General features: G+C 48.5%; 2 protein-coding genes and 1 pseudogene across 4 annotated transcripts; all 3 read right to left on the bottom strand.

The window, feature by feature from the left end:
• Positions 1-4,741: 4,741 nt before the first annotated feature.
• On the bottom strand, positions 4,742-25,918 carry Nsfl1c (NSFL1 cofactor). Of its 2 annotated transcripts, XM_047541000.1 has the most exons (10): positions 25,742-25,917; positions 23,284-23,381; positions 17,470-17,544; positions 15,415-15,420; positions 14,677-14,842; positions 13,950-14,042; positions 12,477-12,586; positions 11,982-12,119; positions 6,637-6,801; positions 4,742-5,147 (listed from the first exon to the last, which is right to left on the bottom strand). In XM_047541000.1, the coding sequence occupies exons 1-10, from the start codon at positions 25,844-25,846 to the stop codon at positions 4,985-4,987; spliced, it is 1,119 nt and encodes a 372-aa protein (XP_047396956.1). In that variant the 5' UTR covers positions 25,847-25,917; the 3' UTR covers positions 4,742-4,984. The 2 variants fall into 2 exon arrangements, with proteins under 2 accessions (XP_047396956.1, XP_047396957.1); XM_047541001.1 differs by lacking the exon at positions 15,415-15,420 and having other exon boundaries at positions 25,742-25,918.
• A 1,947-nt stretch (positions 25,919-27,865) lies between these two features.
• On the bottom strand, positions 27,866-28,662 carry LOC124977955 (60S acidic ribosomal protein P0-like; annotated as a pseudogene).
• Positions 28,663-39,588: 10,926 nt separating this feature from the next.
• Sirpb2 (signal regulatory protein beta 2) lies at positions 39,589-52,124 on the bottom strand. Of its 2 annotated transcripts, XM_047541731.1 has the most exons (6): positions 52,103-52,124; positions 49,355-49,417; positions 44,750-45,115; positions 43,200-43,541; positions 42,617-42,673; positions 39,589-41,227 (listed from the first exon to the last, which is right to left on the bottom strand). In XM_047541731.1, the coding sequence occupies exons 1-6, from the start codon at positions 52,122-52,124 to the stop codon at positions 41,043-41,045; spliced, it is 1,035 nt and encodes a 344-aa protein (XP_047397687.1). In that variant the 3' UTR covers positions 39,589-41,042. The 2 variants fall into 2 exon arrangements, with proteins under 2 accessions (XP_047397687.1, XP_047397686.1); XM_047541730.1 differs by lacking the exon at positions 52,103-52,124 and having other exon boundaries at positions 49,355-49,501.
• Between the last annotated feature and the right edge of the window lie 10,933 nt (positions 52,125-63,057).

The following is a 63,057-nucleotide window of genomic DNA, read 5'->3' on the forward strand; positions in this document are numbered from 1 at the left end:
GGAAGGACACCCAGGAAATTCACTGTGGGGAGGGAGGGCAGGGGACTTCTCAAGCGGAAGATGAGGTAGAGCAAGAACTTGGTGAATACATTACCTTGTGAATCGGAACCTTGTGAAAATACTGCCTATATTAAAATAATTTTAATAAAAGCCGTTCCCATGCCAGAGTCAAGACTCTGAGTTTCATTTAGAGGCACTGTTTCTCCTGCTTTGTCAGGGCCAGGGTTGCGGGAGAGGTGAGGGGTATAGAAAGGACCTGCTGGCTTCCCGGTGGCCAGGGTAGATGCTCCCAGCCCCTGTCTAGAGGCATTTGTGGGCTTTTCAGTTCTTGGTCCACTGTGGGAGATCTCAGCCATGTTTGCCTGGAGGAGGTCAAGTGTGAGTCTCTGGCTGGATGCTTGATTCTCCCTCAGTCCTGGAGTAAGACGTCCCTTCTCCACTCAGGTCCTTCTGTCCCTGCAGAGTGGGACCCAAGGGAGTCCAGTCCAGGGGGCTCTGCAGGCCTAGCTCCGGCCCTCTGGAGTTGCTTCCCGTTCCAGGACCTGTAGACTCCTGGGGTCTAGCTCCCCAGTTCTTACTGCTCCAGCATCCTCTCCCATGTAAGGTGGCGGGGTATGAGGCAGAGCTCTGGTACCTGTGCAACCCCCAAGGGAAGTAAGCCGGCGCCCCGTTTCAGCAACTTCCTTCAAAGAAAGCTCTTCTCTGACCCGCAACTCCGCCCTTTGCTTTTCGTGTGGGGCAGGAGCCAGAGCCACACAGTTGCTTCTTGACTTTTTTGTAAGCCCTGTGTGTGGGCAGCATCTTGCCATAGGGACGCTGGGCCCCCTCTTACCTCAGGGCCTCAGCTGAACTGGGAAGGGAATTGTTCTATCTTAGCACACTGTCACAGGGTGGTCAGGTCAGGAACTTCCCAGGGTCCCATAATCAGTACCCAGCAGTCTGCTAAGCCTGACCTTTGCCCACTGCATGAGGTTCACCCAGAACCTGATTTAAAATCAGCTTGTAGCTGGGAGCGTTGGCACATCCCTGTACTTCCTGCCAGAGGGGAGGCCGAGGCAGGAGGATCACTTGAGCAGAGGGGTTTGGGACCAGCCTGGGCAACACAGTGAGACCCTGTCTCAAAAAATGAATAATAAAACACACTCGCGATCCAGAGACCACGAGGGTGGGGTTAGAGCGGTCTTGGTTGGAATCTCAGTTCCATCATTTATTACTGGTACGTTCTTGACAAACGTTCTCCTCTCTGAGTCTCAGTTCATTTATCTGATGTATAGCGTAGTTGCTATTTATAAGGCCCTTGGTTTACTATGTAAAATATCAATAAAAATGACCATTCATGGAGGCACACCTGTGATCCCAATGACTTGGGAGTCTGAGGCAGGAGGATTGTAACTTCGAGGCCAGCCTCGGCAACTTATCAATACCCTGTTTCAAAATAAGTAAGAAAGAAAAAGGCTGGGGATGTAGCTTAGTGCAGAGAGCCCTGGGTTCAATCCCCAGCACTGAAAAAAAAAAAAAAAAAGTGATAAAAACAACTGCCACAAAGGAGGTCAAGACTTAATAAGACCATGACTGATAAAGTGTCCCCAGTGCCTGGCCCTGGCAAGGGCTGACAATAGCAACTATTATTTGCACTTATGAAATTCCTGTTGTGTGTCAAGTGCTTCGCAGATAGCTCTGATCTTCGCAGGTTGGGCCTGTTTCAACTGAGCCTCAGGTCATGGGCCATGGCTTAGGCGTCAGGTCGCCCAGGATTCAGTGTGGTTCAGCCCCCTCCTCCCCTCACTTTGCTAAGCCTTGCAAAGTGACATCTTGCATGAAACGGGCCACCCATGGTTGGTAACTTTGGTTTGTTGTTGAAGAAAGAGGTCACGAAGAGAGTGCTTATGTAATGGCAGCCAACCTCTGCCAGTTAGGGAGGCCTTAAGCAACTTAGCGAGACCTGGTCTCAAAATACAAAATAATAAAGGGCTGGGGATGTGGCTCAGTGGTTAAGCACCCCTGGCTTCAATCCCCTGTACCAAATAAAGAAATAAAAATAAACAAATAAACAAATAAATAAAAATAAAGAAAAGCTGGGCATGGTGGTGCATGCCCATAATCCCTGCGACTCAGGAGGCTGAGGCAGGAGGATTGCAAAGTTTGAAGCCAGCCTCAGCAACTCAGTGAGGCCCTAAGCAACTTAGTGAGACCTTGTCTCAATATAAGACACAAAAAGGGCCGGAGAGGTGGTTCAGTGATTAAGTGCCCCGGGGTTCAATTCCTGGTACCAAATAAAAAGGAAAAAAAAAAAGTGCACCAATTCCTGCCTGGGTGGATTAGTATTCAGTGGAAAGTCAAAGAAACATGAATGGAGAATATACAGTGCACCAGGCAGAGGAGACTAACAAGGATAATAAGACACAGGGAAGAAGGGTGGTGGTGAGCAGGGGCTGGGTCCTCAGGCTCTTAGAAGTTTCCAGGGATCACAGGAAGCTCCTGAGGGCTTTAGAGAGGGCTGGGCATGTAGACTCTTCAGGGCAGGGGCAGAGGCGGAGGCAGGGGTGAGATGAGGAGGTTCCTGTAGTTAAGGAGACATGGAAGGTGACCCGGGGAGGAACTGGCTAGGTGTGGTAGGGATCTGAAGCGGTCCCTAGAGGACTTGCAGATGGACTGGATGTGGCAAGAGGACTGAGGCCACTGAAAGAGAGAGGCAAGGTCACACAGTCCAGGGACGTGTTTTCTACTCTGCTTCTCTGGCCTGGCCTGGGCAGTGTGGCCTGGAAGAGAGGTCACAGCAGCATACCAGACACAGGAACCACACCCATGTGACAAAAGGAAGCTCTCCCATTATTTGGGCCTGGAGGATGTCTGGAGGTAGCAGTTCCCTGGGAAACTCTGGAGGTTAGTCCAGAGGGAGCAGCAGGGAACCCACATTTCTTCGCCAGCTGCATTTCTTGGATGCTTTGTTACAATGCATGCTAGGCTGGGCCCACTTAACACCAGGTGCTTCCCTTACTCACCTGCCAATGTTGGGATGACCCCAAATGCTCCAGTGGAGAACACCCTGGATTCAGAAGCCCTGGGACTAGTGGTTGATGATCCTGAGGATCCCTTCTGGGGGAAAGGGACTTCCCATCTCCGCCAACAGAACACAAAACTGGGGCTGGAAACTTCCTTCCCCACCCTGGAATCAGATCAGAGCAATCTCTCACTGCATCAACTGTAGGGCGGGCTGCACTCCTGTCCCAGAGCCCTCTGCAAGCTACTCTAGGTAAGGCAGGGTGTAACTGGGTGTTTTAGGTTCTCTTCTGGTGGGTGCTAATTAATGTAAGCAGAAACTCCCCAGGAGGCGCTGGGAGGGGCCTCAACATCAGCAGGCGGGGCTGGGACTGGCGTTTTACCACTTACACCTGGTCTGTGGCTTGGGAGCTAGGTCTGGTACCATAAGTGGGACCCTCATCATATGCCAAAGCACTGAGGCTGGCTGCTGTTAATTTCCTCCCAAGCAGCCCGTTAGGAAGTACAAAACTCCCATGCCCTCATTCTGGATTTTAATGGTCAGGTGACAGTATTTTCTTTTTTCCGGATCTGTAATTACCTCCACCACTGGCAAGAACACCATGGTAGATGCTGCAGCCTGGGGAGGCCACTGCATCTGCAGGTCTGGTATGGGAAGCACCAGGCCAAGTCCCTGTTCAGGATGATCTTGGTTGAAACACGAGCCAGCCCTTCTGCAGCTCTGGGACTCAGTCTCTCCAGCAGCTCCTCTGCCTCCCTTGCTGTACCCCTCCCTACCCACCTAGTTAACGCTGGCTCCTGGCTCAGGAGGGGTGAAGCAGCAAGGTGCAAGTGACTGGTGATGGCTGCGAAGGGGGAGGGAGGCACTTAGTACAGCAAAGGCGGATTCTGTCAGTGGAAAAGGGTCCACCCAAGACCCCGTGACCCTCCTCCCCACACTCATGAGGAAGCAAACTTACGGAGTGGAGGGTCTTCACCAGGCCGGGACCACTGCACAAGTGGCTACAAGTCAGAGGTTAGCAGGGCAGATGATCACTGAAGTGAAACCTGCAGCCCAAAGTCACATACTGATGTCACACTCCTCACAATTTGCTCACCAGAAGACTCTGGCAACCAACACAGGGGCTAGGGAAGTATGATGCTTGCCCAGCATGCCTAGGACCCTGGGTTCAGTCACTGCACGGCCATTAAACACAACGACCACCACCATGGCAGAAGGCACTCAGACACCCACCCTTCAACACTCGATTGGCCACACAGCATCAGCAAAAAGCTCGGTGCCTTTCTGACTCGTTTCTTAGGCCAACATAGCCCACTGTACTCTTGTGGCTTGGCATGAACTGTGTCCCTCTACCTAGCTCCTAAAACAGGCGTGTGCACATGAAGCTAAAAAGCAATGACCACACAGAATTGCCAGGGAGTGGCCTGGGTGGTAGGGGGCAAAATTCACTTTGTCCTGAAGGCATGCCTGCAGCTCTGACCTCACCCCACAGGGCCCTTTGCTGCAGTAGTTTTATAGTGACATATGATATATTCTTGTGCAGCAAGCAGTTGCAAAGTCTCTTCTCACCCCTATCCCCAATAAAGGGGGGAAGAGCCTGCGAGGGCTGTGGATGTGTGTTGTATGCCAGTGATTTTTATGGAGGATAGAAGCAAAGTGTCATTTCCCCCGCAAGCCCCCAAGATACGATTTATAGCAATCAGTCTGCTTCAATGGGAGAGATTCCATACAATATGCTGGTGATATTTCTTCAGTTTTTTTGGTTGTTTTTTATTTTTTTCTTTAAAGTCCATTGATCGTCACAAAAACCCAGGAAATGCAACTAAGAAGAAAACAAATGTCCAACCGAGATCTAAGGACCCAGAGCAACGGAGGAGACGTGGCACCGGACCGCTGGGTGTGCACGGGGGACAGGAGGGCTGACCCCACGGGGCATGGCTGCAGCGTGGAGACGCAGGAGGTGGTGAGGCAGCGGCCAGGTGGCTATGTTAACCGCTGCACGATGACGGCATTGAGCAGGTTGGCTTCCTTTAGGGTCTGGTTCTCATCAGCCAGCTCTTTGTTTGGGAAGGTAGTCATGAGGACAAAGCTGGTGGCAGCCATGGCCGGTCGGGCATCCACGATGAAGAGCCGGATGTCGCTGATCCTGGAGGAGTGGGGGTGGTGCAGGTGGTAAGCAGGACCCTCCCTGGCGCCCACCACCCTGCTCTCAGGACGAGCCCTCCAGAGCCCCTTCCAGCACCGCAGCCATGCCGTCCTTGGGAAGCATCGGCCAGTCCCTCCCCTGCTTCCCTGGCACGAACACCAGCATCCTTGGCGCGCTGCCCTGGCCTGCCCTCCGCCTTCACCCTCTTCTCCCCTTTTCAGTTATCAGGCCGCGCTCCCTTCCTACGCTTGGGTCTCCCCAGAAGCTCCCCTGCCTCCCTTCCTGACCACACCGTGGGCCTCTGCTGGAAAGCCACCTCTCCCGGCAGCCTCGCCTACTCCTGGTTCCCATCCCCACCTTTCTCTCATGAGCACGATCAAGTCTGTAAATAAACACGTCTGGAATGCTCTGATTACTGTCTCTTTCTGTGGACCATGAATTCCACAGGGGCAGACAGGTCTCTCTTGGGAGGTACTCAGAACTATCTTTCAGCACTCCGCAGGCCAGGAATTCCTCCTCCACATGCTGCTTGTGTCCTAAACCTGGTATGAGAGTGATGTCATCTGGAAAGAGCCCCCTTCCCCTGGAGTTTCCTTCTGCCTCCAACCCCTGGCTCCTGTGCACCTACAGCGAACCCAGTGCAAGGCTTGGGTGTGCCTGGTGCAGCCCGAGACTGGGGCGCAGTAGCTCCTCACCCACTCAGCCCAGGCTTCCACCTGTGAAAGCAGTCCTGGGGTTTCCGAGTGGACTGAAGCTGAGGCGAGCAACTCAGGTCAGTGAAATGGGCCACGCCCTTTCAGCGAGCCTCCTGAGGCTCCGGCTCACCCCTGGGCTTAGCCTGGTCAACACCCAAGGGGTCAAACCCTTCACTGGTCCCACATATGGTCCTGGCTTGGCTGGCCCATGACTGATGAAACTTAAGACACCCCTACTCTTAAGAGAGGAGCTGCCAAGTACCTTTACTGGTGACAGTCCTCCAGCAACCCCCGTGCTGATATCTTCAGCTCTGGTTGCCTCAGTTTTTCCATCTTACTCGCAGAGGACAGTTTGGCCTGAGCAGCCCAGATGGCCTGAGACAGCAGGTATTCCCAGAATTCCCAAAGACCAGATCCAGAAAAGTCTGAACAGCCTAGTGGTTTTCAGAGGCTCCAGGGGGAGGTGGAAGAAGCCAGGTGGGTGAGGTGTGGGCCCTGCACCTTCCCCCTCCACCAACCACAGCAGTTCTAATTTAACCTCCTCTATACCTGGGTTTTGGCTTGACACTTCCTATGAACAAAGAATCTGGTGGCTTAAAAACCCCAAGGATGAGGAACAAGATGCATAGGAGGGAGTGAGCTGTCCTTGGCACCCAATGGAAGAGTGACAAAGGCTTCAGACTTGCTGTGCCCCTGCTCCCCTGCCTGGGGAAAGCCTGCTCAAGCTCAGAATAGCTTCCTGCTTCCCAGGCTCCAGGTCACTGCTAGCAAAGTCAAGCCAGGTGACACGGTACCTGTGGCTGTGGTTAAACTTCTGCACCAGCCTCCCGCCATCAGCAAGCCGGATTTGGATGTTTGTGGTAGGCTCTGACTCGTTGATGAGGATGGAAGAGCTGGCTTTGGCTTCGTTTTCCGCCTGCTGGGCTGGAGAGCTGGTATTCAACACCTGGGGTGCCGTGCTGAGGAGAGAGGAGCACATCAGGACAGGTGCTGGGAGGGAACTGTCATCTCTGCTTGCTAGTGGACATCGACTGTGCACCTGGCCTGTGTTTGGTGCTGCTGATGTAGAGACCAGGACAGAAGAAATCTCTGCCCTGCGGAACTCACCAGTCCAGGAGAATCTACCCTCGTGCTGAGTCTCTGCTGGCCCCCTCTCCTGAGCTTGGGCCAGCTCCTCAGCTGTCCTCCTCCTCAGGGTCCTCACCTGCACAAGGGCTTGAAGGAGGATGCCGAGGAGGAAGAGATGGGCTCAAGACCAGAAGAGCCACAGCAGTTGAGGGGAGCGCTCCATGTCTGCAGCAGAGGCAGCCTTGGCAAAGTCCGGCAGGTGACTGGTTGGGATAGGATCTTCAGGCCTGTGACCCTAGTGCGACCTCATTCACACGTTCTCACACTCATGTGCCAATTATGAGGGTGAGGGGGGGCAAGATTTCCCAAAGGCCAGCTGAGTGCCGGGTCTGCAGGGCTGAATTATGCAAGGAACAGGACACGAGGTCTGCCAGACTTCTGAAATCACACCTTAGAAGTGGGTGGACCAGGGTCTGAATTCACCGACTAGCTACGTGACCTTGGACAAGTACTCAAGCTTCCTTAATTTCAACAAAGGCAGTAGTGGGACTTTTTTCCCATGGTGTGCGGAACTGGAGATTGAACCCAGCAGCATCACAGGGCACTAGCATGTTCAGGGCCTTGAGAGAGGAGCAGTGAAGGCATCTCACTGACCACCAGGCCCTTCCTGATGTTACGCTTACTAACCTGCAGCAGGAGTGTTTCAGGGAATCCTGTTTGTGAAACACTGTCTGGGAACATGCAAAGAGCACAGAGTAATCATTCTTTCTGTCAAAGTGAAATATGTGCTTAGGGAATACACATTGGAGTTCAGAGGAGAATGCTCGCCGCATTTATGCATGAGGAACTCTCCCGCTCATCCGCCTCCCAGCACACGGGACTCAGACATGGGCAGGACACATGGGCAATCGACCACAGGCCTCAAGAGATGCCTGGAAATAGTGCAAAGTGCTGTAAATGCCTCACATCTTCTGAAGCTGTTTTGTTCACTAGTTTAAGGGCACTAGGCCAACTCTATTAGACTATAGGCAGCAGATTCCTCAAGTTAAGAACAAGTCCAAGTACCCATGACAAGGCACTCATGGAAGCTACTGCCCACCAGAAAGGGGACAGTCCCATTTCCACTCAGGCCTAAAACGAGGAGGAGGTTGTTTCAAAGCACTTGACATCTGCTCAGGTAGGGTGGGGGAGAGGGGACCGGAGTGCCAATTACACCTACTTGGGGCAGGCACTGTTTATGGGACCTTCACACCACACTGTGAGATAGATGTTATGTCCACTTTACAGATGAGAAAACAGAAGCACGTGTTGTGGACTAGTTCTAAAACTTTTAAATACACAATGAACAGCTTTCTCCCTCTATACATTTTGTGCATTCCCACCAGCTGGGACTTTGTCAAGCTTTCCTTTCTATGGTTTACTTCATATAAATACTTGTATTGAAAATGGCTTCTCAAACTTCTCTGCTCCTAGGGATCCGATGTGCTTGTCATGTAGGAACTGTGTAACCCTCAGCAAGTGACTGAACATCCTGGCACCTCCATTTCCTTCTCTGAAATGGAGATCTTCCTCTGACCCTGAATCTCCTAGGGCAGGCAGTCCAGCGAGTGGCAGCCATTATTACCAAGGAGAGCTGGTGTGTATGAGATCTGCAGTGGCACTGTCTGCCCTCTGGTCTCGGTTCTACCACTAAACTAGCAGTGTGGCCTTGAGAGGGTCACAAAACTTCCTGGGGTCTCAGTGCTTTTGTGTAAAACAAGGAACTATTCTGCTGGGAGGGTCAGATGAGAAGGTGTGTGTAGAGGGCAGAGCATGGGACCTGACACCAAGGGTCTTCCGCACCAGGCGGCCCTGAGCTCCCTTCCCTGCACAGCCCCCTGCAGAGGCTGCTATCTACCGCTGGAAGGCCGAGGGAAGCCTGAAGCACGGACGTGGCTGCGTTGCTCGGACACACCAAGTGGTGGAAGGTGGCGGCATGATGAACACGAGCGCTGCTCATGAAGCACCTTCACCGAGCCAGGCCCGGCACTGCGCACTTCTACACAAGAACTCACTCAGGCCACAGCCTGTAAGAGCGGGGCTCATCACCTCCACTTCTCAGGTGAGAAATGGAGGCGCAGTGGGGTCAGGCAATCTGCCCAAGACACCAGCATTGGTCTGAGGAGGAGCCAGGATACAAGCCAAGCTGTCTGGCTCTAGGTCCTGTGCTCTTTCAACATCGTCACCTTCTTGTGCCATGCCCTGGAGTTAACAGATTAAGGCCTGGGTTTCAGAAGCCTGACCCCAAGACTCGGATTCCTCCTAATGTAGAGTTCAGTACAATCTCCAAGGCTGACAAAATAGCTACAAATATGCATGGTACCAGGCATACATTAGAAGTACAAATGTGTCTACGTGGCTGTGCGAGAACACCCATGACACCTGGAGCAGAGACTGGAGGGAACCCAGGGTGGTACTGACCAGCAATGTGGCCCTGGGCAAGCCTGACCTCTCTAAGCCTGAAGTCCTTATCTGTAGAATGGGGATCAAAACAGGATTAAAGGAGATGATTCATGGAAATGATTCACAGCGCCAGCTGACAGGGGAAAATCCTCCAATAGCTGTTTACTATCTTTCTTCAAGATTATGCCCTGTCATGTTGCCTGAATTCTGGACCAAAATCACTTGGAGACGGTGCTGTCTACCCGTGGGCTATAAGTGGAAGGTCCCCTAGGAGGTTCTCCCAGCCAATGTTGCTCTCAGGGGGATGGAGTGGAGGAGGAGAAACTCCAACCCTGGGCTTCATGCTTCTTCAAATAAGAGTGAGACACTCAAAGAGCATCAGTCCAAACTGCTCTATTTGTTGTGCAGGACAGACACACTCATCTGTCCAGAGGACCTACCTGTATTTAGTTTCCTGAGAACTGCTCCCACCTGGGTTACAAGAGTGAGGGCACTTCACCCAGAGCTGGAGAGGCTGAAGCAAGTCTTAGAGGCACTTCTAGTGTCTCCAGCAAACACCGTGAACATCATGAGTCACAAGGAGAGCCTCAGTCACCTGTTTATTACCTTTGCAGTGGAATAAACTGGCATTAAGATACTTTCTTGTCATAATTTCAAATCCTGAGACTCAGCTGGGCCTGGTGGTACATGCCTGTAATCCCAGTGACTCAGGGGGTTGAAGCAGGATTCAGTTCGAGGCCAGTCTCAGCAATTTAGCAAGACCCTCAGCAACTCAGTGAGACTCAGGCTGTGGCCTGAGTGAGTTCTTGTGTAGAAGTGCGCAGTGCCGGGCCTGGCTTGGTGAAGGTGCTTCATGAGCAGCGCTCGTGTTCATCGTGCCGCCACCTTCCGCCACTTGTCTCAAAATAAAAAAGTGACAAGGACTGGGGATGTGGTAGAGCACCCCTGGGTTCAACCCTCAGTACAAAACAAACAAAAATAAAACAAGAACAGAACTCTAGCTGGGTGCAGTGGCACACGCTTAAAATCCGGCAGCTTGGGAGGCTGAGAAAAAAACAAAAACCAGGGCTGGGGCCGTGGCTCAGTGGTGGAGCGCTTGCCTAGCATGCGTGAGGCCTGGGTTTGATCCTCAGCACCACATAAAAATAAATAAGTAAAATAAAGGTACTGTGTCCACCTACAACTAAAACAAATATTAAAACTCCCCCCAAAACCAAAACAGAACTAAAAAACAAAAACAAACAAAAGTCTCTAAAAACCTTTGTTTCATAAGTTGCCATAAATGGCACATTTGCTGCTCAACTGAAGTTTTCTTATAGTGCACCACATCTAGAATGATGGAACATCATGGATTAATAATAAACGAAAAAAATTATCAGGTGCTCTCCAAAGCTCCACCACAGCTGACATGAAGTTCACCTGGGAATGGCAGCCCCCCACGTGGCAGATGAAATGACAGCAGGCTAGCTAACCTATTCAGTTTCGGTAAGTCACAATCTGTTATTGCCTAACGCCCTGAGCTCTGACCCTTGCTCCTTGGCATGGACAGTCAACAGGGAGGTAGGGGAAGACAGGCGAGCACCAGGCAGAAGCTGAAAGGGCCTCACTGCTGCAGACCAGGCTCTGAGTCCTTCCTATGGCAGCAAGGAGAATGGCAGAGAGGAGGTCCTGCTGTGCAGAAGCAAGGCAAGGAGTTCCAATCCTGGTTCTGCCACACACTAGCAGGTGCCCAAGGGCAAGCTAAAAGCCCAAGAGCCTGGGTTTCCCTGTGTACAACCAGGACAGTACTGGCAAGGGAGGATCACTATACCAAATGCCTTTCACATGCAACAGTTCCTTCAGAAAAATACTGACAGAGTGAACCCATGGCTATGGTCAAAGCTCAGTGGGACCCCAAGAGAAGGCAGCCTGCCTATAAGCTGACTGAGGCCCTGGTGGGAGAATGCAGGCGATATTAACCAATCAGATCCCACTGGGAGTTTGAATGCAAGACAGAGAATAACTGTTGGCAGAGGGTAAAAAAGTGAGAAGACAAGGCAGTAGTAGAGGACACAAGGCAGGAAAGTCACGGAAGAGAGGCAGGCAGGGCCAAAAGGGAAAGGATAAAAGTTGCTGAGCTGCCACAATGGTGGACACTAGCCTGCACAGGGGCCAGCAATGCCCTTGAGGGTTCCTGGATCCTGAGCAATCTACCAGGAGGCCTGGCTGAGTGGGAATTCCTTATCGCCTCCAGAATTCCCAGTTAAGGTCCTAAGCCTTTGAGAAGATGGCACTTTCCCCAAACACCCTGGATTACTGAGTCAAACCAGACAAGGACGTTACGCCTGCTGCTCACTGTGGGCAGTGCTCCATGTGCATCAGCTCCTTTACTCCTTCTAACAATAATCCTAGGACGTAAGGACTCTCGTTAGCCCAATTTATAGCTGAGGAAACAGGCTACCCAGTCCAAGGTCAAGCAGCTACAAAGTAAAGAAAGAGACACTTAAATTGAGGGTTGTTAATCCCAAAGCCCACATTCTCCATAGTCTTCCTCCCATTAAAATAAAATCTGAACAAGTCTGTAAACAGTAAAGGGCTATCCACAGTGAGGACACAAGGTCTGCAGGGCCTGGCCAGTGTTCTTCCTTACCTGCCCAGTTTCTGGCCCTCACCAGTGAAGGCTTTGAAGGCTCCCTTGGGCTTCACAAAGTCCTCGTCCCGATGGTCCTCCATATCCAAGTTCACCTGTCCACCATGCGCTAACCTCCGCAGCTCAGCCGGCACCTCCCTGAGGGAAAAGGCAATGCTGGGGCTTGCAGAGTGCAGGATGGCAATGCCCGCGACAGGTAAGGAGAGGGCCCAGGGCAGGAACCTGATGCTCCACTGGCTTCCTGTCTACCTTCACCTTCTCTCTTGTCTACTTCGTCACACAGACACCTATTTCTTATTTGGCCACTTGGCTTTGCTCCAGACCCAAAGGGGAAAAATGAACACAAAGCTTTTGGAGCAGATCTGTTAATCTGTATTTTAATTGTGCTAAACCTGCTTCAGAACACTTATTTCTCAAATCATAAATGTTCTGCTTCTTCCTTTCCTATCATCTCATTCACTTATTTGTAACTCAAAGAAGGGCTTTTCAGCTCACCCTCTGCGGATAGACTCCAGAAACTGGGCATTGGCTGGATCTTGGTAGCTTCTGAGTTCACCATTGTCCAGGCTGAATCCACTTTTCCAGAGCTTCAGCACTACATGAACCTGTGATGACAGGAGGTAAGCCGTTGTTATTATTTTTGGTACTGGTAACGGAACCCTGGGTACTTTACACTAAACTACATCCCCAAGCTCTGTTACATGTTATACTGAGACAGGGTTTTGCCAAGTTGTTGAGGCTGGTCTTGAATTTGAGATCTTCCTGCCTCGGTCTCCTGAGTTGCTAGGATTACAGACATGCCACCATGCCTGGCAGGTGGTAAGCAATTAATACATTGACAGGAACCTGGAAAGCACACTGATTTGAACCTGCAAATCAGTAGGCTTTTACTATTCCACCACATTGTTATTAGATAAGCAAACATATGTATAGATGTGTGCAAAGGGTAATCGACCAACAACCAAGCAACAAGCACTAACCTAAAGAAAGGTGACACGGCACAGTTTAGGGCGTGGGCATTGTATTAAGGAAGCCTGGGGCTGTGTCCTGACTGCCACTTTAGTGAGATGGCCTGAGCAGATGACTCACCTGAAGCTGTGGACTGCTCCTCTGTAGGACTGCCAGTGGGCTGGTATGCAGCTAGCATTCTGCTAACTACCATGGCAAATCTACTCATAGACTATTTTGCAGTCATTAAAAAAATGGTATCTACAATTTTTATCAACAAGAACTCCCTATATACATTCGCAGAAATGGGTTCTAGAAGGCTAAAAACAAATGCCTTGGTAACGGCTGCCACAACAGGACAGGATTTTTTCTTTCATTTTGATTGACTTTATTTTGGAACAAAACAAAATGATTTAGAACAATACATTTTAGAAAGTAGTATCTGGGCTAGGGTTGTGGCTCAGTGGTGGAGTGCTTGCCTAGTACGCTTGAGGCATTGGGTTCGACTCCCAGCACCACATAAAAACAAAGAAAGGTAGTGTGTCCATCTACAACTAAAAATATTAAAAAAAAAAAAAAGAAAGAAAGTAATATTCACAAGGTTATATGAAATGTTTGTGGCATAATATTTAAGTTTTAAAAAGATTAAATTTATCCATATGGTATGATTACAAATTACAGGGGGAAGGACCCTATGCATGGGGGAAAAAGTTCTGGACAGAAATAAGGCAAACCAGAGAATCCCAGATACAATGTCCCTATGCCTGAGATCCATGGAATGCCCAGAAAACTTCATTTGTCCATTCCCTTGCCCCACCTCTTCTTACCAGCCCCTGCTCAGTCAGATGACAGCCACCCCGGTGAGCCCCTCTATTCAGACCACACAAGGGCACTATCTCTATAGAACCCCCTTTTAGAGGCTGCTGGTTCACATAAACACACAACCTATCCCTTCTTGAAAGAAAAAAAAAAAAAAGCAAAATAGCCCATAGGCTTCCCTGCGAAGGCGGGCACACTCACGTCTTGGCTGGAGTGTCGCCTCCTTTCTCCCGCCACATAGGCAGACTCTTCCTCTGGTGCTGCCCCAAGGCGGTAGCCACCACCTGCAAATGGCTGTAAACGACAAGTTCATAATCACCTGGTGATGGGGCTTCTTAGATTCAATGACGTGTTGTAGGCGAGAGAAAGAAAAGAGGACAGGGATCCTGACCATGCTTATTCACTACCGGATGCGCTTTCTCTGAGTATTAAACTCAGTGCCTACAGGGCCAGGCACTATGGCATATGAATTAAGTGGCTAGGATTAGGGTGAAAATGGGAAAGGCGAGCAGGTGTCCAGCTAGAAGGAACAGCTGCCATTAAACTCTAGTTAATTACGGCCATGTAGGGATCCAGGAGCAGTATAATTCCAAAGCCTTTTTCATATCTCCAAGGGCGAATTCAGATTTTATACCAAGTTGGTGGCAATTAAGTCAATTAGGACAAAATAATGCAAAATACGCAGTTGGTCAAATTGGAAAGACTAAGCCCAACACGCCTGCAGGACCTGATCTAGATCACAGGCCAAAGGTTTGCCCCCACTGTGGCTGCATGTTAAAGAGTGGAGGAAACTATATTAGTCTTCTACATAGGAGACCAAGTAAGCAAATGAGGGGAAAAAACCAGTCACATCTAACTGAATGAACAGTCTCCTTCTCCAGGAGGGACCCCAAGTCCTGTGGGCATAGACAGGGACCCTCATGCTCACTCTAGGTTTACTGGTCTCTCCAGGGCTCTTGGTCACTCGTTCCACAGCTACAGCTCCATGTTCCTTGGCACCTTTAAAGAGATCATCCACCAGCTCATTGGGACTTTTCTTCCGGGGAGGGCCAACAATCTGCTGTCCACTTCTCTCCGAGCCCCCAGCATAAAACCTGTGTAGAAAATAAACTTCTAATACCAAATGCACATCGAAAACAAACAGAGCATGTGCCAGGTTCTGGGCCCAGTGCTGGGCAAAGGGCACAATGCTCGTCTTAAAGGAACTTATTGGCTAGTTGGGGACACATACACAGAGGCAGGCAGGCACAATGCAATGTGAGCAGCCATGACATCAGTAAGGGGACTCGGGCACAATGAGCTGGGGAGGACAGCCAAGGCTTCTTACAAGGGCATCTTCCAGGCTGAGTCTTGAGGATGAGGTTATCAGGTGAAGAGATCAGGGAAGGGCATTCCAGGCATGCACGGCACCATGTCAGCACAGGAGAGTGCCAGCTGGGACTTGTCCATCTGGAGGCCAGCACCTCTCCAGGAGGCAGCAACTACAGTCCTAGTCAGATGACGCTACCTCTAGTAGCTCTGGGTTAATGGTGGCAGTGGCGTGGTTAGTATAAGCAGCTAGGTTCCAGCACTGGCTCTGCCACTGTGACCTGCGTAAGCCAGTGCTCTGCTCTGTACACTTTCCTTGTCTTTGAAATGAAAGGGAGGAACCACATGCCCTACCTACCTGCTCCTTAAGTCAGGGCGGTGAGGTTCAAATCAGCAGATGTATGCAAAAGAACAAGCAAGAGTAATGCACACATGAGGGGGTGTGACAGCACCGAGAGCTCCCCCAAGACTCACCGCACCATTTTGGTGACGTACATTGGAGGACCAGAGGAGATGGTACTGGAGAAGGCCAGGGAAGCTCAGATCTCAACTACGAGCCCCGACACACCCACACCAGGCTGTGTAATGGGCTAAGACTGGCTTAAGATTAAGTTAGTAGTTTTTTTTTACTTGAGCCTGAAAACCAGTTGTCAAGTAGCTGCTTCCTTATCTCTTATTCACAAAACCTAGGAAAATTACTCCCAATCCTTTAATTCCTAGAATTCATCTGGGAATGTGAAGTGAAGCTTATCCTGAAGGGCAGTGTCACTTCAGGTCTGAAATACTGAGGGGGCCAAGGGAGTTATGGAGGTGAAGTAATGGAAAGTCTGGACAGGAATGGTGGAGGCCATTTAGGAGCTGAGCATCACACACTTGGTGACACTACCTTTTACTCAAGGAATATAAACCCTAAAATTAACACACGTTACAGAACTTTGTATTTAAAAGGAAGGTTCTGGGGAACACAATACAGATGAAACAGGAGAACACATATAATTCCCTAGCCCTCTTGTTAAAGACTAACCACTGTGAGGAAACTGCATTTCTATAACCATTATTCTACAGAATGTGTCTTAGGAATATTTGATAGAATGAGGCAGACCCATGGAGAACCAAAACCCGTAAAATGAGGCTAAAGCCAGTTTTATTCTCATTCAGTTCAGGTAAAGTTCTGTTCAACAGCCTATAAGGTTTTAATCAAAGGATCTCCAAGCCTTGGCTTAAGAACTGGGAGCCTGGGATCAAGAGCCTTAGGAAAAATGCATGCTCTTGACCTGGTATTTCCATTTCTAGGAATTATTGTAAGAAAATCATCTGCAATTTGGTCAAATATTAATACACAAAGATGTTCACTGCTCTGATATTTACAGTAGTAAAGAAACTGGAAATAGCTGAGGATGTATCTCAGTGGTAGAGTACTTGCCTAATATGCTCAAGGCCCTGAATTCAATCCCCGGTACTGACAAAAACAAAAACAAAACACCCCAAAGCAAGCAAACAAAAAAACTGGAAACAACCTAAATGTTGGATAGTTCACATGACAGATTATTATTTAGCCACTGAAATTACCAGGTGTGGTGGCACATGCCTGTAATCCTAGAGACCAGGGAGGCTGAGGGAGGAGGATTTCATGTTCAAGGCCAGCCTGCACAAATTAATGAGGCCCTGTCTCAAAAAATAAAAAGGACTTGGGATGTAGGTCAGTGGTAAAAAGAAGGAAAACTAATGAAGAATTTCAATGACATGAAGGGTTTAAGACCTAGCATTAATCCAACAAAAGAAAAACAAAATCTGACCTTCACTGTGCAAAATACAACATAGAACAAAGACCCACTGAGAATATACCAAAAATATTAACTGTAGTTACCAAAGGGTAAATTAATGTTATGCTTTACATCAGTCCATATTTTCCACAATGGACATTAATTTTATTATGACATTCCTAAAAGTTAAAAACAACCTGTGTGTGTATGTGTGTGTGTGTGTGTGTGCGCGCGCGCGTTTGTTTTGGGGGAATATACATTTAGAAGTCTATTATTCTATTTATTATGTGATGTATTGCTTTACCTGTAAAAAGAAAAAGTTGGAAAGAAGTACACTGCAAGTGCTGACACCTGGTTGTCTGTGTTGATATGATGAATGACTTTTTCCTTTTGATTTCTTCCCTCCCCTAATCGTCCTCAACAAATACACATTTTAAAGAACAATTTAACAAGACAAATCCATAAAACCACAAAAAGTAACAGGGGACAGGGATCACCTCTAAGCCACAGGGAGTAGGAGTGCCGTCAGGATGTGCCCCCTTCCCAGAAGTAATGACTAACAGTGACCGAGCAGGTGTTCCATGTCCTGTCCTAGGTGATCTAGGCACCACTGTGAACTTCCTGTGGGTTTTGCCCCATCCAAAACTTACCTCTGTCCCTCCTCCTCCTCCTCGTCCTCATCTTGGTCATGAATGAGGTCTCTGAAAGATGTCACCCTATTATCACTGGAGAAAAAGAAAGGAGTAAAATGATTTCAGAGTTTAAAGAAAGTGACCCCATCATCAGCTACAGAGTGTAGAAATGGGATGAGAGAGATTTTTTGTTTTTGTGGGATAAGAAGATGTATATGGAAGAGGGTTAACCCCCTTAGGCTTATATGTAAAATAGTGTGGCATTTACTTCTTCAAAGCCACACAGGATTGAGAATAAATTAAAAAGTGATATTGTGAGGTAAAATGTAATCTAATTTAAGTTGTCCTGGGCAGGGGGCAATGAGGTCTTCACTATGTTAAAAGCACACCACTGGGTAACTGTTTTCATAATTTAAATTTTAAGCACTGAGGGAATGCCTGTATGCCAGGCACTGACTAGCCCTAGGACTATACAGATCATTAGACAGCTCTTACAAGATAGTAGAATAGATGGGCCAGGCAGTCACCATTAAATTCTGTGCTAGAGGGATACAGAGAAAGCATGTGGGGCCTCGTAAACATGGAGCCTCTTAAGGGGGGATGGGGGGGACACCAAAAAATACCATTCCAGGCCCACCCCCTCAATCTAGGGACTGAATCTGGGGCGCTCTACCAGAGCTACGTAGGTCCCCGGCTGAGTTTTGCTTTTATATTTTGAGACTGGGTCTTACTAAGTGCTAATGCTGGCCTCAAACTTGCAATCCTCCTCCAAAGTTACTAGAATTACAGGCATGTACACCACATCCTGCTTAAACACCATATCTGGACCAGTGACAAAGAACTGGTGGGCAAGGGGACTGAACAGCATTACAGGGAAGCTGCATATGCAAATGTACAGAGTAACACTGTAGGACGGAGGAGGATCCAGGAAGTAGAAATGAAATGAACACGTGGGTGGGCAGCCTTGGGAGAAAAGAGGCCCTGTCTGCTTCTGCTGCAGGTCAATAAAGAAAAGGTGTTTGTTAATACTTAAAAAAAAAGCAGTGTTGTGCAGGGTGAGGTGGGGAGAACATAACAGAGGTGAGAGGAGGGTGAACTCTCTCCTCTGACGCTGTCTTATATGGCTACTTTCTTCCTAGTTTAGAACTGTTCTCAAAGAACAGGCTTAGTTTTTCAAGGACGATAAGATGCAAGTTTTATAAAGATGAAAAATTTCTGTATTTCTCACAGGAAAAAAATAGTTTTCTTAGAATATGGAGGGAAGAGGGTAATAGAGGTTTCACGAGGTCAAACAAACAGGAGTTGTTTATAAAGGAGAAAGTTCCAGCTCCATCCTGAAGATTTATTTTAAGGAGACAACTGGAACTTAGAGGCTCTGAGCTTTCCTCAATAAGAAGTGAGAGGACAAAGACCAATCTCTACAACAAATACAGTCCCTGCTTGAGCAAGCAGAGCAAACTCTTGGGCATTCCTTCAGCTGAACACAACATGGTCCACAAGGATCAGCGTGCTGACATCTGTATCGGTGCCCAGACAGGCTCTCCCACTCACTCACCTTCCCTGTGTGGGGAGTTCAGAGAGGGTCAGCCCAAAGTCTCCACCAAAGATATGGCCAGGAGAAGAATCCATGGGAAAAACCCTCTCCTGTTGCCGAACTCTTTCATATACACACGTCTGCTTGAGCAAGTTGCCTGCTCTGGTTCTGGCTGTAGGTTTTCTCCTCCCCACCCCAAGTCCACACATCTAGATTTTGAAGGTATCTGACAGATTCTGGTATCAACATGTGTGGATCCAATCCCAAGTCTGCCTCCTATTCTGGGATCTTGGGCATACTACTTAAATTGTCTGTCTTCATTTTCTCCTGTGTAAATGGTAATAATCTCAGCATGAGTCTCCTGGGTTTCTGTGTGAGGTTGGGGTACTGACCCTATGTAGACAGAGTACTTTGCATGTTGTGACATATTTAAGTACTTCTCTTGAACAGCAATTCTCAAAGCATGATCGTTGGATCAGGAAACATCAGCATTACCTGTAAACCTGTACACTGCGAATCTTTAGGCCCCACCTTAAACCTCCTGAATAAGAAACTCTGGGAAGGATGCCTGGCAAACCAGCTTTAAGAAGCCCAGCAGATAATTCTAATGCACCCTCAAGTTTGAGAGCCACCATTCTGGAGTAATGCTTTGAAAGTCACCTTATGGCATGGCTGTCCTGGGCACATTACCTTTGTCAGATTCCTCCGTTCTATGGTCTTCACAAAATGTCTCAAAAATTTCCATTTTTTTGACCATAAAACTATATTCCCCAAAACACTAAAAATTTAAAAAGCAAACAAAAAACCCCCTAAAACTGTATTCCTTAGACTACCCTGGAATCCCAAAGAAGCACAGAAGCTCTTTATTAGATTATATTTTCTGCTTTTAATCGGGTCATCTTTGTTCTGTGTGGCAGTATCTTCCTGTGATGATGGAAATGTTGTATCTGTGTAGCTACTGAACAGCTAAAATGGGGTAAGTGCAAACAAATAACTGAATGTTTTATTTAATATTTTAAACTTAAATAGCCACATGAGACTAGTAGCTAACTTACTGGACAGTATAATTTTAGAAAATCCAACAACTGCAGTCCCTGAAATCCTAATAAATTACATCTCTTATTAGTTGAAAGAGGAAAAACAAAGGTAGAAACTGTTACCTCTTGCTTGACCAGTGTACAGGGGACAGAGGTGGGAGGTGCTGGGCAGTGAGGCAGTATGTGGCAGGAGAGGCAGCTGTGGACTTAGACAAGACTTTGGCCTGACTCTTCAGTGCAGCAGCTGAGGTGCTCGACCCATGACACACGAACGGGGAGCAGACTGTCTACTTCCAATGCTGCTGACAGGTGTAAGAACACCGGTGGGAATAGATGGAAGAGCTGGACCGACGGTGAGTGTTCCTGAAAGCCCGGCCCTCCCACTTCCAATTTGCTTAGGGAGAGAAAATTTAGTTAAATACCATGAATAGTTCAAGACAACAAAGGAGATGTCACCCAGTAGTATGTGGATACGGTCAAAGTGAATGAATAGTTGCAACTGGAGTTCTGAAGACTAGGACTGTGGAGTGCTGCTTAACAGAGGGGTGGGGATGGCGGTGAACATGGAGGAGGCAGAGAGCAAGAGTGTGGACACGTGTAGGTGAGAGGCTCAAACAAAGGCAGAATAAAACAAGGCAGAGCTAGGATGCCAAAGAACTCAGTCTGGTTGGAACAAAGGACGAAAGAAACAAAGAAAAGCGGAAAAGCCTAGGAAGGCAGGTTCAGGGCAAACTCTGGAGGACTTTGGTGTCCACAAGGAGCAGCAGTGTGCTGCTGGGGATGAGAGCCGAGACGCTGGAAGCAGAACAGCCCTGACCTGAAACCCTATTTTATACTGTGTGATCTTACAAGTCTAGCTCCCGTGTCCTCATCTGTAAGATGGGAACGGTAACAGCACTCTCAACTCACAGTTTGTTGTGAGGACTAAAAAGAAGTGTATGGAAAGGCCTAAGTCACAGTCTGGCACCTACTGAGTGCTCAATAAATAACCAACTGTTATCACTGAGGATTTTACACCTCCTCCCATGGCAAGTGCTAACCTTTTTTATGTCTCCTCCTTCAAGAATGTGATATAAGCTATGGACACTTTTACCAGAAGAGGTACCTGCCAAAATACGCAAAAACTTGTGCCTACAATTCCAGTTAGTGTGTAGAGCTTCTCACGTCCATCCTACAAACTCCTTCAGGAGGAGTTCACAGGCTCCACGTCACACATCCCTGTCCTAGAGTGACAGGAGCTCACTGCTTGTGGTTACATGGCAGTGGGTGCACCATGAATGGAAGGTGAGGAGATGACAGCAGCAGGTTAAGTACTCTGCAACAGCCAGGTCGGGGGAAGGAGGCACTTCTCAGGTCCCCTCTGGGGTGCTGGTACAAGTATGGCTTATCCTGAGAATGCAGTTGACACTTTCCTCCTCGACAAGGACGATAACGAACACACCATGCCCTCCCTCTTCCTCTTTCTTGGCTTCACCATAGTGCATTACCAAGCCCAAGGCTTAACCAAGGCAATCAGACAAGGTCTCTTGGGCTAAATGTGTGCTAGTTTTTTATTCCTTTCAGGCTTACTGTTAAATCCTATTTCCTTGATTATTTTACTTTTATGCTTATTTTTAAACACACATATTTGCTGTGGTATGAGACAGGGTACAAAGAACAAAGATGAGAATGGACACCAAAATGATAAAAATAAAAATGAAAATAGAGATAAAGCAAACTGTGCTCTACGTGCTATGTAAGTACTGATTCATTTAATTGTGTGGCAGGCACTACTATCATTTCCATCTGACAGGTAAGAAAACTGAAGGATTGAGATACGTAACCTGTCCAAGATCACAAAGCCCTGAGGTAGCAGAGCTGGGATTTGAACGTGCAGTTAGGCTCCCGAGCCCTTGCTCTAATAAACACTGTCTTGAGAGGACTTTGGGACTACTACAGAGGAGAGGAGTGTACCTGTGACTGGCATAGAGACCAAGTTTCTAATTCTCTCCCTTGGTATTTCTGACATACCAACATATAACAGTGACTGGAGGTAGATAACAAAGGTTCATCAGTAACCTCTACCAGCAGCTGCAAGAACGGCCCTTACCCTAACAACCACAACCCAGGCAGTAAAACCCCAGTGTGCCATCACCAACACCTTGCAGCTTAATACTGCAAACAACTCGAAGATCACCTTCTTATGACCTCTCTTCTCTCCAGATGGGAGGCTGAGAATGATGTGAAGGGAGCACTGAGATTTGGACCTAGTATTCCTGCTTCAAAGGGAGATGTCCTTAAACCTCAGACGCACTCAGAAGAAAGATCATCTATCACATCATGGCAAAGAAAGATCCTTTTTGCATTTGGGGTTGAATTCAAATCCAAATAAAATTTTCTGGCTAAAACATAGGCCAGAGTAGATGCAACCAGGCTAAACCAAGGGGAACATCAGAGTTCAGACACTTCTGTAGGAAGAGGTTTTGCCTGTTTCCTGAAGACCAGCACCGTCCCACTCTGTAGCTCACAAGAGTGATCTGCTATGGGAGGCAGGGGGCCAGGAAAAGTGACGCAAATGGGATCCCAAAGGTTAACACTGTCACCTCCCTAAATCAACTTGGGAAGAGGTAGGTTACACAAGTTAATTTTATACAAGACTTATTTTCTCCTTTCTTTTTTCTTTTTTGGCTGCCCAGGGAGAGCATGCTATACCAGCACTCACCCACTACATTCCAGTCCCCTCTTTTCATTTTGAGACAGGATCTCACTGAATTGCCTAGGCTGGCCTTGAACTTGTGATTCTCCTGTCTCAGCCTATGAAGCACTTGGGGTTACAGGTGTGCGTTGTCACTCTCTAAAGACTTCTTAACAGCATTAATGGCCATCCCAAAACACTGAAGCAGCATTTGGCCTAATCTTTTCACATGTACAATGTCTTGAAAGGAAGTCCTTTGGCTTCTATTTAAAAACCTCAAGAGATGGAACAGTCACTCCTTGTGTTTCATAAATAAAAGAAGAATATAAGGCCCCTAAAAATCTTAAAAATAGATTCTGTAGTTTCTCTTAGAATTAAATTATATCAACACTCAGGTAAGAGTTAAACAAGACTCTGTGCAGGAAATGATGAGGTTTTCAGGGAGTTACTAGTCACCACTTGGTCTAATTATCTTACTGGAACCCAGTGGCCCACATATCCAGGTCTGAACCCTCTGTCAAGTCAGAGAATAGCTCCTCATCACTGCTGGAAACACTCATGTAGCAGTAAGTGAAGTTGGCCCTTACCTGGGGGCTGTGCCTCTGGATACTGAACTGGGGGTTGCCTGCGAAATGGTCACAATGTCTTCATCCCCTCCGTCCTCGTAAAAGCTCGCTAGTGCGATCTGAAACAGAGAGGTAGTACCTTGGGACCCTTAAACCATCCTTCACCTAATATGTATCTCATTTGAGCACAAAGGAACAAAAATACAGATACAGCCCACACGTACAGCCGGCTTGTGTCTGGGGTCATAGAAAATTAAGACCAAAAGATAGTAGACGAACTGTTAATCTTCATATCACCCGAAGGCAAGAAGGAAGATCGGGGTGGAAGACACTCTTCATTCATATTTTACAAAGTACAAGCAGCATTTGTTTACTGAACATTTATGTGCCAAATTGTTTTGAGTATTTGACACATGTTAATTCGTTTATTCCTCACAGAAACCCATGCAATTAGTACTAATACTGTCTCATTTTATAATTGATACAGAAGCACTCTGAAGTTAAGAAAATTGCCCAAGGTTAGGGTTACTAAGGAGTAGAGCCAGTTTTGATCTCAGGAAGTATGCTCAGACCCTCACTCTTAAGTTCTAAGTCAGGAAATGTGGGGTCACTCTTCTTTCTGAAGCAGTTTTTTTCTTTCTTTGGTACTGGGAATTGAACCCAGGGGCTTTACCACTAAGTCATATCTCCAGTTCTTTTTGTTTTTAATTTCAAGATAGGGTCTACCTAAGTTGGTGATGCTGGCCTCAAACTTGTGAACCTCCTGCCTCAGCCTCCTGAGTTGCTGGGATTACAGGTGTTGACATTGTGCCTAGTTTCTTACTCTGTGAAATGGGGACACCTGTCCCATCAACCCTGCACACTGGATGAGACGATTCATTAAGATTTAAGCACTACCACATCTTAGCTCTACACACACAGAAGGACTATATAAGAGTCCTTTGGCCATTTGTGACTATATGTCTCACCAAATCAATTATAGGCATTTACTAATCATTTCTTTATACTCTGCACAAATAAATAAGAAAGAGCACTGAGATCTACAGAGACGAAGACACCACTCCTATTCTCAAGGAGACACTGAGTGTACAGACTCAGTGTACAGGAGGTACACTGTCATGGGACATACTCAGCCTGTCGGGGAGTAGTGTGTTATCTGGGAACTTGCATTGAACTGACATTCAGAGAGCCTACATTCAAGTCCTGGCCCCTGCTAGGTAAGTCACAGCATATACCCGAGACACTTTCTCCACCTGGAGTGAGAGAATGAGACAGATGACCTGTTGACCATTACATTATGTTCTTTCAGGGAGAAGACTTTCTATTTTGCACTTCTGCTCAGCACAGGGCCTTTGTGCTGTGTCTGTACAGGTATGTGATGCTTTAACTCTTACATATGGGAAGCAATTTAAATGGTGGAGTCGGCAGATCCAGTTCAAATCCCAACCCCACTACTTACTGGCTGGGTGACCTTGGGCATACTCTTGTCCTTTGGGATGCTAATTCCTCACCCATAAAACGGGACTAGTCTTTACCTGTCTGGTTAGAATCAGATAGAACTGAGTTCTCCACTTGGAGAGCCAGTAGGGCCTTCCATGAGCAAGTCACTTAATCTCAAACCTCAGCTGCAAAACGTGAAGGTTAAATGACATAAGACACGTAAAGCAGAACAGTGCCTGGCTTGTGGTAAGTACTCAATAAATATTAGTCATTCACCATCATCTACCTAAGACGTGGGCTGGCCAAGAACATTTATGCAACTCCTTCTATAATTAATTACTGAGAGCTTCTTATATGCCAGGCATTGTTCTAGGCAATGGGGACTCATCAGTGTGCAAAAATCCCTGTCTCGTGAAGCTTATCTTCTTAGTCAACAAGTGTTTAATGAATACTTAGTACGTGCCAGTGAATTAAACAGTAAATTCTACGAAGCTCTCATTTTACAGATAAGTTAACTATGGGGAAGAGGCTCCAATCTTGCGCCACCTCCCCAGAGGTAGTTTCTCCCAGCATTAGGTAAGAGGGGGCGTGGGCCAACTCCAGGGCCAGGTTCTTCCCTCCACCGCCGCCAAGCCGCGGCGACGGAATTGAAGGATCACGTCATCCGGCGCGCGGTTCCACCCTGGAGCCGGTGGCTCGGACCCGCCGGGCCTCCGACCCGCACCCGGCGCGGCAGCCACGCCCCCAGGCGACCCTCTCCACGCCTGCTGCGGCGGTGCCCCGAGTCCAGCCGACGCCGGGAGCCAGAGAGGCAGAGGGGGAAACAGCTCCGGCAGAGCAGACCAGGGCTGGCCCGCGGCCCCCGACTCTTAAGCGGGGCCGGCGACGCGTGGCAAGCGGCCCCAGCACCGTGAGGCCTGGGTCGGGCCCCGACCAGGCTGGGATGACTGTGCGCTTCGGCCGCCTCGGGCTTAAAGCGCCAAGCGCCCGCGCCCCGCAGTCCCCCGCCCACCCGACGCGGCCCGCCTCGAGGCGCTACCTGCAGGTCCCAGCCGGCCGACTCGAGGAAGAAGCGGGCCCGGTCCTCCTCGGCGCCAGTCACCGCCACGAACTCCCTCAGCGCGTCCTGTCGCTCCGCCGCCATCTTCGCCCCGTGCGCGTCTCAAACCGCTCCGGCCGCCGCCGCATAGCCCCAACCCTGCTACCGCGTTCCGCTCAGCGGTCGACACAGCCCAGCCGCTGGGCGCCCGCCCGCAGGCCCCGCCCCACGCGGTGCCTCACGCAAAATCCTCCGTGCGGAAACTCCCGCCGCTCCGCGCCCTCTGGAGGCCGCAGCGCGGATCGCGGCTTAACGGCGGGAGTGGGCGGGGCGGAGGATTAATTTATTGACCGGTTCATTCACTTCTTCAATTATTTCCTGAGGCCTGGCTATGTATGGCCTGATGCGGTTCCAAGATTATGGATTTGGCAGGGAACAAAGTCCCTGCCCTCTTATAGCTTACAGTCTGGAGGGGGGGGGCGGTGCCCAGACCTTGAACCTATCAATCCTTTCCGCACAATCTTTTCGTGGTTCTGAGTCTCACCCTGCACAAGACAGTCCCATGGCCTGCAAGACCCATGTGAGATGAGCCGACTCCTCCATCTCATTTTCTCCAGTTCCCACTATGTGCCCTGCTCCAGGCACCTTGCTCCTCTTGCTGTTCCTGGAAGGTGCCAGGTGCGTATTGACCTCAGGACCTTTGCATTTGCTGCTTGCCTGCTTTGCTTAGAGCACCTTGGGCAAGGTAATTTCCCGCTTTCTTCTGCCCCTGATCCAAGGGCACCTCCTCAGACATAAGTCTATCTTTAGGTACTCAGCTTCTTTTCCCCTTGTCCCCTGCCTCAGACCTCTTCCCTTTCTCACTCCTGCTCATTCTTCAGGTCTCTGTTTATGTGTCCCCTTCTCAAGGCAGACATTCTCCAGCCACTGTTCAAACCCCTCTTAATAAAGTCACAAACAACATGACACAGTAGTTGCTCTCTTGGAAACTTTGAAATATAGCTGGGCACAGTGGTGCACACCTGTGATCCTGGCTACTGAGGCTGAGGCAGGAGGTTGGCAAGTTCAAGGCCAGCTTCAGCAACTTAGTGAGACCCCGTCTCAAAATAAAATGGGCTGGGGATGTAGCTCTCAGGGGTGGAGTGCTTGTTTAGCATGAGCGAGCTCCTGAGTTTGATCCTTCGTATAAAAAAAAGGAGAAAACAAAATTTGATGCATATTAAAACTGTGCAAAAAAACACTTTATATATGAAGTGTGTTAAGGTCCTGTAATACCAGCTACTCAGGAGGATCACAATTTTGAGGCATGCCTGGGCAACTTAGACTCTGCCTCAAAGTAAAAATTTAAAAAGGGGCTGGGTATGCAACTCAGTGGAACAGCGCTTGTGCAGCTTGCACAAGGCTGTGGGTTTAACTTCCAGTACCATGAAGACAAAACAAAACAAAATAAAAAAAAGTATTAGGGTCTAGGTTCTGGGTATTATGAGCAGGTTTTCAGCTTTACTGGGTCCTGGCAGAAGGCATAGGAAGAGGGACTTTTTTTTTGTGGTATGAGACCTTGTTGCCATTTCAAGGCCACCTAGCCCTAGCCCTGTTCCTCAGCCCCTACTCCTTTCTTTGCTGTGCCAACCCCACATGCCCCAAGACCTCATGGAAAGTCCAGGAGGCCAGAGAATCGTGGTTGACTGTCAACAAGTTCTTTGCACCAGGAAACTAACAACGATTTACCCCAGCTTAAAGATCCGTGGTATCTGGGCATGGTGGTGCACACCTGTAATCCCAGATGCTCAGGAGGCTGAGGCAGGAGGATCGCAAGTTCAAGGCCAGCCTCAGCAACTTTGAAAGGCCTTAAACAACTTAGTGAGACCCTGTCTCAAAATAAAAAATGAAAAGGGCTGAGGATGTGGCTCAGTGGTTAAGCACCTCTGGGTTCAATCCTTGGACAAATTAATTAATTAATTAATCAATCTGTGGCTGTTGGCTTCTAAAATCCCCCTGCTCAGCTGGTCTTCCAGCCTCTGAACCCAGTCATCACCTCTTCTTCACTTTTTTTTTCTTCTAAGAAGGAAGCCTTTACTTCTTTGTTTTGCATACAAAGCTGACTGAGTTGCTGCTTTTTGGTGGTCAGTCGAAGAGACCAAATCCCATATCCTCATCCGATTCTGTTTCTTGGCCTCAACCTTGGCTGGGGCCGCAGCAGCAGGAGCAGCAGCAGGAGCAGCAGCCACTGGGGCAGGTGGATCCACCAAGGTGGCCTTGACCTTCTCAGCAGGTGGGAAGGTGTACTCGGTCTCCACGGACAAAGCCAGGGCCCTCCGGTACCCACGGCTGATAGAATGGGCACTGACGCAACAGCTGGATAACCAAACTGCAGACAAACACCAGCAACACTGCGGCCAGGAAGCGAGCGTGCAGTCTGCTCCGCGAGGCCGAGCACTTCAGGGCTGGAGATGCTGCCGTTGTCAAACACCTGCTGAGTGATCAGCCCAAAGAAGGGGGAGATGTTCCGCAGGGTGGCTTCGCCGGCTCCCACCTTGTCTCCGTGTCAGCTGCACGTCACTCAGGATTTCCATGGTGCCCCTGGAGATTTCAGTGGTGATGCCTAAAGCCTGGAAGAAGGAAGTCTTCTCGGGCCCGAGACCAGTATTCTGGCTGGTCGGTGACGTCACATGGTGCAGTGGCACCAGCCCGGGCGGCAGCTGGGACCTTGCTGGCCAGCAGTATGTCCCTGATCTCAGCGAGGTCCTCCTAGGTGAGCACAAAGCCCATGTTCCCCCTGACATGAGGCGACACTGTCTCCAGAGCCGGGTTGTTTTCCAGATGCCCTCCAAGGGCCTCGCGCATCCCGGTGTTCTTGCCCGTCAGCGCCACAGCCTTCCCCGGAGGGACATGCGGATTTGCTGTATCTGCTTGGAGCCCATGTTGATCTTAAGGAAGTAGCTGAACTTCCAGGTCGCCCTGCCTTCCCTGGGTATCAATCACGGCGGTGCGTCAGGGATGGCCACGCAGGGTTTAGAGACGATGTCGCTCTCATGAGGACTCCTGGCGAGAGGAGTTCTTCACTTTTGTGCCACTGGGGGGAGCTCTTCCTTAGACTAGGGGATCCCTTATGCGGTGTCCAGAAACCTTGGGACAACCTTCCCCGTAACACTACCTAGCCCTTAAGGTTTACTGAGCACTTACTATACCCCAGCTACTCTTAAAAGAGCCTCAGGTACACTAACTCGCTCATCCTTTTGACAACCTGTGGAGCGAGTTCTATTACTGTCATTTCCATTGTACAGATGTGGGAACCCAGACTTCCAGATGGTCCTGAACCCAGGCATCTTGGGTCTCTCGAGCTTGTGTTCCTAACCACTGTACCACTCTGCCTCTCCTGCCACAGATTAGTTAATTAGCTAATTAATTAATTTGCTCCAAGGATTGAACCCAGAGGTGCCTAACCACCGATCCACATCCCCAGCCCTTTTTAGTTTTTATTTTGAGACAGGGTCTCACTGAGTTGTTTAAGGTCTTTCAAAGTTGCTGAGGCTGGCCTTGATCAGGTGGCTGATCGCAATTCCTTCGTCTGGCTTCTGCAGGCAGCTCCAGATGATCTACCTGGAAGAATTTAGGAATTGGACCAGAAGCGGATGTGAGGACCTGAACTAGAAACTACGATTACAGAACACTGAGATCCAAGTGTCCCGAACAGACCCGGGTGTGTGGGTGCAGAAGACTCTGCTTCGGCACCACTTGCAAATTCCATAGCCACTACACCCTCAGCCTCACGGCCCACCTTGTAGACCCACCACCACCACCTCCCGACCCACCCAGCCCTTAACCCGTCCAGCCCATTCCCCAGCCCCCTCCGGTCTCATCCCACCTGCCTGCCCACCCCAGCCTCACCTCCAGCCCCACCCCATCCTTCCTTGTCACCCTCCTATTGCCTCTCACTAGTGATGGCTTCATCGAGGGCGGAGACTGTGTCCCCAGCGTCAACTTCCCCTCGGGCCTCCCTGTGGAGTCCTCCAAGAATTTGGCCCTCCGTCCATCAATCAGCAGCCAAGGGAGAGCCTCCAGCAGGTGCCAGCTATAGCCGGCTCAGATTGAGACAGGGATTTTGGAGAGGGGGAGAGAAATGTCAATCTTAAGGGCAACACCCTCAGGTCATTGAAATGCAAAATCAAGCCTCTGAGATGCAGAAAACGCAGAGGCGACCCTGGCCCACGCTGCCCTTGTAAAATGAGAAAAATACACAAGCGCAGGAGAGCACGTGAATCGTGGGGCCCCACCCTGGATCCACCCCCAGTCGGGCTCCTGGTACAGCCTTCCTATGAATATTGGAGCCCCAGCCCCAGGCAGGGCTGCTTCTCACTCCTGACTGCCCGCCCGCGCCCCCAAGGTGCAGCTGCCGTCCTAGGTACACAGACCTCTGTCTCTGCTTCTGTCCGGCTCCTGCTGAAATTCTTTTCTGTCACGAATGCCAAGAACCCCGTGGGTCCTGAGTTGAGTTCCCCTTCTCCTCTGGGCCTCCTCGGACCCTTCTCCGAAGACATCTTTTCTCCCATGACAAGATGACACTGGACCCTCCAGAGACTCCTGCACAGAATCTGCCAGCCCCTGTCCCCTTCCCTGCCCCACCACCACGCAAAGCGGGGACTATTCCTCTCCTCACGGCTTCCCCAAACCAATGCAGGACGACCATAATAAAACAGCAGTGCGGTGGGCCAGCCAGCGAGGAGAGACTGGTCATCAGCAGGACGGGGCAGGGGCGCCCTCCCACCTGCCCTCTGCTCCCCTGTCCCTTTGCCCTCCCGCCCCTGCCTAGCCCTGTGGCTGACGAGAAGCCCTACCTGGAGTGAGCTGCTAAAGCGCTATATTATTTTTTATTTTATTTTATATTTCGGCCAGTGAGGATTGAACCCAGGGGCATTATACCTCTGATCCATATTCCCAGTCCTTTCTATTTTTTATTTTGAGACAAGGTCTCACCCACTTGCTGAGGCTGGCCTTGAACGTACGATCCTCCTGCCTCAGCCTCCCGAGGCACGGGGATCATAGGCATGTGCCCCTGTGCCCAGTTTCGCCTTTTCAGATTCACAGCACCCAGGCGGCCTTTGTAACACCTGTCCTTAGTAATTAGACGCCGGGGTCGGAATCTATCACGATGCTCTGGAGAAGACACAAGCCAGTCCCCAGCCTCACACGCTCCTCCCCTCCCCAAGAAAATCCTTCGCGCTCCTTGGCCTTTGAGGATTTGAGCTAGCCTCTTTATCTTCTTCTGTTATCATTATTGTTAATAAGAATCATCATCATTCCTTTTTGCAGTACTGGGAATTGAAACCCATGATTTTTTATTTTGAGACAGTGTAAGCAAAATAACCAAAATGGTTCCGGCACCATAATGAAAGTACGAATAACCGGGACAGGAGCAGATTTCATGGATCAGTTCTGTCTTTTACTCAGCAGCAGAGTCAGGCATGGGATGGACTCACTTTCTGGGTAGAAGATGGCTCCCAGTTACGGGAGGAATCTGTGCTTATACAGGTCACACTGAGAAGTGACTTCACCGCAGAAGACGCTAACGGAACTTATCAGCTCTCAGGAAACAGGTGGCGAGAATTTGGAATTTGTTTTTACTGGGCAAGGATGGAGGGTCCAGAGCTCAGCACGCAGCCCTCACCTCCTTCCCTCCAGGGTCTACTGCCCTGTCACTGGGAAAGGATTTACGTGGGGGAAGGATCAGTGTTTTGGCTTCTTCCTAGAGATTGTCCCAGAGATTCCCAGAGATAGGCCTGATGGGAAATCTCCATCCCAGGGATTGTCCTGTCCCTGGGTGACGTTTGCTAACTCCCAGGGATTGTCCTGCCCCTGGGGAAGGATGGATGTTATCGGTGTTCCGCCTTCTTCCTCGCTCCCTCTTCCCAGGCCACTGTTTCGGGGGTTGTCATTTCCATGTCCTTCAGACGGGGCCTCACTGAATTGCTCAGGCTGGCCTTGAACTTGTGATCCTCCTGCCTCTGGCTGCTGAGTCACTGGGATCTAGTCTCCTTATCTTCCTGATTTCCTGCCACCAACACTTGTCTCTGGAATACTAGTGCTGGGGGGTTGCTACAGTTGGGGTGTCCAGGTGGGGTCCAGGTCCCTGGCGTCCCAAACAAAGCCCTGAGCAAGGCACTCACAAACAACAGGCAAAGTGCAGATTTGCCGAAGGTGAAGGTGGAAGTAGCACTTGGTTGGGTACAGCAGAGGGGGCCGAGCAAGAGAGGCTGGGGGCCCAGGCTCATCCCAGGAACTCAGGAGGCTGAGGCCCAGAGTCTGGGCTGTAAGGCGGTCTCTTCCCTGCGTGGACCTGACTGAAGACCTTCCCCGTTTGCTCCCATCGGTCACCTTTACTACTTGATTAGAATAGTGTCCACTCCCCACCCCCATTGGTTAGTTAGTTAATTAGTTGATTTTGGGTACCAGGGATTGAACCCAAGGGCACTTAACCACTGACTACATCCCCAGCCCTTTCTATTTTTTATGTTGAGACAGGGTCTTGCTAAGTTGCTTGGGGTCTTGCTAAATTGCTAAGGCTGGTCTCTAATTTACAATCCTCCTGCCTCAGCCTCCGGAGTCACTGGGATTATAGGCTTTCACCACCCTGCCTGGTGAACCTAATTAGAATACTGTCCACTTCACCCCCACTGGTCACTTTAGAGTACCGATCCCGTGGCAGGGTTGTCACGGCAATGGGATTGATGGTCGACGGGGACCGAAGCCTCATCTCCTGTCCTGTCCTCCAGGGGCTTCTCACTGTTCCCTGCCTCAGCCATCTTGGCGTCCTGAACCCCCACCTCGCAATTCGATTCCAGGCATGGTGAGACCCGGTCCAAACCGAATGGCAACTGTCAACTATTTTACAAGTCTGGCCAGGAAACACGGGCAGGGTTGCCAGGCAAACAGAGCTGTCTTGCGTTGGATGGAGGGTGCGCCAAGCGTCCTGTCACTGGCGATTTCCCAAATCCTGGGGTTCTTTCCTCATCTCTCTCTCTCTCTTTCTCTTTTCCTCCTCTTCTGCTCCCTCCTCAGTTTTCTGTTTCTTGTCCTGGGCATTGAGCCCAGGGACAATCTACTGATAAACTACATCCCCAGTCCTTTTTATATGTCGTTTAGAGACAGAGTCTCCCTAAGTTGCTCAGGGCCTCACTAAGTTGCTGAGGTTGGTCTTGAACTTGTGAGCCTCCTGCCTCAGCCTCCGGAGTTGCTGTGATTACAGGCTTGTACCACCTTGCCTGGCTTCTTGGGTTCCCTTGCTCTGGAGCAGGGTCAGTCATGACATGGGGGCATCACCCCCTATGTACATGCATGATTACACGAACGGTGTGAATCTACGTCGTGCACAACCACAGAAACGAAAAGATGTACCCCATTTGTGTGCAATGAATCCAAATGCAGTCTGTAAGAATAAAAAAAAATTAAAAAAAAAAAAGGACCATGAACTTCCACTTGGCATGTCATGGAGCCATGTCTTTATGAGACTACGGACATGATGGTAGAAGGGACTGCTCTCTGGTCCTGGAGACGGTGAATTTGTAGCTGGGTAGGGGAGTTGAGATCGTTAAAAAGGGGGCTTCACCCCTGGGTGCACGGTGGTGCCATGCGGGGTGCAGGGGGCAGGGAAGAGCATGCCACAGCCCAAGGCCTCCCTGGGGTCGGTCTGGAGGTGCATCAGCCTGGACCTGGTGGCCACAGTGACGCGCTCTGAGCTGCAGCGAGCCGCCTGTTGGGAGCCAGGGCTGGTGAACGCCAAGGTGGTGCTCTGACCGCAGAGCAAGGCTCTGCTGAGGGCTGCATTCAGTGCGGCTCTGGGGCAATCTAGACAGCCCTATTGGTTCAGCCTCTGCCCTTTCTGGACCTTAGTGTCCTCAGGAAACGACAGCATTTAAGGGAAGAAGAAAGGGAGGAGAGGGAGTGCGAAGGGTCTGCTCAGACGAACCCGGTTATGCCTGCTGTGGAGTTGTTGGGTCTCTGACCCGGGGGCAGTGTGGGGTGGGAGCGCGTACCCTTGCTTGTTAACAGGACATATCTGATTTGGGAATCAGGACTCTGACTCTGAGCCCGTGCACGAAGGGGTGTGGCCGCAGGGTGACTGAGGGCTGGGCTGCGGGCTGCTCCAGAGCCACTCCTACTAATCAGCTTTCTGTGGCTATAATTATATACCTGAGATAATTGACTTATGAAGAGAAAAGGTTTATTTTACCTCATAGTTTTGGAGGTTCTAGTTCAAGACTGGGCAGAACCAGTGCTTTGGGCCTCTAGTGAGTGTGTTCGAGGGCAGTGATGGAGAGTGCCTGGTGGAGCAAAGTACTTACCTTATGGCCAGGAAGAGAGAGAGGGAGAGAGAGAGAGAGAGGGAGAGAGAGAGAGAGAGAGAGAGAGAGAGGGAGAGAGGGAGAGAGAGAGAGAGGGAGAGAGAGAGAGAGAGAGAGAGAGGGAGAGAGAGAGGGAGAGAGAGAGGGGGGGAGAGAGAGAGGGAGAGAGAGAGAGAGAGAGAGAGAGAGAGAGAGAGAGAGGAGGCTGGGGTCCCAAATCCCCTTTGAGGGCACATTGCAATGACCTAAAGCCTCTCACTAGGGTTCGCCTCCTTAGGATTCTGCCACATCCCAGGAGCACCATCCTGGGGACCAAGCCTTTAGCACATGGGACATTCAAGATCCAAACTGTAGCACTTACCATCTTTGCCCAAATGTCTAACTTCAACTACCTCAAAGGTGGTTTTGTATTGAATTCTCTGGCACATGGGAGAAAGCATTTCTAAATTGGGACAGATCACCAAGTAACAGGAGATGCTTTAAAATTATGTTGTAAAAATTATGCAGCTTAATAAACACAAACCGATCATAAAAAAAAATAATGACACAGGGGGACAACCAGACAGAGTGACGTCTACTCAATGGGCAGAGAAGGTGGGTGGGTGGGGGGACTGGGAATTTGCTCTTAAAGCATGTCCCCGGCCTCAGGAGGCAAAAGGAGTAGGGTTGTATAGTTGGGGGTGGGGGGCACCAAGCAGGCAGGTGAATGTGCAAAAATATTTATGATGTTACCAGGAAGGTACCCTTTGTCTCCAAGAACTCTGCCCGGCCCCCATAACTGACCATATTTGGCCCGTTCTAGCGGTTGCCATAGAGATTGTCAACTGTCAGCTGGTGGTAGGTGGGAGGTTCACCATGGAAATGCACTCCAATGAAGCGTGGAGGGCAAGCCCCTGCCGACATGGTATGGAAACTGGCTTAGACCAGCTTAACCCACTTCCAGACACTTGGTCACAGGCCTTGGCTTTTCTGGAAAGAAGTCTCACCTCTCTGATAGGTCATGCCTAGGCTGCTCATGCAGACAGGCTTGAGGCAGCCAGAAGAGAAACAGGAGGCAAGAATAGGGACCCAGAGGGTCTGAGAAGGGGCACTGTAACAATTGGAATCCAGCTCGGCACAACCCGCAGAGTTGTTAACCTGTTGATTCTCCTTGTGGGTGTGCACTAGGGAAACGTGCCTGTGTACACCCGAACACAAAGAACCAGTGAGGGTGACGGTGAGATTCTGGAATGACTTAGGTTTCCATCCATCAGTGCAATTCACAAATACACGACTACAAAGCAATACTAGGGGCTGGGGTTGTGGCTCAGGGGTAGAGCGCTTGCCTAGCACATGTGAGGCACTGGGTTCAATTCTCAGCACCATATAAAAATAAATAAACGAATAAAGGTTAAAAAAAGAGAATGCTTTTGAGCTGGGGATATAGCTCAGTTGGTAGAGTGCTTGTCTTGCAAGCACAGGGCCCTGGGTTCAATCCCCAGCACTGCAAAAAGAAAAAGGAAAAAAAGAGGAATACTATACAACCATGCATATGAATGAACTAGCGTGTCAGGTAGTCCACCTGGATAGACCTCAGGCATTGAACCAGAAATCAAGGCTGGGAATGATCTGTGGAGGAGTGTGTGCACATACAGGGACATTTATAGAGAGTTCAGAACAATGCTGTGCTCAACTAGGCCTGGTCAGCCTGGCTTCCCCAACCCAAGGGCTACACCTAAGCCCGGCTCTTGAGGGGAGGGTGCAGCAGTCTTGGTTTTTCCCTGATGATCATCACTAATATGTATTTCCAAACATGCCTACGTCGTGCATTAAATGTGCCCAACCACCCCTCTTCTACTCTGGGCCTCCCTCCCCCTGGCATTCTTCCCAAGCTCTAACAGTCCCTCCTGATTTCTTCCCATCCCCCCTCTCTCTTGCCCTCCCCCATCCTAGTTACTGCTGTTTTGTTCTCACTTCTGCAAGGTTGACTTACTGGTTTCCTTCAAGGAGTGAGAACATATGGTACTTGTCTTCCCCCGTCTGGCTTCATTCAAAATAATGTTCCCCTGTTGCATTCATGTTGCCGCAAATGAGAGAATTTCATTCTTTATGGCTGAATAGTATTTCATTGTGTAAATATATCATGCTTTCTTTCTTTCTTCTTTTTATTTGTACTGGGGATTGAACCCAGGGGCACTTAACTACTGAGCCACATCCCCAGCCCTTTTTATTTTTTGAGACAGGTCTCACTAAGTTGCTTAGGACCTTGCTAAATTGCTGAGGCTGGCCTCGAACTTGCGATCCTCCTGCCTCAGCCTCCCAAGTCACTGGGATTACAGGCGTGCATGCCCTAGCTCTGGTGCTTATCTGCAGTGGGAATGGGGTTCTCACGTTCAGAGGAGAGCAATGCAAATAGACGTGTCTTTCACAGGAAGTTGCCACGGAGGCCAGGCCCTGGGTAGACCTGATGAAGGCTCCTTGGGGGAGGAAGAGGCACAGGAAGGGAGAGGACAGAGAGGGGAAGGAGCAGACCTCGGACGCGGGAGGCCTGAGGTGCAGCCCCCGACCACACCGTTTAGATCCCGAGGCCCGAGCAGGACATGAGGCCTGCCCCCTTCTCTGTCTCCAGTGGCCTCTCGCTCAGGCGGCACCCAGGCCCCAAAGCAACTGGACTGAGAGTCTTCGTGTCCCTTCCCGTCCCACCTCAGGTTTTGCTGAGTCCCCCCCAAGGCCCGGCATGGCCTACCCTTTGCTTTACTCTCCAGCTCCTCCTCCACGTCTCTGGGGACCACTTCCCTCCCGCCCATTGCCCGGTCCCCACGAGTTCTTGAACGGGGTCCACTTTCTCTGAGATTTTCCAGTTGCACCTGAGGAGAGGCAGGGCCCGCTGGTGGCTGAAGTCACAAGAGGAGGGGCCCAGGCAGCGTGGTCCCTGTCTCCGCCACGTGGCGGGTGGAGACTGCAGTTTCCAGTCACGACGCATCATGATGTCGTCACCGCCTCACAGAATCATAAGGACAGTGATCAGTGATTCCCCTGTGCCAGGTGCAATGAATGTCTCACGTGCACCAATGCATTTCAGCCTCAAAGCTACCTAATGAAGGAGGTACTCATGTTATTGCCAGTTTACAGAGTAGGAAACGGAGAGAAACAAAGTCCCCTTGGACATAAGTGGACAATTGGAATATGTGTAGACAGAATCCCAAGGCCACGAACTTCACCTCTACCTTGTGCATCCTCTAGATGCTCATAGGGGTCTAAAGCTTGATGTCTGCTGCTCTTGTGCCCTGTCAAGCACGCTCCTGCCTCAGGGCCTTTGCACTTGCTGTTCCTTGTAACTATTAAGCATATCTGCACGGCTCCTTCCCTCCCTGCCTTCGGGTCTTACCAAGGAGGTTTCTTTTGACCACTCTAAAGCACTCATAAGACAGCATCACCTCCTCTTTGCCCTGGTACCTTCCGTCCCCTTCATTTGGCCTTGTTATTGCTCTCAGAACTATCATGCGACATTAGGTATCTATGTTCACTTGCTCATTGTCTGTCTGCCCCCAACAGGAGGTAAGTTCTGAGAGAGGATTTTCCCGTTTTATTTTCAACCTGCTGACTAGGGCCCGCATAGGGGCAGCCTGCAGCCTTTTTATAGGATTGAATGAAGAGAGCCACAATGTGGCAAATGAGGTCCCTGCACTTGGGAAGCTCAAATTCTAGTGGGGATGATTAACAACTACCAAGGAATTAAACACACAGGGCGAGCGCGCGCGCGCACACACACACACACACACACACACACTCCTACACACTTTTTTTTTTCTTTTTTCAGAACTGGGGTTGGGACCCGGGCTGCTCTAGCACGGAGCAAGATCCCAGCCCTTTTTATTTTCATTTCATTTGCTGAGTCATCCAGGCTGGCCTTGAAACTGTGGTCCTCCTGCCTCAGCCTCCTGAGTTCCTGGGAGGACAGGCGTGCACCACTGTGCCTGGTTTTCTTTCTTCCCAGGCAGCAATGAAGAAAACGCAAGTGGCCCCGAGGGCTTGGAGTGGCGGAGGTGCCCTCAGGGCGGCATGGCCTGGGAGGACTCGGAAGGAAAGGTGAGGAGGCCCTGGGACCAGGGAGCTTGGGTGGCCGCGGCCCTAGCGGTCGCCAGAATGACCTCATCGTAAGTGAGGTGGGAGATGAAGTCAGAGGAGGCAAGAGGGACGGACTCAGCCGGGGCCCTGCAGGGGAAGGCGCTCGCAGGGGCTGCTCAGGATGCCCTGCGGTTACCTGGGGGCCCTGGCCCCATGCTCGCTGGGGCTCCTGGCCTCGTGGGGCTCCCGTGACAAATTCTCACAAACTCGGTGGTTTAAGAAGACAGACGTTTATTTTCCCCATTGTTCTCTTACTAATTTTTTAGCTGTCGATGGCCACAATACCTTTCTTTATTTATCTTTATGCGGTGCTGAGAATCGAGCCCAGTGTCTCTCCTGTGCTGGGCCAGGGCTCTGCCGCCGAGCCCCAGCCCCAGCCCCAGTTCTGGGCAGACGTGAGTCTGAGAGCAGGTGTCCGCCGGGCCCTGCTGCCTGCAGGCTCTGGGGGAGTCTTGCCTGGCTCTTCCAGCTGCGGGCGCTGCCGACCGTTGCTTCCCCGGTGGTCACACCACCCGGATGGATTCCCGTCCTGGTCCCATCGCTCTCTGCTCTTCTTCTGCATCAGGTGTCCCTCCGTTTCTCTCTCTTACAGGGGCACTTGCGATGGCATTTAGGGCCCAGCCAGGTGCTCCAGGATAATGGCCTCATCCCACGATCCTTAATTCAATCACACCCGCGAAGCCCCCTCCCCCCACATTTTTTCCATGTAAGGCAACGTCACAAACTCCAGAGATGAGGACATGGGTCGCTGGGAGAGGCCATAATTAACCCGACTTCCTTCCCTTTCTGAGGTCTGCAAATGCAATCATTTATTCAATTCTCAGACTCAATTAGTGTCCTCTTTGGCTTAGTTCAAGCTGTTTCTCTATTCATTATAACAAAAAACGTCCAGATTGATCAACTGCCTTCGGTGTAGATGCAAATGAGTGTTTGCGTGGGCAGAGAAAAGGGGATTCACATGAGACTGAACCCCTTCTGAACCTCCCCAGCGTCCACAGGATTATTTTCCAGGCTCCACGAGGTGAAGTGACTGATTAGCCACCAGGAGCCCACAGTGAGGGCGGGGAGACAGGGCGTGTCTCCCTCCAGGCGTGCACACTGTCTCCTGCATCAGGGTCTCTCGCTCTCAGCACTATTGATGTCCCCACCCCACCGCTGTGCATGAGAGGATGCTTGGCAGCACTGTCGGCCTCTTACCACTAGATGGCGCTAGAAACTCCTAAATTGTGGCAATTAAAAATGTCTGGCATTGCCAAAAAGTCCCATGTGAGGGGTGGTGGGGTGCAAAATCACTCTCCTCCTCCTCCCTTCCTTCTCCTCCTCCCTCTTCTTCTTCTGGTACTGGGGATTGAATCCAGGGCCCTTTACCACCACTGAGCTACATCCAAAGACCTTTTAATTTTTTATTTTGAGACAGGGCCTCTGTAAGTTGCTGAGGCTGGCCTCAAGCTTGTGATCCTCCTACCTCAGCCTCCGGAATTGCAAAACCACTCTTCTTGGGAACTGCTGCACTACCTACGTTATGCTCCCTAGTGGAGGTGATGGTGGAAAGAGGTGGTGGTGCAGCTGGGAATTGAACTCAGGAGTTCCACAAGCCAGTAAGAGGCTGCCTGTCCACCACCGACCTGGACCTCACCGGTTATTCCTTAATATCTACCCTCCAGTCCTCTAATGAAAATTTTCCACTGAGCACCTGTCTGCCAGAATAAACATGCCAATCCCCAGCCTTCCTTGCAGCTAGGGGTGACTGTTATTATCAGGGTGTCTAGCTGGGGTCCAGGTCCTTGGTGTCCGGTACAAAGAATCGAGCAAGACACACAGATTTGTTGAAGGTGGAGGTGAAGTAGCGCTGGGTGAGCTAGAGCGAGGTCCAGGGCCCCATGTCTGGATGCTAGTGTCTTTTGTGCTGGGCTGTGAGGCGGTCTCTTCCCTATGCGGACCTGTTTGGAGACCTTCCCCACTTGTCCCCATTGGTCACCTTATGATACCTGATCAGCGTAGTGTCCACTTTCCCCCTATCGGTTACTTTAGAAAACTCAATTAGAATACTGCCCACTTCACTCCTATTGGTGGCAGGAGCTGTCGCGGTAATGAGGCTTACTGCGAACAGGGACTCGACCTGTCTCGTCCTCCAGCAGCAGCCTTCTTATACCTTGCCTCCGCCAATAGCATCCCTGAACACCCACCATGTGACCAACTTCCAGCCAATGAGGTGCGAGGTGGGCAAATTCCCGACTGTGCCCTTAAAGGAGAAGGTCATATTCTGCTTCCTGACATCTTCCTATAGAATGTGGGCCTGGTAGCATCGAGGTCAAGGAGTCTGCATACCAGGGAGCTCCTATGTGGCCTGATTGGCTTGTGGTCAGATTTTCCTAGAGAAATCAACTTTCTTCAGGTTTAAGCCGCTGTTATTTGAGAGATCCCGCCCCCCGAACCTGCATCGTAATTATCGCACCAAGCCAGCCCCGCTGGGAAGGGAAGGAGGAGGAGCTGCGAGACAGGGATGTGAACGGAGAGGCACCACCTGTGGCTGGGTGAGCTCAGATGCCCAGGGAAACCCGGGAAGAAGACTCTGAGTTGTGTCTTGAAGGACAAGAAAGACATGGGAAGGCACAGAGGGAGGGAGGCTCTCAGGAAGAGGCTGCAGCAGGTTTGAGGGCTTGAAGGACGAGGAGGACTCGAAGGCTGAGAGGAGAGAGACGCGCACATGGGATGGGAGCCCAGCGCCAAGGGGAGAATTTCACCAGGTGACTGCAACCAGGTGATGGGATCTAGGAGTTTGTCCTCAGGCCTGGGGGGCATGTGGAGGCTGGCATTGGAGGCTGGGATTGGAGGTTGAGGAGCTTGTCTCCAACTCAGAGCATGTACTCTGGGGCTGGCCTGTCACTCATGTGCTTTCCCCATGCTAAGCTGTGCCCGCCTCCGCTGGGCCTGGGGTCTTGAAGCCTTCTTTGCCGGCAGGCAGCCAGGGCCAGTAGGAGTGCAGCCAAGGTCACTGACTTCAGCCCCAGGACCACAAGCATGGGCACAGACGGGAGGCCTGGGGGCAGAGGGCAGAGCTCAGGCAGGATCCCAGGGGTGCCCCAGTGCCTGCACCCCAGCGCTGTCCCTGGGCGATGGTGCTGCTGTAGCACCCCTGGGCCAGGTCCTTTCCACACTGGGCGAGAGAACAAAGGCCATTCCTCCTTATGTCCTAGGCCCAGGGAAGCCCTGCCTGCTGCCCGTGCCTGTGTCATCTCAGCAGCACCCCTGACCTCGGATCATCATAGCAAACTGCTGTCATTCATGGCTGCTCAGTCCCTCTGCCTCAGCCCTGAGCAGACACTTCCCAACTGCCTAATCGAACCCGGAGACGAAGCCTGCCGTGCAGGTGGATCCACTTTCTACAGATGAGGCGACAGACCCAGCGGGGGAGTGGTTTGCTCAGGGCTGTGTGTGCACACAGCAAACGTGGACTCAGTCACCACACGGTCCCCCAAACATGTGCACAAAGAAAAAGAAGTGACGAGACCCAGGTGGTCTGGCTCCCATGATGGCAGGAACAGGGCCACGCGACAGGGAGGCTAACGGTCACCTCCACCCCAAGCCCCTTTGGTCACTGAGTGCCTCAGAGAGTTAACAGGTGATACACCCGACACTTCTGGGAATTTAACACCTGGGATCTCACTGGAGCCCATGAGGTGGGCTGATGCGTTTCTTTCCTTAGCCCGCCCGCCCTTCCTTCCTTCCTTCCTTCCTTCCTTCCTCCCTCCCTCCCTCCCTCCCTTCCTCTTTTGTTCTTTCTCTCTCTCCTTCCTTCTTTCCTTCCTTCCTTCCCTCTCTCTCTTTCTCTCTTTCCTTCCTTCCTTCCTTCTTAGAGATACTTTAAAATTCTATTTTAAGACAGGGTCTTGCTGGGTTGCTGAGTCTGGCCTCAAACTTGCAATCCTCCTGCCTCAGCCTCCCAACTCGCTGGGATCACAGGTGGGCACCACTCTGCCCAGCAGCCTCTCTGATTCTTAGTCCTCTCTCCTCTTTGTTCACAAAGTCAGCAGAGATCCAAAGAGCAAGGCAACCCACCCACCCACCTCACACAGCTGGAAGGGACCTGGACCAAGAGGCCAGGCCAGGAAGTCATGTTCTGCAGTGCTGTTATACACGGTCTCAACGCAGCCTCCCACTCTGAATCACGGGGGCTCCCTGCCTCTCCTGCAAGACTGCCCACGCCTCAGTTAATCCTGGCTCCTAAAAAGCCCTTTCTTCGGTTAAGCTGCTGTGACATGCTTCTCTGGGTTCCCCGCTCTGCAGCTGAGATGGAGTGCGGGGGTTTTTCTTGGACTCAGATGAACCCTGGAAGTCTGGACTGCTCCCTTGCTGTGGCTAAGCCATCTGTGTCCAGGCTGCCTGGGGGCGGGGACTCATTCATTCCCCTGGAGGTAGGTATACTCACCTGTCGGAGATATCTGAACGGCAGGTTCATCGGTCTCTGTGGGAGACGGGGGCTTTGCTGTAGGGAGAGAGGCAGAATACATCTTACCTTTCTCCCCTGGCACTTCCTGAGCCCTTGTGCTAAGAGCTGGGGTCGCCAGTATACACCTGCCAGTTCCTGGGTTGGGGCTACAAGTCAAACCCTGAAACTATAAAGGACCAGTCAGACCTTCTGCCTGAGCATCTCTGGGTTACAGCCAATGTCTGTTTCGTTGCAGCATCTCCAGCACTAAGTACAGTGCAGAGCACTCAACAGGCATGTGACAGACATTTAAAAGATTCTTAATGGTCTAGACAAAGTTTGATGGAGCCCAGAGACACGAGAAGTTAACTTTCTCTGCGAGAAGGGTAAAAAAGTTTCACAGAAGAGGGGCTGTTTGCACTGGGCTTTGAAGGATGAGTAGGAGTTTTCCCGAGAAAAGGAGAAAGTGTTCCAGATTGAGGGAACAGCTTTCACAATGACATGGAGGCTAAGGAAGGGCCGGCTTCTTTGGGATGTGGCGAAGAGCTCCTTTGGGACACCTGTCCTAGGCAAGCTGCCTCACCTTGCACCCTCAGCCTGCTCCCCTGCCCGGACAGGTACTGTCTGTTGGATTTCCTCTGAAACTTTACACAGTAGTAGATGCCTGTGTCCTCGGTGGAGACGGCTTGCAGGAGAATACTGAAGTCACTCTCGGAGGCCCGTGCTGCCGTCACGTTGGGGTGGGAGAGGCCTTCAAAGTTGTAAATGGCCTCGCGACTGACACCAGTCCCCCGGAACCACCTGATGGGGCCAGGCGGACCGTCCCCCAGCACTGTGCAGTTCAGCAGCGCGGTGTCTCCTGCGGTCACCAACACCAAGTCCTGCGGCTGGATGACCCACAGGTCCGGCTCAGGGTCCCCAGGTCCTGAAGTCAGAGAGGGTCTTTGATGAGTTCCCTCTCTTCTTTCACGGTCCACTCATTCCCCCACCCCCAAGCTCTCCTCCCATCCCCCTTCCGGACTTCTGTCCTCAGCTGTCCCCGCCCCATCCCTCCATTGCCCACTAGCTGATTCATTTAGTAAAGGAATCCTGAGTGTCGACTGAGGACCGAGGTTGGTAAGACGCAGCTCTGCAGGGTTCACAGCTGCCCTTCCTGAAGTCCCGGGGTGGCTGAGATGTTTAAGCAAGGTGCCCGGGGGCTCCACGGCCCCAGAGAAGGTACCCCTGCAGCTTGGGAGGGGCCAGGGACACCGGGGGCGTCTTCACAAGCCGCCTTTCTTCTGTTTAAACACCACAAGAGCTGTGAAGTAGGAATTTTGTTTCCTATTTAATAAGGTGAGCACTTGAAATATGTTCAGCGGGAGAGACTCATTTAAGAACCCACTGCTGCGGGGGGTGGTGGTGCCCACCTGTAATCCCAGCATTTGGGAGGCTGAGGCAGGAGGCTGCAAGTTCAAGGCCAGCCTCAGCAACTTAGTGAGACCCTGTCTCGAAATTAAAAAAAAGGCCTGAGAAGGTGGCTCAGTGGTAGAGCACTTCAGGGTTCAATCCCAGTACCAAGAAAGAAAAAGAAAAAATAAAAGTAATCTCAAATAACGACAAAAAACGCACCCCAAGACAAATAAGCGACCACCTTCCAAAACAAAACAAACAAAAAAACAAAACAAAAAACCCGCACTGCTATGAATGACAGACCCAGGATTTGGGTATCCACGCTGTCATGGCAGGAATTGCAGACACCGGGACTGCTTGCCCGGGGAACGGGCAGCTTAGGTGGTCAGCCCCAGGTCCTGACCCCCCCTCTGGAAGGATGGCAGGTCCTCTCTTGCCTTGGCCTCGGTGGAAGAGCACACGTCTCATCCCTGACTTGGAGGCGAGCCATGTGACTTGCTCTAGCCAATGGGCTGTGAGCAGACACAATGTCGCGGAGGCTCTTGGGGAGTTGCCTCTGGGCCCCTGGGCTTCTGCCATCTCCATAAGAAATGCGGACCCGGAGTCCTTACCAGCTCTCTACGTGGGTCCTGGCAGGAGACACAGGCAGACGTGCCCCAGCTGCCAGCGAATGTGAGAGGGAGCCGGGATCATTCCTGCTGTGTGCCACTGAGCCCGGTCCCTGCTGGGTCTCCTACTCACCCTGCACGGTCACAGAGGTGCCCTCGTCCAGCTTTGTCGCTAGGGCCTCACTCGAGCCTGCGGGCCTCACACAGTGGTAGGTTCCAGTGTGCTCCCGGGTGACATTGTAGATATAGATGGAATAATCGCAGTCAGGACGCTCCAGTGTCCGCTGGGTCGCCGGCAACACGCCAGGGAAGAAGCCGCGTTTGAAGTTGTAAATTTCCTGCTGGTCCTGAGAGCTCACTTTGACCCATTTTATCATATCCTCAACGCAGGAGCCCACCACTGTACACCTCAGCAGGAGGGTGTCACCTTCCGCCACCAGCATGGGGCCCTCCGGCTGCAGCACCTGCCACTCGCTCCAGCTGCTCTGCTCTGAGGCCCCTATGACCGACGGAGGAAGAAACACCCGTCACTGGGTGGGAAGGCCTTGGAGCCCTCAATGTCGAGCTTAAACCATCCAGTCATCATCTAGCCAAGAACCATTGCTCAGGATGAGAGAGGGAGGGGCGAGGGGCTGAGCAGCCAACCGAGGAGGAGGAGCAGAGCTCGCTCCTGGAAGATCTGCCAGGAGTAGGGAACCTCAGCGGTCACCATGTGCTGGACACTTCACAGTTATCTCAAGTGTTTCTCACAGTACTCTTCTGCCACAGGAAGCATTATCCCCATTTTACAGCAGGGAAAACTGAGAGCTTGGAAGGACTGGGCAGTTTGCCCAGTATTATTTGCTGGAAGCTAAGCTGTGTCCTCCCTCCTCAAAGGCCTGTGTCGAAGTCCTAACCTCCAGTACCTCCAAATGTGGCTGTGCTTAGGGTGTTGAGTCAGGCGAGGTCATTAGGGTGGTTTCTAATTCAATCTAACTGGTGACCTTTTAAAAGAGAGGAAATTTGAACAGATATGTATAGAAAGAAGATCAGGTGAAGACAAAGGAGAAGACAGCCATCCACACGCCAAGGGGAGAGATGGTGGGAGATGCCAACCTCGCCAATCCCTTGGTCTTGGATTTCCAGACTTGTGAGCTGGGAGAAAATACATTTTTATTGATAAAGCCACAGGTTGTGGTGCTTTGGGATGGCATCACTAATACATCACTAATACATCACCGGTAAGAATGGGACAGAAACTCCACTCAAACCCTCCTGCCTGTTTCTAAGGCCCCTGATCTTCACCCTCAAATGTCACCCCTCAGGGGTGCAGGCTCACGTGGTAGCACGTTCATTGTAAAGATCCTCCCGCCTCCTGTGAGTTCAACAATCTGCAGTTTCGTTAATGTGTTCTGCAGTGGGTGGATCTGTTGAGTTTGGCCTAGAGTGGGTACCAAGAGAGGGGAAGGAGCCTCTGTGGAGGCTCTTCTGCACCTGGGTTATCACACAGACTCCTCTCAAGGACTCTACGACACAGAAGCCATTATTATTTCCATTTTCTTATGGTACTGGAGATTGAACCCAGGTTGCTTTACCACTGAGCTACATCCCCAGCCCTTTTATTTTATTTATTTTGAGACAGGGTTCATCTAAGTTATCCAGGCTGGCTTTGAACTTGCGATTCTCCTCTCTCAGCCTCCCAGGCAGTTGAAATGACAGGTGTGCACCACCACACCTGGCTATTATCTCCATTTTTTTTTCAAATAAGAAAAAAGACCTAATGCTTAGAGAGGTGAAGAAACATGAGGTGAAACTTGCATTCAGCAGGTGTCATGCCAGGATTTGAACTCAGATTAGAGGACTCAAGGTTCTACACCACAAGGTCACCAAACTTTGTGCCCTGAGTTTCCCATTCATCTGTATTCCTATCAGTTACTCCCATTCCCTTATGAATAACGTGGCCCCACTCCAGGACATACGTTTGTGGCATAACATGCATCCTCTGCCTTTTGTGAACCCTGTTGAGGGTAACCTTTGGAAGCCTGGTAGAAAAATCAATATTTGCAAAAAATCATTTGGAATACTTCTGACTCGGGGTAGTTGAGACTTATGATTTATTCGTTTTCAGCCTAAAACATGAGTTAAAAGTATTTGTGGTCAGGCATCGTGAGGCACGCCTGTAATCCCAGCAGCTCAGGAGGCTGAGGCAGGAGGATGGCGAGTTCATAGCCAGCCTCAGCAACTTTGTGAGGCCCTAAGGAACTTTGCGAGACCCTGTCTCTAAATAAATTATATAAAAAAAAAAATGCTGAGGAAGTGGTTCAGGTGGTTCAGTGGTTAAGCACCCCTGGGTTCAATCCCTGGTACCAAAAAAAAAAAAAGTACTTGTGGAATGAGCGACTGGGAATTATAATTCACGTTTTACAACAGAAGAAACCTACTTGGGTAAGTCACTTGACTGGTGAGCCAGGGAGCATCTGGCCCCACATGTGCACCCCCTAGGACCTCTCCTGGGATCAGTCAGTAGGACCTGGGGCTGGGGACCAGATGGATGGGAGGTGGAGGGAATCTGCCTGATGGAAAGAAGGACTCTGGACTCAGAGGTTGAGCTGGTCCCAGGAACCCCAAGACTCAACAGCTAAACAGACCTGCCCCCGAATTAGGGGAAATTAGGGTCTGATGGTAATTACAGCCACCCGTTATGATGAATCCTCCCAGGAAAGTCACGAAGGGGTCTTACTACTAGCCCCATTCTACAGATAGGAAAAACTGAGGCTCAGAGAGAAGTCACTTAAACTAGTCAGTGGTGGGGTTTGAGTCTAACTGTGTCTCAAACATGCCAAGGCATTGTCACACAGGGTCCCTGGCTTGTGAAACCGGAGTTTGAGATGAAACTAGATTCTCTGCTTCACCGATTTCTTTCTGGGTTCTTCTCTCACAAATCTGAAGAATAAAATCCATGGACAATAATGAAAGGCAAGAGTGAGCAGAGTAGGACTTAGTCAAGTGAGAAGAAAAAAGAGAGAAGTCCCCCAAGGTGAGAGGGGAGCTGATAGCAAGTTTTCCCACTTAAATGTACTAGTCTAGGGGCTTCTATAGCTTCTGGGTAGGGGCACTGATCAAAATCCGTGCTAAACAAGTACTGGAAAAGGGTTAAGGATATTGGCTTGCTTTGTGACCTTCAAATTGGCTGTGTCCTTTTAGCCCTTGAGGCTGACCTTTCTTATAATTCCCATTCCATTATTATTCCTTTAGACAGCTTGGCTTAAGGCCCTGTATTCTTTTTTTTTTTTTTTTAATTTTAAATGAATGACTAAATTTATTGGTAGATATTTTGCAAAGACATTTAAATAGCACTCAAGGAATTCCTTAATAAATCACCTTTATACAAAAGACATATAACTAAATTATATTTGGGAATGAGCTCAGAAAATGCAGGACGGTTGATTTAAATAGCAGAAAAAGAATTCTGGAGTTGCAACTCTCTGATTGCTCCAAAGAAAAGTCCTGATATCTTTGTCAGATTCGTGCCTTCCCTGAAATTTCGTCACTTCCTTTATCTTCTAGTTGAAATCCATAGACAGAACTGTTTTAGCCAGCAAGAAACACATTTTGCTCCAGAATGAGCTAACAACCAGCTGTCAATCAAGTTCCAAGATCTCAGTTTCTAGAGGTATAATGAAGTGACTTCCTAAATGTAATTTCTTTCACAAGGAGATTCTAGGTTCTCACCCATTCACTCTCCTGAAATAGCCCCTTCTGGTCATTTGCTTACTCTCTAGCGGGGACTAAGTTTTAGTTTTAGTAGTATCCTCTGGTGAGTAGGAATCTACCATTTTCTTGAGTGGTCTAGGAACTCCTTGGTGGAGTATGAACTCCTTCAAATTCCAGGTCTTTTGTCCTTGCTTATGAGCTGTAGTTCCGGTTTAAGATTTTATCACAGTCTTCTGCATTTAGCTTCAGGACATGGCAGCCAAACCCCATGATACACTCTTTGTAGCTTTGGCACCACTAGTTGGCCTTGTCCCTGGATGTCCCTGGATGTCCCTGGATGTTTTTCTCTTTCACCCGTAATAAGTATAGAAATGAGTGCCAAGGCCCTGCATTCTTGTTTCAAAATTCTTTTTGTTTTCTCTTTGCAGTACTGGGGATGGAACCCAGGGTCTCACACATACTAGGCAAGTGCTCTACCACTGAGCTACCCTTAGCCCTTTTTATTTTATTTTGAGACAAAGTCTCCCTAACTTGCCCAGGCTGGCCTCAAACTTGCCATCCTCCTGCCTCAGCCTCCAGAGTAGCTGGGATTGGGCATGTACCACAGTGCCCGACTCTTGATGTCTTAAAATTCTTAATATTTTTTCAACAAGAGACCTGCATTTCCACTTTGCATTGGGCCCCACAAATTATGTAGCAGGTCCAGGTCTGACCTTCACCACTTCCATATCTAATATTCACAGGCTCCCCAGGGAAAGTGCCCCAAGTGCTCCCATTTTTATACAGAGGAGACAGGCTCACAGAGCTCCGGCATCAGACATGGGCACACAAGTTCCAGCCAGAACCTGGTGGCTGTGAGCCTAGAGCCTGGGGACTTAGTCTCTTCCCCATGTCTCTTGAGACCCTAGGTCCGCCTTCTGCTGGGGTTGGGAAAGCTCTCAGTGCCCCCCTCTGCACTCCATCTTGGTGGAGTCTGCCAGAGCACTCGGTGCCTTTCTCTGGGACAAAGCAGGGTGGACCCTGTTCAGTTCCAGATCCCACTCACCTGAGAGGACAAGGAACAGCGCCAGTTGCAGGAAGCAGAGAGGTGAGTGGGCCACATGGGTGGAGGTGGGCGTCACGGAGGGTGCCTGGCACCTCCTGTGGTTCCCACGACTGGCTGGCATTCTGCTCTCTGGTGGGTGCTGGAGTCTGAGCTGGGGCCGCCGGTGCACGAGGCTGTTTCTGTTTCCTTGGGTCCTGGCTACTTGGGGAAGTTTTCACTACAAGTCAAGGCTGGTGGTGCAAGAGGAAGGACCCAGTCCCAGCGCTTCCGGTTTTCATGTTTGGGTTATGGTTCCTGTAAAGCCTGTGTCAAAACCTTCACGACTCCATGCCCCCCGCCCTGTCTAGTGCACTTGGAGGAGGATGAGCACCCGTGTCACAGGGTGTATCCGAAGTCAGTTGGACTTTGGATCAGACCTTGGGTGTGTCTTTTTCTGGTCCTGTGAGACTTCAAAGTCACTTGCCATCTCTGGGCCTCTGTTTTCTCATTGGCAGAATGAGGTCAGCAGCAATCCTCTCCTCAGAAAGCTGTGGAGAGGACCATGTGAGGAAGCACCGCAGGAGGGCTCAGGATGATGTGAACGCTACATCTATCAGCCATGGTTGTCCATGATACATGGTGTGGTAAGGGCTCCCCTGGACCCTCAGAAAAGCTACCAGAAGCGCTCAACAACCAAGTGCGCATGCGCTTCCAGAACAAAAGGCGGCCAGGCGTACTCAGGGTGCAGGCCAACTTTGCGGATGCTCAAATCGTGTTGTGCCCAATGATGGTGCAACTGTTACAATTGCATAGTGTAGAATACCCAATCCAAATGCATGTTACCATACAGGGGAGACAAAAAAGCAAAACAACAACAACAACAACAACAAACTAGCATGGAACAGAGGGGTACAATGCCCCTCTGTGCTCGGGGCTCAACTGTTGGCTGCACCGACCAGCACTAATAAAACATGGCTTCCTGCTGAGCCCGCTGCTTCCTGTCTCTCCAGGAGAATCCGGCAAGAGAAATGGAGGGGGCAATGCTTGCTTAAGAGGGATTGATTATAAAGCCAGCCTTCACGCGGGGCGGGGAGGGAACAGACCTGATTCCTGGTAGCTCTTTAAACCGCCATCTCCTGGGGTCCAAATGTAGCACCTTCAGATGGTGCAAAAATGTGTGTATGGAGTGTCCTCCTTTTCTGTAACGTTGTTGGGAGCCCCCTTGGGCTGCCTCTCAGGAAGGGAAGACTTAACTTGGATTGAAGGCAACCCCAGGTTCTTCCAGACCAGCCACACTGTCTGTGTTCAAATCTTGGCTTCACTAGATCAGGCCATGTGACTCTGTGACAATCATGTGAGTGCTTGCCTGGGACTGGGGATGTGGCTCCGCCTAGCATGCCTGAGGCCCTGGGTTCCATTCCCAGCACCATGCACAAATTGTTACCCCATCTGTAAATCAGAAATCAAATATGGCCGCGTGTCTGGGCAAAGAAAGTACTTTTCCCTGTGATTGATCGCCATTCTCTTTTAGTTTAATGGAGCTTTTTTCAAAACAAAATCCTCAGAATTTCAGCATTTCCTCCCCCTTCTTCCTACTCCGGATTGTCCTGTGTGCTGGGGAACCTTGTTCTTCTTGGGTCAGATTTGCAGGATTTGGGTCTGAATTGTGTACCCTGGTCCCTGTGGTACAGTATCTAGCATGAGGAGTTGGTCTGGCCTGGTCCCGTGCACTTTGTACTGGATCTGCTGAAGTGTGCTGGTTCTGTCTGGACTTCTTTTTTTGTGGTGCTGGGGATTGAATCCAAGGCCTCGTACATGCTGGGCAAGTACTCTGTCACCAAGCTGTACCCTGTGAGAAATAGAAAGGTCATGGTTCATTTTCAAAATAAAGTATTTAGCCTTAATTGGGATGTAAGATCCAATGTAGCCATTTTGACTATAGACCTTCTCTTTGCCCACCCCAATTTTAAAATTAGCCCATTGCGTAGACTGTAACCCCAGGCTCCTCCAATCAGAGCAAGGGACAGTGCTGCCTTCGGCATAAAACCCCCGGAGGCTGGCCCAAGCGTGCTTGCTTGCTTGAGTTTCTTCAGTAGCTTGCCTTTCTGCAGAAGTGAAGTTTGCCGTGCCAAGCTGCTTTTGGGCACATGTTTGATTCCTTGCGCTACCCCGGCATTTCTACCATACCCCCAACCCTTTTTCTTTTATTTTGAGACAGGGTCTCTCTTGGCTGCTCAGGCTGGCCTTGAGGAGATAAGTCCTCAGTGGCGGGAGTTGTCATGGTGATAGGACTTATGTAAACAGGGACATGATGCCTCCTCTCCCTGTCTTGTCCTCCAGCAGCATCCTCCTCATACTGGGCTGTTGGGGGCTGTGCCAGCCAGAACAGCGCCTGATCACATCGGCAGTGAGGAAGTTAATTAACATAAGCGCACTCAGGTGATTTATCACTGGCCGTATTCAGTTAAGTCCACACGCACAACGCGTGCACAGGTGTTCCCAAGCGCTCCTGCTTGTGCCTGCTCGTTTTAACCCTTGCTGTGATGGGACAGCTGGCTCCTCGCCTGATCGCAACTGGCATGGCCCTGCCCTCCGCCTCCTGGAGGGAATATAAGCGGGCGGTGGGCGGGGACGCGACAGTATGGAGCAGCAGTAAGCAGCAGCAGCTAGCAGCAAGAGGCGGAGAGAAGCCACTAGCAGAAAGGAAGAAGAAGAAGCGGCAAGCAGATAGAAGTAGCGAGTAGGGGCAGTGGCGGAAGGCAGATCACAGAGCGGAGAACTGGGAACACATCTTTAGGTTGCAGATCACAGATAGGCAGATCGCAGTACGCGGGACGCATCACTAAGAAGCACCTCAGATAGACGCACCCTTAGTTCACAGGATGCAGGACGCACCTTTAAGAAGCAGCAGAACTAAGAAGATATAGATCTCTGAAAGTGTAGTCTCTCTCTTAAGCAAAGTCTCTCTTTCTCTCTTATGCAAAGCCTCTCTCTCTCTCTCTCTCTCTCTAAAAAAAAAACCTTTCTTCCTCCATAGCCTAGGGAACAAGCGAATAAGCGAGAAAGCAGCCCACTAAAGGAAAGATAGAAGCAGTTCGTTTCCAGTCCACCACTGATAAAGACCCGCACAAATTGTTGCTGCAGGCAGTGGCAAATACCCATGGATTTGGCACCGCAAAGAGCCAGCGACACCGGGCCTCGGCCATCTTGGTGCCCTGAACTCCTTCCTGACACAGGGAAGCCAAGCCATAGTCCCTGCACTCACGGAATCTCCAAAAACACCTGGATTTCTAGACCCCACTCTGACCCTGGTGTGTCGGACCCAGGGTTCTGGGGTGCTGGGACACTAGCATCGGACAGGAAGTGAGATGCCTCTTTTTCTTGCCATCCCAAGTTACACGGGGAGGATTTCCCCTTCTTTGCTCTGGTTGGGACTTTCCTAACTCAGCCCTCTTCCTAACAGATGACTTCCTTTGCTCTAGCAGGAGCCCTCTGCTCCTCCTCAAAGCAACAAACCTCATACTCCAGCTTTAAAATAAGAAAGAGTTTCCAGGGGGAAAAAAGTGAATACTGTAAGGAGGGAAAAAGCACACACACACACACACACACACACACACACACAAATACTTTAATGCTACATATGGTCGGGGGTAGTGGTACAACCTGCAATCCCAGCAACTTGGGAGGCTGAGGTTGCAAATTGAAGACTGCTCTCAAAAAAAAAAAAAAAAAAAAAAATATTGGGGAGGTAGCTCCTGGGTTCAATCCCCAACTAGTAACAAAGTAACAAACAACAAGAAAACCCCCAGCAACACCAGTGTCTTTGCAGACAGTATTTATCTCCACTTCTCCCTCCGCTCTCTTCTTCATAGAGGGCTAAAAGCCTGAGAACTACATTTTCCGGTACTCCTCCCCAGTGCTCTTAGATTGGGTTCTGCTAGGAGAGGTGCTTGCATGCGATCTTGAAGGTGAAAGAGGACAGGCATGACCACTCCTCCAGCAATGCAGAGGCGGGTCCATGGGCAGCAGCAGATTTAATTTTTGTAGATGTGAAGTTTTGCAGCGCCCGCACCACTGGATCCTCTGTAGATCACACGGAGATCCCTGGTGGTGGTTTCTGTGAGTCTCTAATTCCTGCTTCTTCCAAACCCAGCAGTGAACTTGGGAGATCCGTGAGGATTTGGAACAAATCCCTGTATTCCCACAAGAACAGAGCAGTGGTGCACTAACCTTGGAAGTCATCTAGCATCATTTTTGCCATTCTTTCCATTCAGGAGAAAGAATTTGTTGTCTTGTTAATACTGAAACCTCTGAGGTCTTCCATCTGACTTTCTGCTGTTTGTAACTTGTCCCACTTTCTGGCCCCATGTACCATTCTTGCTTCCTTTGCCTATTTTATGTCAAATCCTACGACATATGATTTTGTGCTGGTGTTTTAAATTTTTAGGGAGGGATGACTTACATACAGGGAAGGGTACAGATATTAAATGTGTGACTCAGTGTATGTTTTTATGTCTGTGTACACTGGTGTAATCATCACCCCAAGATACTGACGGTTCTTTCTTGTTCCTTTCCATTCAATCTCTGGACCCAGAGGTATTACAACTCTGAGATCCTTTACTTTTTCTTTCTCCCTTCCTCCCTACCTCCCTCCAGCTCCCCTCTCCTTCCTTTCTTCCACTGGGGATTGAATTCAGGGGAGCTCTACCTCCAAGCTCTATCCCCAGTCCTTTGTAGTTTTTATTTTGAGGCAGGGTCTTGCTAAGCTGCCCAGGCTAGCCTTGAACTTGAGACCCTCCTGCCTCAGCCCCCTGAGTCTCTGGGATTACAGATATGCACCACTGCACTGGGCTTTACTGATTTGATTTCTATCCTCATAAACTGATTTCACCTTTTCTTCAAGTGCATATAAATGGTCAAACAGCAACAGGTGTCTGGTTTCCTTTACTTGTGCTTTTTTTTTTTTTTTTGTCTGTGTGTGGGGCTATTGTGGAAAAACACATAGCACTAAATTTGTCATTGTAACCATTTTTAAATGTAACAGGAGTGTTAAGTGCATTTACATTGGTATGCTCTAGAACTTTTTCATCTTGTAATGCTAAAATGCTGTAGAGTTGACCCTTTGTATTCATAAATTCAACCAACTTCTGGGATCGAAAATATTTTAAGAAACTGCATCTGTATTGAACATGTCCAGAGTTTCAGGGCATTATTTATTCCCTAAGCAATATAGTATAAGAACTATTTATATAGCATTTACATTGTAGTAGGTATGGTAAGTCATCTAGAGGTGATTTAAAGCAAATTGAGGATGTGTGTAGCTTATATGCAAATACTATGTAAGTGGTCTGAGCATCCACCACTTTTGGTTTCTGATGGGGATCCTGAAACTAATCCTCTGCAGATTTCAAGGGATGACTGTGTGCGCTAAACACTAATCTCCCCTTCTGCTCCCCCAAGTCCTGGACACTGCCTTTTTATATTCTGTTGCCATGATTATGAGCACTATAGATACTTCATTTGAGTGGAATTATGCAGTACTTTTCTCTTGGCAGCTAGTTTATTTCACTTAGCATGATGTCCTTGAGACTCCCCCACGTTGTACCGTGTAACAGGATTTCCTTCTCTTTATTTACCCCGCTGGAGATTCAACTCAGAGTTACTAGGCAAATGCTCTACCACTGAGCTACATTCCCAGCCCAGGTTTCCTTCTTTTTAAAGGATAAATAATTTTCTATTGTATGTTCATACCACTTTTTTTAATCCATACATCTGTGGGCTTTTGGGTTGCTTCCATCTCTAGGCTATTAAGAATTGTGCTTGCTAGCACATGCCTGTAATCCCAGTTGCTTGGGAGTCTGAGGCAGGAGGACTGTGCATTCAAAGCCAGCCTCAGCAACTTAGCAAGGCATATACAACTCAGAGAGACCCTGTCGCTAAATAAAATATTAAAAAATGGCTGGGGATATGGCTCAGTAGTTAAGCACCTCTGGGTTCAATCCCTGGTATTCACTAAGTTGCCAAGGCTGACCTTGAACTTGTGATTCTCTTGCAGCAGCCTCCTAAATTGCTGGAATTACAGGTGTGTGCCACCATACCCAGTTTCTGTTCTTTTTGATAGTAGCCATCCTATTGAGATGAGGTGACACTTCATTGCTGTCGTGATTTGCTTTTATTGTCATATCCAATGAATCATTACCAAATCCAATATCTTGAAGTTTTCTCTATGTTTTTAAAAAGGAGTTTTTATATTTTTGGGTCTTACATGAATTTTGAGTTAATTTTTGTGCGTGGTGTTGGGTAAGTGTCCAGTCATTCTTTACATGGTGGATCCCCAGTTTCCCCAGCACCATTTATTGGAGAGATGGCCTTTTCCCATTGCGTTGTCTTGGAATCCTAGTCAAGAGTCATTTGATCTCATAGGAATGGATTTATTTCTGAGCTTTCCGTTCTATCCCATTGGTCCTGTATCTATTTTTCTGCCAGTATTACGTCTTGTCAATTACTGTTGCTTTGCAGTATGTTTTGAAATCAGGAAATGTGTGGCTTCCTACTTTGTTCTTCTTTTTCAAGATTGTTTTGGCTGCTCAGTGTCCCCTGGAATTCCATATGATTTTTAGCATTTGTTTTTTGATTTCAGAAGAAATGCCATTAGGATTCTGATAGTGTTATGGGGCGCAACTTAAGAACAGACCGATCACCACTGAGAAGTCCAAATTGGAGGGTCTTTATTAGCCAGCTGACTGACGGTCTCACACAATGCCCCAAAAATGGCTATTGGGAGAACAGCCCCAACCATAGGGTTGCAGGGAATTTTTACTATAAATCAGTATATCAGTCATAAGTGTCTGTTGCTATGATTTAAAATCATAAACTAACATTATGAGATCTGAAATCATTAACAGAGGGGGAAGAGGGTGCAAACTAAAGAATGGTTACTAACTGAAAGAATGGACGGAGACTTGCTGCCAGGAGAGGGGGGCGATTCTTTATTAGAAAAGTTTGTTGCCTTATATACAGTCTCGGAAGGGAACTAACTATGCTATCTGCATATTGCCAGCGAGGCATTTGCCTATAGGTCGGATAGGGCCCAGGGTGGGGGTGTTGATACCTAATTGGGTGGCTAAACAGGCCGGTGAGAAGCAGACTTTCAGGAAGAGAAGCCTGTTGGATGCCATTTTAAGAAAAGGGGGAGGGGTGGGGAAAATAGAAAGGGAAATAATGAGGTAAATGGAGTCAATATTAACATCTAAATAATCACTGTTGGCATCATTGTTAACACGGTACATTGTTTAGGAAAAAAGGAATCAAAAAAGAGAACAATTTTTCATTATACAAGAATTGCCATTTTGTGTGGCCAAACATGTCATGCTAAGCAACTGATGGTGGGTACAGAGGCGAGGTGTTCCCATGGCAGAAGCATTTCCTACATGAGATGGACTCTCAAGGTAAAATGGAGTCTGTTTAGTCATTGCCCATAGAGCCTGTAACGTTTCTGTGGAACCAAATCTGTCAACCAGTCAGAAATGGAATTGCATTGCATTTGTAGATCATTTTGGTAGTAATGACATCTTAATAATATCAAGTCTTTCAATCCATGACTGTAGGATGTTGCTGTCATTTGAATATGTCCCCTAAAAGTTCATCCATTGGACTATTAATTCCCATGCAACAGTGTTGGAGGCAGGGTCCAGTGAATGGTATTCAGGTCATGAGGGCTTCACCCTCCTGAATGGAGTGATCCTGTTCTCCTGCGAGTGGGTTAGTTCCTGGGGCAGTAGTTTGGTTATAAAAGTGAATTTTTTGCAGGTGCTCACTTGCCCTCTTGATCTGTGATGTCCTCTGCCATGTGATGATGCAGCAATAAGGCTCTAGCCAGACACTGCCCCTATATACTTGAACTTCCCAATCTCCAGTACCATGAGCTAAGCAAACTAATTTTCTTTTTTTAAAAATTATTTTATTTTATTTGTTCTAATTGTACATGACAGTAGAATGCATTTATATATTTTGATAGCTCACACGTAGAGTTTAATCTCTCATTTTTCTGGTTATACATATTGCAAGACCACATTGGTCATACAGTCATACATGTACATGAGGTAATAATGTCTGTTTCACTCTAGTATCCTTCCTACCCCCACACCCTTACCCTCCCTTCATTCCCCTCTACCTAATACAAAGTAACTCTATTCTTCCCCATCCCTCTCCCCTTATTGTGAATTAGTTTTCACATATCAGAGAAAACATTTGGTTTTTTTGGGTTTGGCTTATTTCACTTAGCATGATATTCTCTAATTCCATCCATTTACCAGCAAATGTCATAAAAGCCATGTATGCTAAACCCATATGCTAAACCCATAATTCTAAATGGAAAAAAAATTGAAAGCATTCCCTTTAAGTTTCTTTACAAATTTACAAATACCAGTCTGTGGTATTTTGTTATAGCAACAGAAAATGGACTAAGACAGATGTCTTTCAGTTGACTTGTGTCTTGTTTAGTAATGTTTTCCTCTCACATCCTTTGTTGTTTATTTCCAAGTATTTGATTCTTCTGATGCTGCTGTAAATGGGATTGTTTCCTTAATTTTCTTTTTGAATTGTTTATTGTCAGTGTAAAGAAATGCTCTCAATTTTTATTTTGTGTGTTGTTTTGAGATTTTTGTATCCTGCAATTTTGCTGAGCTCATGTGTCTAATATTTAGGATTTTCTACATGTAAGATCACATCATCTGTGAACAGAGACAATCTTTTCCAGTTTAGATGTCTTTTATTTCTTTATCCTGTCCAGTTGCTCTGGTTCAGACTTCCAGTGGCAAGAGGAGGCATCTTTGTCTTTGGTCTCTACCCTAAAGTATAATGGTAGCTGTGGGCCTTTCATTTATAGCTTATTATTATGTTAAGATAGTTTCCTTCTCCTTCCAGTTTGCTGCGTTTTAAAAAATCTTATCATGAAAGGGTGCTGAATTTTGTCAAATGCCCTTCCTGTGTCAATTGAGATGATTTTGTCCTTCGGTGTGTTAATGTTGGATATTGTTTGGTTTTTGTCCCATGAACCAGCCTGGTATTCCAGGCATAATCTCTACTTGGTCGTGGTGTGAATATTTTATTGTGCTATCAGATTCGATTTGCTCATATTTTGTTGAGGATTTATGTATTAATAATCATCAGGATATTTGTCTGAAATTTTCCTCTTTATTCCGTCTTTGCTTGGTTTTGCTGGTCTCATAGAATGAAGTGTTTTATTTTTTTGGTAGGGAGATGAGTTTGAAGGTTTTTCCTTCCTGGTCAGTTATTTGGAAGAGTCTGAGGGGGATTGGTGTTAATTCCTTAAATGTTTAATAGAATTCTGCAGTGAAGCCATCTGGTCTGAGACTTTTCTTTTGGGGAGGTTTTGATGACGGCTTCAGTTTCTTTACTTGTGGTAGTTCAATTCAGTTTTTAAATTTCTTCATGAATCAGTCTATTTCTTTTCGGAATTCATCCATTTCTTAAATGTGTTGTTGGATTTGTTGGCATGTAAATAGTCATGGTAGCCCTTTTTATTTCTGTGATAACCATTGTAACCTCTTTTAATTTCTAATTTTAAGAATTCAAGTCTTTTTTCTTCGTCTAACCAAGTGCTTGTTAATTGTGTTGATATTTCTAAAAAAATCAATTTCTGATTTTGTTGCCTTTCTTCTTTTCTTTTGGTGCTGGGATCGAACCCAGGGCCCTGAGCATGCTCAGCAAGCGCTCCCCACCCCCCGAGCTCCACCCTGGTCCTGGCTTCCTTGACTTTGCCTGGTTTTTCTCTTCCATTCATCTCTGTCCTAATCTTTATTGTCGCTCTCCCGATGGTAATTTTGGGTTTAGTTTCTTCTTGCACAGTTCCGTGAGGTGCAAGTTTAAGTTGTGGAGCTAAAATCTTTCTTCATCTTCAACCTTCAGCCTTCGTCCCTGTCATCTCCTCCTGCGACAGCTCCCACGCCACCCCGGGTTTTGGCATGCTGTGTTTCCATTTTCATTTGTTTCAACCTGTTTTCTCATTTCCCTTCTGATTTTATCTTTAACATCAGACAGTGATTAATGGTGAGTTTTAAAATTTCTACCTACTGTTAGTTTTTCCTGTTTTCCTTTTGCCATCCATTTCTACCTTCATTCCTTGATGGTTGGTGAAGATATGTGATATGATTTCAGTCTTCTTACACTTTTGTTTTCTTTTTGGGGTACTACTGTGGATTTATCCCAGTGATACTTTACCACTGAGCCACAATCATGCCCAGCCCTTTATGTATATATATTTAAAAATTTTGAATCATGGTCCTGCTAAGTGGCTTAGGGCCTTGCTAAATGGCTGAGGCTGATTTGAACTTGTGATCCTCCCACCTCAGCCTCCTGAGCCGGCACCTGGTGTCTTCTTACACTTTTTAAGATTTGTTTTGTGGACTTGTTTTGGAGAATGTCCATGTGCACTTGAGAAGAATGGGGGTTCTGCTGTTGTTGGGTGAAGGACTCTGGGTGTATCTGCTAGGTCCACGTGGTCAGTAGTGTTGTTCAGGTCTGTGAGTCTTCTGTCTGTTCTTCCTGTAATAGAAGCGGGATATTTAAGGCTCCCATGATTCTTGGGCTCTTATCGCTTGTCTCCCATTAATTTTGTTAGTATTTGCCACATATATTTGGGAGTTCCATTGTCAGATGCATTTATAGTTATAATTGTTGTATATTCCTGGTGAAACTGACCCTTTACATCATAACCTCCTTGTCTCTTGTGATGGATTTTTTTTTTTAATTTGGTCTTAAATGTCTAGTTTCTAGTACACCTATAATCCCAGTGGCTCAGGAGACTAAGGCAGGAGGATCTCGAGTTCAATGCCAGCCTCAGCAAAAATGAGGTGCTAAGCAACTCAGTGAGACCCTCTCTTTAAATAAAATACAAAAAAGGGCTGGGGGTGTGGCTCAGTGGTCGAGTGCTCCTGAATTCAATTTCCAGTACCAAAGAGAAAAAAAAAGTCTGATTTTTCTAGTATGGCCAGCCCTGCTATCTGCTATCTTTAGATTCCTATTTGTGTGGTATATATTTTCCCATCCTTTCACTTTTATTTTCTGTGTCATTAGATTTAAAGTGAGTCTCTTAGAGACAGAATATAGTTTAATCTTGGGTTTTTTTCCATTTGACCAATCTATGTCTTTTAATTGGGGGTGTTTAGTCCATTTATCTTTAAAGTACTTACTTACAGGCAAAGACTTCATATTATAGGTTCGTTATTTTTTTCTGTTTGTCTAATAGTTTTTGTTTTATCCTTCCTCCCTTCCTGCCTTCTTTCGTGTTTCACTGATTTTTTTGGACATGTTTAATTCCCTTTTCATTTCCCTTTGAATGTATTCTATAAAGATTTTATTTGTGGTGACCGTTGCAACTACACAAAATCTTAAGAAGTTAGTTAAGTTCCACAGGCGGCTGAGGTAGCAGAATGGTAAGTTCAAAGCCAGCCTCAGCTATTTAGTGAGGCCTTAAGCAACTTAGCAAGACCCTGTCTCAAATTAAATGTAAAAAGGGCTGGAGATGTAGCTCAGTGGCTAAGCACACCCAGGTTTAATACCTGGTACAAAAAAAATGTTAATTATGTTTATTGGATAATGAATTTCTTTCAATTGCATATAAATACTTCCTTAATCTCTCCTTTCACTTTATTGATGACACAAATTACCTCTTCTTATCATGGGTCCATTAACTGATTTATAAAAACTTACATTTTTAAAAATTATATACCAAATTTATGAGTCATTTACACACATACATTACAGTACTCTAGGACCGGAGTAAATTTATCTTAATCTGAGAGTTTATATTTTTCTATGGTTTTGTTTCCTAGTCTGTCCACCTTCCACTTCAGACTGAAGGGTGCCTGTTAATATCCCTCATGGGAAGGTGGAGTGAACTCCTTTGGTTTTCTTTATCTCAGAAACTCTAATGCTCCTCTGTTTTTGAAAGTCAGTTTTTGCCACATATAATAATCTTTGTGGGCACTTTTCTCTTTATCACTTTGAATGTAGCAACCCACACCTTTTTAGCATTATAGGTTTCTTCTGAGAAATTTTCGGATAATTTAGTAGGAGCTCTTTTGAATGTGACAAGTATCTTTTCTCTTACTGCTTTCAAGAGTCTCTTTGTCACCTTGACAGTTTGATTATAGATGTGTCTTGGTGTGAATTTTTTAAAAATCCTGGTTAGACTTCCACAAACTTCTTGAATTTGTATGTCAATGTCTCTCGTCTCTCCCCAGATTGGGGAAGTTATCAGCCATTATTTTTCAAATAGGTACTCTGTCTCCTCTTTTTCTTTGCTTCTCCATCTTTCATAGTGCATATTTTGTCTTTCTTGATGATGCCCCACACCTTTTTTATACTTTCTTCACTTTTCTTAATTCTTTTCTTTTTGCTCCTCTGCTTCAGTAATTAAAAAAAAAAATTTATTTTTTTTTTTAAACTGGGGATTGAATCCAGAGGCACTTAACTACTGAGTCACATCTCCAGTTCTTTTTATGTTTTATTTAGAGACCAGGGTCTCAATAAGTTGTTTAGGGTCTTGATAAGTTGCTGAGGCTGGACCCTCTTGTCTCCATCTCCCAAGCTGCTGGGATTATGGGCATGCATCACCGTGTCCAGCTCAAAAGGACTATCTTTGAATACACTCATTTTTCTGCCCGGTGAAGTCTGATGTTGAGTCCCTTTAATGAAAATTTCCTGTATTATTCATTTCCAGAATTTCTGTTTTATTCTTCTTCATAGTTTCTATCTCTCGATATTCTCATTTTGTTTATGCATATTTATGATTTCATCTAATTGTTAGTCTATATTTTAATTCACTGGGTATCCTTATGATTTATTTTGAATTATTTAATTTGTCTGGTAATTACTATATTTATGTTTCTTAGGCCTGGTGTCTAGCAATATCATTTATTCCTTTGACTAGACCAAGTTTCCCTGTTTCTTTTTCTTTCTTTCTCTTTTTTAAAAAAGTGGAATAAGATTGAAATTATGATTTAATTTAGGGGGACTGGACTTTTTTCAATATTAAAATTTTTTTCACATTTGTTCGTATCTTCTTTTTTTCTTTTCCTTTTTAAATTTTTTTATTTTTACAGACTGCATTTTGATTCATTGTACATGATGTAGATTCATACCATTCTTGTAATCATACATGTACACAGGGTAATGATGTCTGTCTCATTCCACCATTTTTCATACCCCCTTCCCCTCATTTCCCTCTCCATAATCTAAAGTTCCTCCCTGATTCTTTATGCCTTATTATCATCTGTTGGGACTTTGGCATTTGAAAATTCAGCTACTTCTCCCAGTCTTTGTGGTATAGTTTTGTATAGGAAGACTTTCTCTAGTCAGCCTGGCTAGAGAACTTGGAGACATCTCAAGTCTTTTCTGGGAACGCAACCTTTCTGGACTCGTGCATGTAGTCTTCCAAAGGAACAGACCTGCGGTTTCCCACCCATGAGCTCCCCAGGCTGTCTGCGATGCCCTGGCTTGTCTGGTACTGTAGTAAACCACGGTTTGGAGCTCCCCCTGGTGTCTGTCTGGGATACTGCAGACTCTGGTGCTAGACCATATACCCTGTTTATAATCTTTGTTTTTAATAGTTCTAAACCATCACTTCCCAGACCTATTCTTTTTTTTCAGTGTCATGATCAGACTATTACATTTAGCAATCAACAGCATGTGTGCAAAAA

Source organism: Sciurus carolinensis, chromosome 2 (genome assembly GCF_902686445.1).
Source record: "Sciurus carolinensis chromosome 2, mSciCar1.2, whole genome shotgun sequence".
NCBI classification, from domain to species: domain Eukaryota; kingdom Metazoa; phylum Chordata; class Mammalia; order Rodentia; family Sciuridae; genus Sciurus; species Sciurus carolinensis.

Excerpts from the sequence above, each read along its gene's own strand:
- Nsfl1c (XM_047541000.1), bottom strand. The coding sequence starts at position 25,846 with ATGGCGGCGGAGCGACAGGACGCGCTGAGGGAGTTCGTGGCGGTGACT. Across the intron at positions 17,545-23,283 it reads TCCAGAGGCACAGCCCCCAG|TGATAATAGGGTGACATCTT; the intron begins GTAAGGGCCAAC and ends CTTTTTCTCCAG. Across the intron at positions 6,802-11,981 it reads GAGGGCCAGAAACTGGGCAG|CACGGCACCCCAGGTGTTGA; the intron begins GTAAGGAAGAAC and ends CTCTCTCCTCAG.
- Sirpb2 (XM_047541730.1), bottom strand. The coding sequence starts at position 49,475 with ATGCCAGCCAGTCGTGGGAACCACAGGAGGTGCCAGGCACCCTCCGTG. Across the intron at positions 45,116-49,354 it reads GCTGTTCCTTGTCCTCTCAG|GGGCCTCAGAGCAGAGCAGC; the intron begins GTGAGTGGGATC and ends CGTCGGTCATAG. Across the intron at positions 43,542-44,749 it reads CACCTCTGTGACCGTGCAGG|GACCTGGGGACCCTGAGCCG; the intron begins GTGAGTAGGAGA and ends CTCTGACTTCAG.